General features: G+C 38.4%; 5 protein-coding genes across 8 annotated transcripts in view; 1 reads left to right on the top strand and 4 right to left on the bottom strand.

The window, feature by feature from the left end:
- The window catches only part of lrrc18a (leucine rich repeat containing 18a), a 3,192-nt gene extending 2,797 nt beyond the window's left edge, over window positions 1-395 (bottom strand). Inside the window, exon 1 of the mRNA XM_027009969.2 lies at window positions 1-395. This exon is cut by the window's left edge and continues 298 nt beyond it. The gene's annotated coding sequence lies outside the window, so the exon portion shown is untranslated.
- wdfy4 (WDFY family member 4) overlaps window positions 1-9,617 on the top strand; it is a 40,709-nt gene extending 31,092 nt beyond the window's left edge. For all 4 annotated transcript variants that reach the window (XM_035531335.1, XM_027009843.2, XM_035531334.1 and 1 more), the window contains exons 48-62: window positions 647-689; window positions 883-1,002; window positions 1,129-1,246; window positions 1,428-1,537; window positions 2,481-2,634; window positions 2,773-2,864; window positions 3,858-4,070; window positions 4,502-4,634; window positions 5,348-5,505; window positions 5,626-5,784; window positions 5,987-6,166; window positions 6,655-6,837; window positions 7,286-7,382; window positions 8,131-8,251; window positions 8,589-9,617. In XM_035531335.1, the coding sequence (XP_035387228.1) occupies window positions 647-689; window positions 883-1,002; window positions 1,129-1,246; window positions 1,428-1,537; window positions 2,481-2,634; window positions 2,773-2,864; window positions 3,858-4,070; window positions 4,502-4,634; window positions 5,348-5,505; window positions 5,626-5,784; window positions 5,987-6,166; window positions 6,655-6,837; window positions 7,286-7,382; window positions 8,131-8,251; window positions 8,589-8,655 (1,948 nt within the window). In that variant the 3' untranslated portion in view covers window positions 8,656-9,617. The remainder of the gene's footprint in view (window positions 1-646; window positions 690-882; window positions 1,003-1,128; window positions 1,247-1,427; window positions 1,538-2,480; window positions 2,635-2,772; window positions 2,865-3,857; window positions 4,071-4,501; window positions 4,635-5,347; window positions 5,506-5,625; window positions 5,785-5,986; window positions 6,167-6,654; window positions 6,838-7,285; window positions 7,383-8,130; window positions 8,252-8,588) is intronic.
- A 2,397-nt stretch (window positions 9,618-12,014) lies between these two features.
- On the bottom strand, window positions 12,015-20,411 carry vstm4a (V-set and transmembrane domain containing 4a). The gene is made up of 8 exons (XM_027009651.2): window positions 20,253-20,411; window positions 18,743-19,138; window positions 15,770-15,823; window positions 15,142-15,249; window positions 14,861-14,894; window positions 14,661-14,779; window positions 14,096-14,160; window positions 12,015-13,160 (listed from the first exon to the last, which is right to left on the bottom strand). Exons 1-8 carry the CDS (start codon window positions 20,302-20,304, stop codon window positions 13,008-13,010), a joined length of 981 nt encoding a protein of 326 aa, XP_026865452.2. The 5' UTR covers window positions 20,305-20,411; the 3' UTR covers window positions 12,015-13,007.
- Window positions 20,412-41,409: 20,998 nt separating this feature from the next.
- drgx (dorsal root ganglia homeobox) lies at window positions 41,410-46,313 on the bottom strand. Its single transcript, XM_027024130.2, has 7 exons — window positions 46,141-46,313; window positions 45,837-45,956; window positions 45,161-45,261; window positions 44,783-44,884; window positions 43,030-43,199; window positions 42,800-42,912; window positions 41,410-42,280 (listed from the first exon to the last, which is right to left on the bottom strand). Exons 2-7 carry the CDS (start codon window positions 45,892-45,894, stop codon window positions 41,955-41,957), a joined length of 870 nt encoding a protein of 289 aa, XP_026879931.1. The 5' UTR covers window positions 45,895-45,956; window positions 46,141-46,313; the 3' UTR covers window positions 41,410-41,954.
- Window positions 46,314-47,897: 1,584 nt separating this feature from the next.
- ercc6 (excision repair cross-complementation group 6) lies at window positions 47,898-63,345 on the bottom strand. Its single transcript, XM_027020195.2, has 20 exons — window positions 63,201-63,345; window positions 62,225-62,641; window positions 61,939-62,059; window positions 61,679-61,787; window positions 60,037-60,727; window positions 58,824-58,955; window positions 58,155-58,313; window positions 57,014-57,149; window positions 56,048-56,218; window positions 55,317-55,493; window positions 53,279-53,395; window positions 53,072-53,167; window positions 52,036-52,254; window positions 51,114-51,224; window positions 50,780-50,899; window positions 50,562-50,656; window positions 50,246-50,391; window positions 49,296-50,004; window positions 49,118-49,196; window positions 47,898-49,028 (listed from the first exon to the last, which is right to left on the bottom strand). Exons 2-20 carry the CDS (start codon window positions 62,629-62,631, stop codon window positions 48,591-48,593), a joined length of 4,233 nt encoding a protein of 1,410 aa, XP_026875996.2. The 5' UTR covers window positions 62,632-62,641; window positions 63,201-63,345; the 3' UTR covers window positions 47,898-48,590.
- Window positions 63,346-71,398: the final 8,053 nt, after the last annotated feature.

Below are 71,398 nucleotides of genomic sequence, written 5' to 3'. Positions count from 1 at the left end.
GCTAAGCAACACAGACCTGAGGTGTGGAGTGTTTATTGTCCTTTGACTTGCAGTCCTGTCCCCCAAAACAAGACAAAACAAAACAAAATAATTTGAATTTGGATTTGCATTTGGATTTGTGTCTTGTCAAAATATATTTCAACCCCAACAATGCTTTTACACTATAATTGTCTATCAGTCACAACTGCTTTGGTTCATTTCCTTAGTTATCTACAAGTAATCGAGAATAAATGTTTGTTCTCATAGATTGTGTAGGTTGTTAAAGTATTTTTCTGTAAAAATGCAGCTGACTTTCCAGCTCTTTCCAGCTGACTGTTATGTCCAAAAACCCATAGGTGGCACTATTTGCTGGTTTAGGGCAAAATTCTGACAAATATATGAAAGCTCACCTCTCTCAGAGCATGAACGTGGTTTCCCTAGTCCTCTCTCTCTGTGTGTGTGTTTGTTAATAAGCAGAACCTCCTTTACATAGAACATTAAGTGGTTTGAATTCCATGCTTTGTTGCCATGCAACAGAAGAATTTTAATCCTTCATTAATGAAGAATTATAAATCTTCAATTCAAGAATTATTTTGATTGTTACAAAATACATGAAGTGATATGTTTAATTTTTTTTTAACTGTTCGTTTGTTTTGCTTTTATACAGAAGGACAGTGGCCCCTGACAAAGCAGCTCTTATGAAGTGGCAGGTAATGTATATGAAGTAATTCGGAAACATAGTCTAACCCACTTATCAGACTGATAGCTGTATTGGCATTTGTGAAGTGTAAATCAGCACTATTTCTAGTAATTTCATGGCATTCAATTTATTACATTATTCCATGCCATTATTCTATTTGGTATTGCTGCAGTGTGTTGATTATTCTTTCTTGTTTTTAACAGAAGGGAGAAATTAGTAACTTTGAATACCTCATGCATTTGAACACTCTTGCTGGAAGGACATACAATGATCTGATGCAGTATCCAGTGTTCCCATGGGTCCTTGCTGATTATCAATCAGAGGTTAATTTTTTTTTACTCTGCCTGTCTGTGTGTCTGTTTATATTTTAGAGGGTATCTTGATATCTTTGTCTCAGACCTTATGTTACTGTGCAGTTTATTATTTTTTATTCTCTCCTTGCTTTCTAGACACTGGACTTATCATCCGCTGCTACATTCAGGGACTTGTCGAAACCAATGGGCGCTCAGACACAGAAACGTAGAGAGAAATTCATTGAGCGATACCATGAAGTAGACAGTAATGATGGTGAGACTTAATACATCTGTATCACTGCTTACCAGCTAAGTGTTAAGATGCAAGTATATGAATATGTATATGTATATTATTCAGTTTTATTATTTTATAAGCTGATTCAATTCTAATGAACATCTGTGAAAGAGTTTGCACTTCCTACTCATGCTATATGGGGTGGTTATACCTGTTACAGGTGATTTGTCTGCACAGTGCCATTACTGCACACACTATTCCTCTGCCATTATAGTGGCATCCTATCTAGTGAGGATGGAGCCTTTCTCCCAAACCTTCATTGCTCTGCAGGTGAGACCCTCCTCACAGCATTCATTCATCAGCTTTTATTCACACAAACACTCAGTTAAAGGTCTCATTATTTACTTTGTCCTGTGTCTGACCTTGATAGGTACTTTAAGGGAACTCTAGACATTTTAGTTTCATTCTTAAATGAAGCACAAAATCCACAACATCACTATGGAAACTCTCATGTGACAGAGGTTCTTTTAGAAAATGTAATTTTGCAAATAAGCTTAGTAAATGAAAGGAACACCATTATTTTTGCCTTGTTGGGATTTGCAAGAACTGTTTTGTTTTGCAAAAGTGAATTAAAGGGAAAATTTTAATATGTATGCAAATAAATTCTCTCACATCAGTGGCATGCAAAACCACATTTCGGTCTTTAAAAAATATTTTATTTATAGAGTAAGAATCAATTGATTAAAATAAAATGCCATGCATATTTAATATTCAGTATAACACAATACAAATATTAGGATGATGCTTCACAGTATTTTCCACACATGAGCAGCCTTCTGCTGTACAGTAATATTCATAACAGGATTTAGAGCACTAACTGCATTTGCTATGTACAGTATTTATTACTTTCATTCAATGAGGGTAATCTTTTTACTGCAAATTACATACGTATAGCCAAGATTTCCATAAGGAATTAAACCTAGAAAACACACCTCAGTCAATTCTGATGAATTTGTCATCTTCATGCCTATTCTGTATCTCTCTGGACACCTTGCTTTGAAACAGCTGCCTCGACTAGGCTATAGCAAGTGAACAGCAATACCGTGTTTTCCAGCAGAGAGTTGAGCCTACCTCATATGTTTTGTTATTTTTTCCATGGTGGACTTAAGTGTGGCTCTAATCAATTTGGTCACTTCTGCCCTCGTGGAGCAGGCCGAGTCTTGTCTACAGCAATGCTGTCATTTGTAAGCACTTTTGTTGTGGGAATCTGCAGGGTGGATCATTTGATGTTCCTGAGAGAATGTTCCACAGTCTGCAGAAGGAATGGGAATCAGCCTCTAAAGACAACATGAGCGATGTGAGAGAGCTCATTCCAGAATTCTACTACCTGCCAGACTTCCTCATCAATTCCAACAACTTTGAGTTTGGTGAGAATTTGACCTTAGATGCCTAGTTGAGGGCAGAAAAAAAGATACTAAGCTGTAGTTAATTTCTCTGTGTGACATAGAGAAGTAGAATGCCCTTTAATGTAATTCATGTTTTTTCTACTTTTTTTGTTGTTATAGGCTGCATGCAGGATGGGACATCTTTGGGTGATGTAGTTTTGCCTCCATGGGCCAAAGGAGACCCACAGGAATTCATCCGCATGCACAGAGAGGTCAGAAGCTCCATCTATCAGTCTCAGTCAGTCTCTCTAAGGCCTCTCAGATGCTGTCAGCTGCTTCAGTGCCCCAGTGCCATCTCCCATTCTGTCCTTCCCTCCAAACGAGCCTGTCACCACTCCTATAGCACTCTAACAGAAATAAAGTCACCATTTGGCAGTTGGGTCCTACACAAACACCTTTTGGCATTTGTGCCCTGCTGGATGCATTTGGAAAAAAACAAAAAACATTTGGCAATTGCTTCTGGCGTAACTCTGGTTTGTGCTGTGTCTGAGATAATAGGCACTTGTTGAGTTCATCAAGGAAGCGCCATTACTCTACTTAATGCCATTGTCATTACACGATAACAGGGCCAATTCAGCACAAGCACAATATCTGCACTCTTTCATAACTCCATTATTGCAGCCTGCCGCTTATTGGAATGAATGCTTTCTTTCTCTCTGCGCTATGCCTGCAGGCATATAAGGACCAGGCTTTATCAGTTCCCAATCTACTAAGCAATATTTGTATCGTTTCCAGTTCACACAAAATGAGATATTTTGTCCGCTCATTTTCCTTCATATGCAAATGAACTAAAGACAATATACAGAACTTCCACTACTGAGAGCTGTTGATGTTGGCGTTGGTTGTTACTTTTGCTTGCCCCCCCTGCCACCCATTAAGAATAGTCTTATTTGGACTGCTTTGGACCCCATGCCCATTTCAACAGAGCTTCACCAAGCAAACAAGAAGACAAATAAATATAAACATCACCAAAAGAAGGTCTTTAGCCCTTAATTTTTTCTCTGGTGTTAAAAATGCAATAAAAGTTTAATTCCTTGTCATCCTAGTATTAAAACATCCACTATGGACTTAGAGTTTTGCACACCTTTACCACATTCAAAGTTGTAACTGTAGTTTCTCAAAGGACACACCATTACTCTGACAGAGTTGTCATAGTTTTCCAGACTCCTGGATGTAGTTTGTGACTGTGTGCGGCCTTTCCCCAGGCACTGGAAAGTGATTATGTGAGTGCCAGCCTGCACCTGTGGATCGACCTGATCTTTGGCTACAAACAGCAGGGTCCACCTGCAGCTGAGGCCCTCAACACCTTCCATCCGTACTTCTACCCAGACAAGCATGATGCAGAGAGCATGAAGAACCCACTGAAGAAAAGCACAGTCCTTGGTTACATCAGCAACTTTGGTCAAATCCCCAAGCAGGTGCTTACTACACCAAATACTTCTAGAACAATGGCAAAAGAAACATATATCACACACACACACACACACACACACACACACACACAACCCAGAGTCACACAGTGGCATAATTTTTTAATAGTGACATGTCTTCTCTAATTCATAACCTCTCTAATTCATAATCTAATTCAATTGTATTCCATATCTTAGGTCCAGCTATGAATTTAAATACAGTCAATGATGATTCCTCACAGGACATAAATGTTCTGTGCAATTTTAATAATCATTTTAGTCTGAGATTATGTGTTTGGGAAACAAGGCCTAAGTGTAATATTGTTTGAAAGTGATGCAGTTAAGAGTAATAACCAGTCTGTCAAAGTTTCAAGTGGCTAAGGGCTATTTCTTTTAGATAAGCAGAACAGTCATTAGCATAATAAATGTTTATTTGGCAGCTATTCACAAAGCCTCATCCCAGTCGTGCTTCACACAAGAGCTCTACAGGCAAGGAGACGTCCGGGGCCAATAACGTTACCCCATTCTTTTTCAAGTTGGACAAGCTGAAGCCCTCCGTCCAGCCTGTAAAAGGTACAGAGCAGCTCTCAGAGTAGGCCAAAGCTGCAGGAGGAAGCTATGCATCCCCCTGCTTGAGAAAGACCCTCATTTAATCATTCTTAGCCACCTTATTATTTTATCCCGTCCTCAATTATTTTTTTACAAGATGGGGTTATGTCCCCTGGGAGCAGTCAAAGCTGCAAGGAAGATGCTGGCTAGACTGTTCACAGGCTAATTTTCTCAGGCAGAGGGGCAACAGCTCTTTCTATTTGTTAGGTGTATCATGATGATGCTGCCACTGAGGCTTATTTAATAATCTGAATATCCCAAAAGGGTCTCTTTGGAAAATGAGATGAAAATTTTCTCTCTCTACCTACCCACCCCACAAACAGTCTCTCTCTGTCTGTCTCTCTCTCTCTCTCTCTCTCTCTCTCTCTCTCTCTGTCTCTCTGTCTCTCTCTCTCTGTCTCCCCTTCCTTCCCTTTCACCATACAGTTCACTCTGTCATCAGTTTGATCAAAAGGGAAGAGCAAGTCTATTTCAGGGTGTCATTTTCATTTATAGTATTTGGTCAATTATGTGTTAGATGCATCTTTAAGTATGTAATGTAGCTATTTCCAATTCAATGGAAAGTGAGTAGAGGGCAGATTATAAATGTCAGGAGATGCTTTGATTACATAATCTGCTGTATAGTATTCTGCTGAGCTGGTACGAGAATAATGGTGCCTCTCTGTGGGTTTTGCCAGAGCTGATGCATGGCTCAGTTGGCCACATTGTTTGTGGGGAGAAGGAGGTGCTGGTCGTGGAGAAAAACAAGTTGCTCATGCCTCCTCACTGGAATACATACTTCTGCTGGGGTTATTATGACAACACATGTTCATTTGGGAATTATACAGCAGAGAAGGTGTTTATTTATTCATTCGTTCATTCATTCTTTCTTTATTTATCTATCTATTTCTTTCTTTCTTTCTTTCTTTCTTTCTAATAGTAGTTGGTTTATTGTGACTGATCTTGTATGTATCAGAGCTTTGCAGTGTGGGAAGGTCTGGCGGACTGGGGAGAGGCTGTGTGTGCTTCCTGTCCCAACAGTAATACGGTCATCACAGCTGGGAACAGTACGGTGGTGTGTGTGTGGGATGTGTCCATCACTAAGGACAAGCTCAGGCACATGAAGCTCAAACAGGTCTGGAAAGACATGTTGATCTCAAGGAGTGATCAAAAGCATAGACTATGCTGTATTTTATTTACTCTAGTTAGCAGTGTAGCATAAACTTAAGAATAAAACAATATTCCCTAAGTAATAATTCCAAAAGTTGACGAATGTGATTGGGCTATTTTAGTTTTTGTTTCTAGAATATTTTGTTAACACATGCTGCCCATGTCAGGCTTTATACGGACACACAGACACCGTGACCTGTGTGGTGGCGTCTGAGGCCCACAGTGTGATAATCAGTGGCTCTCAAGACCAGACGTGCATCCTCTGGGACCTAGAGGAGCTCAGCTACATCACCCAGCTTCCTGCTCACTCCTCTGGTGTGTCTGCCCTGGCCATCAATGATCTGACCGTGAGTTGACCACCCCCCCCCCCCCCCCCCCCAGCCAGCTACATTCATGTCTCTGTGTGTTCTGGCCTCCCTCTTCAGGCTGATGGGGCTCAACTCTTCTGCTGCTTCTTCTTTAACTGCTTGCTTCTTGCCCTCTGGGTCAGGCTAAAGGAGGGCATGGTGGGGTGTGTCAGGTAGATCGGGTGCTGTGCGATTGCAATGGTGCCCCTGTGCCCAGTGTACTGCCTCAGCACCTCACATAGGAGGCAGCTGCTGGACCCTCTGTTACAGAACTTTCTAACCTAATGAGGAAGGAGAGGACACAGGCACATCCTTCCCTCCACCCGAGAGCCAAAGCCTCTCCTCTCTGTTCTCTGAGTGAGATGGGGAATTCCTGACATTGGGTTGAAAGTTGATACTTCCTCTCCAGCAGCTATTTGCTTTTTTACATCAGGACTTTCTCTGCTGTGGCACATATTTACATATTTCCTCTACTCTCTCCTTCTCAGGGTGAGATTGTGTCATGCGCAGGCATGCATCTGTACTTGTGGACTATGAAGGGGCAGCTGCTGGCCTCTGTGAGCACCCACTGTGGTGCAGAGGGTAGTGTGCTGTGCTGCTGCTTCACCCAGAAGTATGAGTGGGACCTACGCAATGTCATTGTCACTGGCTGTGCAGACGGCATTGTCAGGGTGAGCACTCTGCAGCTACAACCACACACATCATGCACACACACTTTTCAGCTTTATGCTTTATTAATGCTTAGACTGTATTGTGAGTTTTTAAATGAGAATAGTTCTTAACAAGTAAGCCTTGTATATAGGTAATAAATCTTTCTGCTAGTTTTTTTTTCTTCTGTTTAATAGTCAGGTAATATAGCTGCAAAATATTCAAATCTGATGAGTGTGGTATTGAAAAAGGCCTCCCAGGCTGGGATCTGGACTCCCAAGGAAGCAGTGATAGTAACGTATGCTCACTTTAGATGAGCTAAGAGTGGTTATTAAATCAAAATGGTTTCTAAATTAGGCATCAGATTGGAACACAGACCTGTGCTACATCAATGGCCCGCAGATGTGATTTATGATTATAGCCTCTATTGCATTTTATTTTTTTTCTTCATTATGTGTGGCTCTCTTGCAGATATGGAAGACTGAATATACAAAGGTACAATTACCTGGACATGAGGAGCGTTCAGAGTCTCAGGGGTCTGCTGCATCGCCGTCTACAGGGGACACAGGTAACACTAATACACTTCACCTTAACAGCGGCCCAGAAAAAGAGTCTGCATTTCTTCCAGTCTTTAGTTGCCATTGGCTGTGTTGAATTAGATTGGCTGGTTCTATGACTGTTTCAACCAGGAGCTTTCTTAATGCATCTAATGTGGTCGTCCATGAAAAGAATAGAATAAAAATCCTCTTGTGGCACTGGGAAGAAGAAAAAAAAAACAAAACACTGCAATGTGATACATTTAAAAAAAAAATTTTAATATCCAAGTAATCTATGAAATGAAATAGTAGAAACAAAACACAAGGAATCTTTTGCAGATGTTGTTTTGTAAATCTGGTTATACTGGATCTACTCTTAAGTGTCATGGTTGGAACACATGGCCAGAAGTTTGACTGGGGGTGGGTATGTGAAGAAAAGTTCATAATTGTGCACTGTGCATGCAAGGCATTAGGGCTAGCTACAAGGAATTATAGGGCAAAGTTATTAAACATACAGCCGGTAAACACTGATGAGCAATTTCGCTGATGTAGGCATGCAATTTAGAAAGCAATAATACCCAAATCCAATTTGGTGCACATTGGTTACAGCACAGCGTCAGAGCATATAAGTATCACAACGCACAAATTAAATTGGGGGAACTCTTTGTAACAGTGAAGGCTTTATATTAGATGTATTTTTCTCAATTTAACAACATGCTGACCATTAATAAAAGCAGCAGCTCATTCCTCACTCTTCTACTTGTTGTGTACTTCTCTCAGAATGTGCCAGCACACAGTGGGAGAGGCACCTGGTCCTATGTCAGGAGCTGAACCGGAGTCAAGCCATCTCCCGGCAACGCTATAAGAAAAATCCTGCCATCACTGCACTGTCCATATCCCGGTATGGCTGCACGTCCAGCCTCTCACACAGACTAGAGACTGGATTAGAGGCTGGCCACCAAGATTTCTGTGAAGCTGGTTTAATGGGGAATAAAGCTATATCTAGGTGTTTAATCATCAAGTGGAACTTTAGTCTTTTCTGTGGCATCAGGGAGAAATGCTAATGCTAATCATTTGTATTGTAAAAACTTACAGTGACAAAGCATCTTGTATGAGTTTCTACTATTGATTGACTGTGTTTGTGTAATGAAATCCCTTACACACTTTCTCTCTCCCCTGTGTGTGTGTGTCTGTGTGTCTGTGTGTGCGTGCGTGCGTGCGTGTGTGTGTGATGGCAGAACTCATGGCACCCTGCTGGTAGGTGATGCCTGGGGCAGGGTGTTCAGATGGACCTGCGAGGTATGACCATGACACTCAACCTTGGCCTGGAGCCTTTGCTGTTATCACCCCACCCAGCTGTGGTCCCACGGCAGCGGCAGTGTGCCCCAGAAAGCTGCCCCATCATGTCCTCATCTCCAGCTCTCTGCACCACTGCTGACTCCACAAACCCCCACATAGTCCACTGGGCTCCTGCTATGACGCATACTTTCTTGGACTCAGTGAGGCCTTTTGGCCTGAGCCAAAAACAGAGCACTGCTTTTTTCTTTTTTCAACCTGCACCCTGCTGCAGATGAGTTTTATCGTAGAGTAGGTCTCCCCCTCCATTTTCCAGAAAGAGGAGCCAACTCATGTTTATCTTAGAAACATTGCTGGGATTTCAGTGCTGTCTGGGATCAATGCATTATCTTATTACTTTACTTTAGGTTGTATTTTTCTTTCATTCTTCTTTTGCTGTGATATTTTGTGAGCTCATATCTTCATGCTGTTTGGAGGTATGCCCTTCAGTGGGCAGCAGGTTTCTGTTCACAGTTCTGCACTAGGGCCTTTTCAAAGAAATCATTCATTTGTAAGGAATCATAGCAGTTTGTTGTTTAGAGTCTGCTGCCTTGATTTGCATATTGTGTTTCATGAAGTCCGCATTTAGTGTTCAACTTTTTCAGCGCTGCCTTGAAAATGCACTCACTGATTTTTGTATGGGCATTCTTTTAATCTGTAGCTGACATTGAGGGAAATGGATTACTGTTTCTTTGGTCTTGGTGCCCCTGCTGCTGAATCAACCTTCTCCATATCTTCGTACAGCCACCTGAAAAGACTTTGGCCTTTTGGATTTTGTTGTACAAGTATGTAAGTCCTTTGCTACCCATATACATAAAATCGTTGACCCACTCATCTGATTTTTCACCAACACAGGAATTTGTCATTCATTTGCAGAGAAATGCCCCTTATTTCATATCTAAATAAACATTCAAACCCTTGGATTCACATTAGACAGTTGTTAATTTGCATTTTACTTTTTAGTAACAATCCAGAAATGCTTAATTTTTTTTTTTTTTTCTTTTTTTTACCAGAAACACATATATGTAGATGGTGAAAATTTTATTCTGTTAATTTTGGGCTACCAAAAGAGTGATACTCAGTTGTGCAGTGTTGTGCTCATCACCTTGAAGCAGATCCTATCAAATATTTTTAAACATGCTGTCACAGGACTCAACAAACATATCATCTTAGAGTCATGAAATGCCATCTTCATAAGTATGGCATTTCCATCTGCACCAAATTCAAAACCCCAGAAGCATTCATTCTACAGTGAGCTGATCCAAAATGACATTTTCTCTCCCATGTGAAGCATGCACACTGTAATTGTAGAGGCATTTTTAAGAGAGTAGTATGTTTTCTGTAAATGTCAAACCAGTGCTATTTTGTGCCAGTGTGGCACTAAGCTTCAGCCAAAATACTGTTGTCTGGGATTTAATCGCTTCTCTCAGACAACCTGTCTGTGTTGGGCGAGCCCAAACAGAGCTGGTCTTTACAACCACAGCCACAGGCATGGAGCAACACCATAGTCAACCTCAGCCCCATCATTAACTCACCACATCATGCTGGGTTAGTTACATTTTTAAACATCCCATATCCACATCTTGTAAAATCATCAAAATAATTTCTATTGATTACTGAAATTTCAAAGCATCTAAAAATATCCATTGACTGTAATGGCTTACTAAGACATGAAGTACTTCATGCACACATTTGTGTTTGTAGTTGAACAAACCTATGATAAAAATCTTATTTTACATGAACCTGTCAGCAGTTCCCATCATATTGGTCCTTGAGTTGCTATTGTGCTGTCTAGGCAACATCCATAATGTCAACAGAACAGAAAAAACTTCAATTTTCCATTCCATTTAACTTTAACTGAATGAATCTAATATGTAAGTGTGAAGTACCAACATCTTATTTGATGACTTCATAAAACTGATAAACCAAACAAATTAAGAGATAATCAGAACACCCCAAACTAATATGTTAATCATTTTAGTTATCAGATTTTCAAGGTAAAAGCTAACCAGTCCATCTAATGTTATTATGCTTGATCTGTCTCTTTGAGAATGACTCCACATTACCCCTCCACACCTTTCTTTCTGCTGTGTTATTTTGATGTGAGCTCTGAGATCAGAGCTTGTCATGCATTGCTTTGGGTTTCCCCTGCTTGGCTCTCCAGACATGCTCTGCTCTTTTGGCTGGCCCCAAGAGAGGGCAGAGAGCAGCCGTGGTTCTGGGGAGCGGAGGAGCTCCCAGTAGACCATGCTCCATGTGCCTCCCTTAGAGATGGGGTTAATTGTTGCGTTACTCCCAGCCTTTCAAGATTGCATTCTCTTAATGGCTGTCATTAAGTATTCTGTGCCATTCAGGGGACGTGGGGGGCAGGGTGCTGATCCACTGTGTGGAACAGGGTTGGGAACATAACATCACCCATTCAGGCAAGTTGTATCTCTGCACTGCTCCACTGTGTGTTCATTGGTATTGTAAATTTGGCATGCAAAGCTGTGTTAAACACATGTTTTCATAGCAGCAGTCTCAAGCTGGTGTATCAGATAATGACATCCAATTCATATTAGAAATCACCTACGGAAAATTGGTCCCATCACAAGAGTTCTCTAGTTAAAGAAAGAAAGAAAGAAAGAAAGAAAGAAAGAAAGAAAGAAAGAAAGAAAGACTATTTAGTTGGCAGCTGATTTGAACTGGGAAGAGAATTCTATTCAAAACACAAAACACTGAGTGCAGATGAAAGCAGTTATATGTATTTCCTGGCTCATATCCAGTTTGTGGTCTGCTGTGTTGTGGATCCCTGTGTGTGAGGCTTAGCTCCACTTTGTTATGCTGCTTGCACTTGTAACATCTGCACACGGAGAAACTAAAAGAACATGTAGGCCCAGTCACAAAGCAAGAAGTCAGGAGGAGCCTGGGTAGAAAAGATACTGCTGTAGTCTGGATGGTCCTGTAGAGGGAAAAATAACCCAGGACAGCACAAGGTCATCATTGTTTTAAAGAAAGGAGAGTCAGAGTCAATGGACTGTGTGTTTATTTTGTGGCTTATGCTAATCCCCAGAACGCTCTCTCTCTCTCTCTCTCTCTCTCGCTCTCTCTCTCTCTGTCTCTCTCGCTCTCTCTCTCTCACACTCACTCTCTCTGTCTCTAATAAGACTATACTACCCTTCCTTCCACTGCAGCTGCTTATTAATATGCACTGTGACCACAGTGAAGAGGGGGGCTGCTCTCTTTAACCTTTGTGTGAGTGGCTAATTGTGCTAAGTAGAGGCGCTTAATAGACTGGAAAATAATCATCATATATCTCATGGAGAGAGGCAAATGACCTTCTCAAAAGACAATGGCTATCTCAGTTTTAATACGTCAGTGATTTTATGATATTAAATGTCAAACCATTTGGGCTCTTCTGAATAATTAAATCAAATAAATTATAGCACCTAGGCAGAACCATCTTGTAGCCTAACCCAATTATAATGCACTGTAAAGCTAATTATTAAGCATGATTACAATTAGTATAATTTTAATAAATGTAACCATTAGAGGGTTCATTGCAGTCACTGACTCTGAGGCATGTGGGGGAGATTGAGAGAGACACACTTCTCAGCTCAGAGAAGATTATGGCAGACCTGAGAATAAACTAAGACATACACGGGGATCTGTTGTTCATGCTATCTAACAGTGGCAATGCACATAGCCAGAGAAGCTTTACTTTTGACCTTCCCCTGCCATACCACTGCTGCACTATATATGGAATTTATACAGTCAAAATCTAAGTAGTGGCAGAAGTTCTCCAGGAGTAGCTCTGAGATTCCAAAAGAGCATGGCTAATGGGCACATTACATTTTTATTTTTGATTATTTGTGGTTTCAGTACTAAAAACCAGCCTGCAATTGCAGTAGTCATGTTTTGGGTCTCTAAGAGATGTTTTGGTCATTCTTGTGAAATTGAATAGCTATGGGAATATCAATAAAAGACTTAGTGAATGATTATTGTAGCTCATTCTGCTACGTTCATAAGAGTAAGAGGATTGGGTGTCTGTATTATAAAAACACCACTGACAGAAAATACATTACATATTAAAAACTTTTGTAATTGAAATTAAATACATGTATTGGATTAAATCCAACAGTAATGCAAAAAATAATTCTCTTTAAAATATACAACCTATGTACCTCAGGCACAATGTTGAATATGCTGGAGAGAAAAAGAATCAGAAAACCCAAATGCCAGATACTGAACAATACCTCTATACTGGAAATAATGCAACATGAGTTAAACATATACACAATATCAAAAAAGGTGTCATAAATAATTAGAATTCAAAACTGGGCTCAGACTTGCTTTTCCACAAAGAGAATCTGGGCGTATACAGTTCCTGAGCTGGGTTCCAGTTGTGCAGTCCCTGAGTTGCTGCTTTTAGCTTCAGGCACTGGTTTGACCAGCTCCAGCTCAGCATATGTCAGGCTGTCATCTGCCACCCTTGGCTTCAAGGCAGGAGGGGTAGAGAAGAGAGAAGGGCATTTCAGACTCCTAAAGACTGTAAGTGGTCAGAATCTGGGAATGTATGGCTGAATGAACAGAAAATTATATATCCAATTTTAGGATTGGTTTCATTGAAAATATTTTTCTTCTGTCTCTGAATATGTTTAGAGATTTTATCTCAAATTCCTTGTGATACAGTTTGAATAAAATGGCATAGTTTGCTATTTTCTGTAAATGGTTTTCTTAGAAGTAAACCTAAATGGTCAGTTTACTGTAATTATCTGGCTGGTGTGTGGTAATGTCCTCAAAAAAAGTCACATGCTATGATTGAATAGCTTTCATATATTAATATAAGCATTCAAATATTAATATCAGCATCATGTGAATCAAATGCATGTATAGACTGGTCAAGCAGATTATTATCCCATTTCACAAAAGAGCCATTGCAGAAGATGGAGTTGAGTATCACATAATATATAAAATGTTTTTAATTTCAATATAAGGTAATGCAATGAGAATCAAGATCATTGAATAAATACTTATGCTTCAAAAAGCAATAAAAGCAAATATAATTAGAAGTCTCATAAATGGCAAATGATACAGCAATATATTCAGCAAAGATGGCCGTATCAAAATAAATTGTGTGTGTATATATATATATATATATATATATATATATATATATATATATAATTTCCTCATTGCATATATCTGGCAAATAATAACTAAGTTGACAAAAAGATGAAATAAAGCACAGGAGGCTTTTAGAATACAAACAATATATAATCTGCAAGGTACAAGATTGTATATCAATTGTTAAATCAAGCAACAGCATAGATTGTGTTTGACAGTTCTGAAACTATATTCTAACTGCTTAAATACCTTTATTCTTCTACTAAGAACTTGACTGTTATTAATGAAACTAAATAAATCCTACCATGTGTGTTTTTTTAGGTTGGACTTTTAAAAGTTTGGTCCTGCGTGGCTTATTTGGGACAGGAGCTAAAAAAGAAGAAAGAAAATTCTAAAAACTCAAGACTGCATTATCATGTGAATCATATCATTCTCAGCCACCAAATAAAAACAGAAAGATTAGAATCAATATTGACAAATACAATTAATTCTATGCTAATTCAAGATGTACCACTGAATATTTCAAGATTAGCCCATGGTGTCCAAAGATCCGTCATGAACTGACCTAAGACAGCTTCACCAAACATTTAATATATATAAAATTACATAACTAGCTCTGATAATAAAGTTATCTATTAATTTCATCTACTTATCTACTTATGATTACTTATGATCATGTACTTATGTCTAAAGTTACTGAATTAATACAATCAAAAGTAATATAGTGTTGGAAAGTGGTGCTAAAGAAAGGAGCAGACATAAGGTCATTAAGCCAGAGTTTAATGAGTTAATTAGTCCTATGCCTGAAATTTAGCACCCTTGAATTTGTTCTTATGCTTAGCAGTTAGGGTCATTCTGAAGGCTCTCACCTTTCACTGGGATCTGTGGTGGTTGTGGAGTGATGCATTTGGGTGGGGCTTTATGCCGCTTTTCTTTCCTGTGCATACCAGTGGAGGAACTGGCCACGCTGGTCATTGTCTCCCCTGAACTACATTCATATGTAGGAACAAAATCTAAGAACAAGAAATCATTGTTTTGCTGGCAGCAATACACAGTGCATAGAGCTTACCTGCTATCAGGGAACTTCACCAAATAGTAGTTGGCTGGAATGATATAAAAAAAATATATATATAGAATGTGATTTAATGTTAAATAAGATATTTGTGTAATGATAAATTGATGCAGAAAGCCAACAAAGAAAATGTATGCTACTAAATAAGATATAACACAAATTTACAGCATTTTACTTTAAATTAATTTTTTTTTACTTTCAGTTTAATTAACAGAAATGTGAACCAGAGAAAGTGAGAACATGTGACTGCTTAGGTCATGGAGCAGTAAGCTCATCACCTTTTAGCTTCTGTTTGTGTTGTATATACTGGCATGTAATTGTTACAGTGAAGAGAAGCATACACAGGAGACCAGCTGAGCAGATTAGCACTGCACACAGATAAAGATCTGAAAGCAAAATTAAGAAAAGAGGTGTCAGTGTGGGGCTATGGTATTAGTGGGGGTCAACAGCATGACAAAGATATATAAAAACTAACATTTTCTTCACATCACACATTTTCTGCAGCATTAATTTATTCTAACAATATTTTTTGTACTATGTGGTCAGATGTATCTGATATATTCTTGGGGTGCACATTATTTCCTATTTCTTAGCTAAAATCAACTCTAAGATTTGTAACTGCATCACTGTGTTGTTGTTGGATAGGAGCGGAACTCTGTGTTTTACTGCTGTTAAACAAATGCTTTTATGTAAGGGTGGAGGACGCTCTCAAGGGAAAAAGTTGGCCAAATGAATGGACCAGAGAAGAGATGCTTTTGGAGAATGTTAAATCTGAACCTTGCTTTTCCAGACAAAGCGTGTAGCTCTGCAGTACGTTCTGATCCTGGTGACATGGCATAAACGGGTAAGGCATAATCTGTGTGTTTACTGGATCACTGTTAATTTGAATTAAAAAATACACCATACCTTGGAACAAGCGCCATATATTATCAGTGCTCTCAGAGGCTGTAGTGTAGTGCACTGGAATAATAAAGGGAGAAACACGTTAATAAGCACATAGAGAGCTATATCTTACAAACTTTGCAGTGAAAGTGATTTTTACCACCTTTTACAAACTCCTGAAGCTGCCTCCTATGTGCAATAAAAGGAAAAGCTCTCTCACATAGCAGTATTTCTGCTGCGTGTTTTCAATAATCATTTGCAGGGAACATTTCTGAGCTAAGTGTAGCAACAAACATAGTCAAACAGCATATTGTACACAATAAACCAGCAATTCAAGAAGAAACTTAAATTTAGACTGACATTGAAAAATAATTATTTGATATTTCTACATCTTGGAAATATTTACACATTCCTGAATGTTTCAGGAATGTTGCAGAACATTTGTGCATGTGTTTAATTTGTATATGTCCAACAATCTTTTGTTCAGTTTTTTGCTATATAGGTTGATATCCTGCTAAACGTACAGCATTTTCTTTTTATAATCCATCCACAATATTTAAAATACTGTGAGTGGCCATTTATCCTGGTGTGTCAGTATATATGTTTTATGGTTCTGATCAACTATTTATTCATCCAGTTAGCTTTGTATTCCACGCAGGCTTGCTGAGGAACTGTGCTTGATGAGCCTTCAATAAGACCAGTCCAAGGACATTTAGAGAGGCAAACGATGCTGGGTCAGAAGCTTTGCAACACACTTAGCCTTTGGCCCTGAGAATGGGGTGTTCATAAATCTGCATCACTAAAGGAGTAATAAATAGCTATTAACACATTAGAGCAGTATGAGGGGCAGAATTTTATTTCAGTTTTGTATTGTGACTTGGTTTGTTTTTATAATGTTTCTTTCAGCTGTAACATCCTGATAAAAATGAAAGCAGTCATATGGATAGCGATATTTTTGAGGGTTTTTTCACCTTCAAACTGTCCATTTTTCTCTGACCTTAGAGAATAATCTGATTTAAGAAAAGGCTTTTTTTAAATCAGATTATTCTCTAAGGTCAGAGAAAATTGCAAGCAAATGTTCAGTTCACTGCTAAACAGGAGCGCCATCACAGAAGCGCTTCTCCATTTACATCCACTCATTTGTGAAAGCCAAAATCAAAAATAGATTAGAATATGCATTTGGAATATTATAATAAGAATGAGTGTTTAATCAAATAGACTCGATTAGAATGTGCCGAGGCAGTAAAAGAATCTATGGCATAAGAGAGTGAGACTCTTTTCTTTTCCAAAGCCTTTGTGCTCTAGTATAGGTATGTGCATCCCTCTACATAGCACACATGCTCTTCATTAGCACCAGCTCTGGCTCCACAGTGGACCAGACTGCCTATAATAACAGCTCTATTCGACCAGGTATAAGACCTCACATCTGATCTGCATTTGCTGTTCGAAGAGAAACTCTAAAGCTGGACACTGTGCTGAGCTTAAGCTGTTTTTCCGTTAGATCTGCAGAATGGTAATAAGGGTGTGCTCTTTAAAATGGTGGACTCAGATCTAAAGCAGTATCACTGTGGCCTATGGTAACTGGATTACTGAAGTACATTGAATCAGCTGGTGGTAACAGGGTGGTTAGCCTAACTCTGGAGTTAGAGAGTGCCTTAGCTGGTGGATGTTGTTTTTCTGTGTCTGTTGCTATCCTGGGAGAACCATGACTTTCTCTTCCTTCTTTATTACCTCTTTATGTTTACACTCTCATTCAGTTTTCCCTTTGTTTTGACCTCGTGGAGCAGGGTGAAGATCTGGTCATTTAATAATACAAGCAAACCCACATCATTTAACTCATGAGCTTTCTGCTTTTTGCATGCTCCATAGTATGAATGAACAACAAAACTGCACAAATCAATAGGTGCAATATGAGGAAAAATACCATTTCCTTCAATTTGTGTGCAAACAACGTTTCTTACAGGAGGCTTTAAGAAGGATAATTAGTTTTGCTTTTTGGCATATTATGCCATCAACTGGGCATTCGGGTGGTTGGACACTGTAATATTTTTATTCTTGCTCAACTCATGAGCTTTAGTAATTGCCTCTTATCAACTAGAGGATTAATCCATTGCATTGCAAAGCATATGGGTCGTCTCACTCTCTGAACAGTATAGGAAAATTCCTAAAGCAGCCAGAGTAAATGTTTTTTGTTGCACAGTGGCCAATCTTCCCTGCTCTGTCCTCACAGCATGCCCAGGTTCCTCACATTTACAGCCCCATGGTCTGTTTGTGTTGGCACCAAATACATTTCTAGTAGAAATTATATACATGCACAGAGGGTGGGAGCCCAAGACGTATGCGCTTACAGACACTAAAGTGTGAGATAGGAGCTTATGGGGGAATGTATGCTCTTTTTTGTCTTTCTCAGTTTTGCAGTACCAAATGCAATAATGTACTGCAGGCTAGCCCTGGCAATGGTACTGGCATCTCTGAATTCTCAAAGTCATTTGCTTGGTGAACTAAAGCAGATACATGACCATCTGACTTTGTAAATACTTTCTAATCATTTTTGTTACAGGCCTTCTTTAGACTCTAGACAGCAAGGTTGGTGAGCTGGAGGAAACAGCTGCTGTGTGGTTAGCCCTGACTGTGGCAAGCTACCATGTTTTCACCGCTCCAACAGAACCACACTGTGTTCTCTGGAAAGGGTAATGAGGCACTGAACCAAGCTGATGATTTGAAGTGCCTTGGACATTTGAGGTTGCAAAGCCTTCGTGATTACATTTACGGAGATTCCAAAAGAGCATGGCTTTTTATCCTAAATGACTTACAATTCTGAATGAAACCAGCTTAAGCAATTAACAGTTAAGGGCCTTGCTCAGGGACCCAACAGTTGTAACCTGCAGTGGTGGAGCTTGAACTGAATTGGCAACCTTCTGATTACAAATCAAGTACCTTAACTACTGAGCTACCACTACCACATACCATTAAAACAAAAGTAATGGCTGTTGTTACCTCGTAACTCCATGGAGCCTGTGCCATTTGAGGAGGATCTCCACTTGTTCCTATGTCTGCGTATCTCTTGCACTTTACAGGTGTAGTTGCCTCCATCTTCCCTGGACACCTTTAGGATCAGCAGGTGGTATATCTGCCCTTCCACCTCCTCCCAGAGCTGGAATTTCATCTGGGCAAAACTACGACTGTAGTTCCCATAGTACTTAGCTTTCTTGAAGTTCATCTTGACCACTAGGTGCTCTTCATTGGGTGTGGGGAAGTAGAGCCAGCGCAGCACCAGGACACTGCTACTCCTCTTCTTCTGAGACACCAAACAGGACACAGTGATATTCTCTCCTTCCAGACACATACTGACAGGTCCTGGGGTCACCGTCACATTCAGGGCTTCAGTCAGCTCTTATGGACAAAGGGGTGGAGTGAGGAAGGTAGAAACAGAATTTATTTAGATTTAGGTGTACTGTAATGGAAAATAATAGTTTTAAATGCCAAATGCTGTAAATGTAAAAATGTAAAAAGTAAATGTAAATGCAAATGTTCACCATATTATCGAAAAATGTGCAATCGTTTTCTTTTATTAAGAAGTCTTAAATGTTTCCACACATTTTAATGTATGACATCTACTGTGACTGCACCATCCTAGACATTGTACTGTTCAACCTTTGCATGACTCTAAAAAATGTCCCTGAGAACCACAAACAGAAAAAAAATGCACTGTAATACTGAAAATATGTGTGTCTAGATCCAGAGAACACTGTTATGACAACCAAAGAAAAAACTGGAGCATCATCAGTCCATAGCTGCCACAATGTCTGGGTCAGTCCAGGCTCAACATGCAAACTGTAAAAACTACAGGTGGAAAACATTTGTGTGATTTCTTGAACCAGAAATGCAGGCAGGGAATATAACAAGAAGATTGTATCCAGGTGGTGGAAGTCTTTGTTGCAGTTGTGTTTGGTCCCAATTACTGAGTTCCATAATTGGTTAACCATGGCAGTGTTTTCAATACAAAAACCACAACACACAATTTTGTCATAAACAATGTGCTCCATGCTACACATGGTGAAAATATTCTGATTGGATCACCCTGAGGATGTCTGTCATCTAACTTTCTGATACCTTACAAATTATGGAATTCTGTATTATATTATTATGTATACTCACTGGTATAGAAACATCATCATTTAAAAATATATATATTATTTGATGACACTATTTCTGTTTTATCAAATAGTAAGAAATAGATTGTAGCTGCAGGGTGTCTAAGCAACACCACGAAAAATGTTTTGGTGTAACTAAGCTATTAGAAAGTAACTTTATCCTACTGATGTTATACTTTTATGCATAAGCTTCACAAAGTTAAAACATCAAAGTTTTCCAAACCTTATTAAACATGCTCTTGTTTTGCTCCACCCAGTGTTACCTAGCTACTCACATTCACTCACTAAAAGTTCATTTGCAGCACCTTTCCCTTTGTGCGTCGTAAGGACAAAATGCAAATAGACAAGCTTACCTCCAAAAAAGGCCTTAGTCAGGAGAACTATCACAACAGATGAAAGTTTCATTTTGCAGACCCAATGGCTCCATACACTCAGCTAAACAACCAGAAAGAGAAAGTGTCTGGGATTTTCTCCCTTTTTGCTCGCCCTTTCTCCTTCTCACTGTATGTGTGTGTGTGTGTGTGTGTGTGTGTGTGTGTGTGTGTGTGTGTGTGTGTGTGTGTGTGTGTGTGTGTGCGTGCTTGTGTGTGTGTGTGTGTGTGTGTGTGTGTGTGTGTGTGTGAGAGTGTGTTCAGCAGGGAACAGTACATGCTCTGTTCCCACTTAGAAACACCCCTCTCCCTTGCTCAGTTTTTTTTCTGGTTCACTCTTTTTCTCTCTCTCCCTTAATCACTCCCCTCTCCAGGAAAGTGTTTGTAGGAAGTGTCATTTCCTGAAAGGAGTTTTGGAAGTAGCACAAACATGTAGTTGGACCCACAGCACTTGAAAAGCGGGAGCTTAGACAAGGATGGTGGATAGTGGGCTGCCGGCCGTCACACCATGTTTCTTTTGTTTGGGAAACTCCAGGCGTATAAAGATGAGTGTGAGAGACTCAATCTCTTATGTTTGGTCAAGATCGGTAGTGCAGTGAGGGAGAGTAAGTTTTGGCTTATTACTATTTAGACCTTCAGTAGAATATTTGGGAGAGTCTGCATTCTGGAGCAGAAGGAATGTGTTCACTTTTCCTGGCTTTTCTCTCTTCTCCTACACTCAAAGTGCCTGTCCATCCATTTCTGTGGTTAGAAACATAACCGTTTATTGGACAGTGTAATGTGCTGAGCTGGTGGTTTTCATGACTGCGGAGTATTGCCAAGGGGAGTGAAATTGCTCAACATGCTTATGTGTAGCAACACAGTAGGAAATCGCAGTTTAACAACTCTCATGTCTGTGCCTGTGCATTTACGTTAGAACTATAAAAAAGCTTTTAGTTTTATTGTTTCTAAGATGAAAAGTAGGATTTAGTGACAATGTATGTAATGTAATTCAAAGTCTGAACTTTATAAAATTAAATTGCATTAATAATTATGTAGTCACTTTTTATATAGCTGGTGTAAAACTGCACAGCATAACTTGAATAAGAAAATACAAGACATTCATACAAGACTTTCATCACATTTGAAAGATTTGTCTTCCATCAGTGTAAATTAGGGAGCAGTGAAAGTTGATCATGACCCAAATGATAAACTATTTTCACCATCAGACAGCCACAATGATAATGCAATATAGTTGCCAATATCAAAATGAAAGGAAATTCCAAATACAATACAAAACATTGGTTTTCAGTGTATTAACCATATTATCTTATATTCATATTCATATTTTCTTTAAACATGGTTATTGTCAGTAAATATGTAAAAACATTTCTTTATAAATGTAATTGTAATTTTGCTTCTTTGTAACTTCGTGTTAAATACATTGTTCAGAATAATCATAAATTATACTACCCACTTTTTGTTTAAGATTTTGTCAAAGATCTGGGTCTACAGTGAGATTTACTTGTGCTCCTCAGTATAGATGTAATTATTTTGGACAGCACTACTGTACAATCGTCTCCGTGCCTACATTTGGACTCCACAGTGACACCATCTGGTGAGCACTTGGAACAAGCACATTTCCTTATAGTTAACTACTAGTGATGGACAGGAGTGTATATAATAAGCATTCATTGATAGAGGAAAATATTATCATTAATTTAAATTTATGATCAAGTCATCACTTGTGAACATAATAAGACAAGCCTATTTATTCTTTTAGTTATTCAATTAAACTCTAAGACATTGCCCACCCGCAGTGTTCTAACTCCTGCAGTGAAATGTAGCATTTCATATGAGCGCAGATTAAAAGAGCTCATGTAGAGAGGCTTTCCGTCAATGAGTAAACAACTCGTTAATGTAATACATGAGTCAGCAGGAGATAGCAGAGCACAATAACAGACAAGCGTTTTATGTAAGATATATCACATATGAACCAGAGACCTGGTGTCCATGCTGACCACCCAGGCAGGGCAAGGTTGTGTTAGTTACTAGGTTTGGCTTCGGTCACACCTCTTTGAGTTTTTATTTGGAGGTTGAGAATCAGGGGAAATCAATGTGAATGCACTTTCATATGTGCAGGAGACTTGTCATCCTGTGGGTGCACTTGGCACTAGTTAAACTCATTTGGGCCACTCATGAGGCAACAAAAACCCTCACCCATTAAATCACTCGCTCAGTTTGGTTGTTTATTGGGTCTGCAATTAGGGCAAATTATTCTCAGTCAATTGGTTTTGTAATTATACTGTTAGATGTGCAAAAGACCAGCGTACCATTACTATGGCAGTATGAAGAGAAAAACATCCTTTGTGAAAATGAAGATGTGTAACAACCCACATTATTTACATGAAACAGCCCACCCCATGACATCCCCCACAAACTCTTACAGTATATACAAGATAGAAATTCTGACTTTTATGCTAGCAGGCCTGAAATTCTTCATACTTCAGAAAATGTAGCCAAATAATGACTTGATCATGCTACTTAAAATTAATGTAGCATGGTAATTGGTAATCGTTCATTATCACTCTACATAAAGGTACCACATCTTCCGAAACACAAGCACAGCACATTTTGTAGGTAAGATAGTGATGTAACAGAGGAGCTACTGACATGTTTGTTTGGTTTTTTTTAAAAAATTGATCGCAGTACTTTAATGAAGGCGAACATAATTTTGTCCTCCCATGGGGAAGTAATTTAGCTCAAGCTTTATTTACGAGAAGGTGGAGTCTGATTAACAAGTCATGGACCAACTGATATCCCTGATGCAATCAATATCTGTTACTCACACTGGCTTGATTTGAAGCACCAGGCATTAACTCATCTCTGTGGCTTTTTGCACATGGGCTCTGTAAGTATATAGCAGATATGTGATGGCTTAAACACTTGTGATGAGCAGTAATAACTATTAGCTTTTCCTAAAGCAAGAGAAGCTGGTCCCAGTCTCTGTATGCTTGGGTGGGATACTTGGATGTGAGAAGAGAAGGGTCTTCTAGTGTGACTACCATCTCTATGACTACAATTCCAAAATAAATCTGCTATAATAGACAAAATGTTGTTCAGAACCTGGTCTCTGTGGAATGATCTGCTGAATTTAGCTGTGACCAAGATATTCAGTAACAACTTTACTGAGCAGGTTCCTTTACTGTTTAGATCATGGGTGTTCAACTAACATCAAAGGCTGCAGCGCTTGGAACATGGCAACATGGAACATGGCATTGTGTGGGGGTAATAACACAAGTAGTATCTTATTTACTACATGTAAATAAAGTACTACATATAGTAGATTAAGCTAAAAGCTCTTGATCTGAAGGCCTGGTCAAGTATTGCATAAGCAGAAAAAGTATAACAAATATAATGTGAACCAGAATTTCTTCCACTTCGCAAAGTAATACAACATCTATGCATGTTACTGCATGTGACTTTTTAAAGACATTAAAATAACTTTGCTCATATTTAAGTGGAATGAGCGCTATGTATATTGTAAATGCTGCAGCAAATCAAAGATAAAAATGCTATCATATAATCTCAGAGCTGTACATCAACAAACTATCAAACCATTTATTAAGATAACTAATAAATGCTATCTAACGAAAGACTGTTTGGGCTGGTTTCCCCAAACCAGATTAGATATAAAAATAATTTTCAATGGTGATTTAGTAGTGCAATTTAATCATAGGCTTAATTCCTATCTGACAAACTAAACCTTTTTACAGATTCTTTCACACTTTGTGCCAGTGAGTGTGTCAAATGTGTACATAGAGAGAGACTGAAAAACCCTCCATATGTGTGTGCTTGGCCTCTTTTTTCATTCTTTATTTTTATTTTCTTTTTAAGTGTTGGAAGTGATTTGAGGTGTGACTAATGCATTTATTGATGTTTTTAGTGTAGTGAAATCTTTGTAAATCTTTATGCTTTATGTTACAAGAGCTAATGGCAAGTTTACTGAAAGAGGTGTGTACTTATAAATAAACTGTACCAAGTTGTATAGTAACTAAAAAAAGCCCTTCTGCAATGGCTTTAAAAAGGAATAAAGGACTGCATATACCTAAACCTACCTCCCACCTCATCCATGTATTCATGTAAAAAATAAATACCTTTCATTCTGACAAGTGGTTAACTCAGTGTAACCTTTCCATTGAGAGTAATGAATGGTGCATTCAGTTTTGGTACAGCTTGCTGTAAGGCCCTGGGGCACCCTGAGTTGGCCGGGGGGTGGGGGGTATCCACTGGGTAGAGACAGTGGGGGTGCAGAGAGCGGTTAAGGGAGGACAGCTACTGTGAGTGATGACCAAGCCTGCTGTTTCCCCTGTCCATCTGTGAGTGTCTATCACTCCCAGTCTGCCAGCATTCGGCAGCAGCAAGGACTCCTGGGAAAATAGTCACTGCACCCATCTCCTATTATAGCAGTGCCTGAGCACAAAGCATGACCAGGGCAAGAACACTCACTGTTAGGGGCCATTTGTAAATGGAATGACTTGGGGGGAGTTGGCTTGAAGAGTCCCCCTTCAACTGCCCAGTGACTCTTTTATTACTCTGAGGTAAATGAACACTGAGAGAGATTAAAGAAGTTCTGTAAAATCCCATTCAATTTATGGACTAGACAGACACAAAGCAGAAGAAGACTAATTTACGTTTAATAAAATAATGTTATACTCTTCTAGTCCACAGAGTATTATGTTCAGTAACAGTGTAACACTACACAACTGCACCTCTACAATAACTTTAGCAGTAATGACTGTTTACCTTTTCAGATCTTAAATAACAATATAATTTGTTAACAAATCAGAAGCACTTCTAAGTCCTACCAAAAAAGCGAGTGGCACTTATTAGTGAGGGAACAGGCTATTTTTACTCCTCAGCACATGTGCCCAAGCCCAGATACATGCCAAGCATCACAACAACTCCACAAGAGGATACTTGTTTTTGCTTCAAACATCAGCTCCACTTCAATGGAATTACAGCCTTAAAATATGCTGAAAGGTGAATTTGACTACTAATGTCTGAATTTGAAAATAGTCAAGGAGCAAGTTTGTTTCATTTGCTTTGTTACTTGACACCAAACGGTTATTTCAATACGTGTGGTAGCATAAGTCTTCAGCCTAAGCCATCCGCTCATCCGGCTCACTACATGAAGCCACTGCTATTTCTGCATGGTTCCTGACCACTGTCACCTCTCCAGCAGAGCAGGGGTCTTGGTAGTAATTGCCAGCAATAAGTGTTACTAGAGAGTGAAGCAACAAATATTCACAGAAGGCTTCCTTTCTGCAAATTTGTGGGTGTGCTATGGAATTTTTGGCGACTGTCTTCTGTTTGGGGAGTCAGAAACTACTGAATTGCTAAAAAGATGGAAATCAAGGCCAGCCGGTAAGAACGGTGGTCTTTTTTTTTTGCCTTTTCCCTGATGTTGCTTTTGCTGCTTTCAATGATTATTGTGTATCTGCCCACAAAATAACTTGATCATAAATAAATTAGTCAAAGGTCTTATAAGAAAATCCATACTGAAAAAGAAAGAAAAATGCATAGTGAATGAAAGAAAAAAAGATATAGATTTTCAGATATGTATTTTCCTCTTGTTTCTTCAGTTATTGTTAAGCATAAATGCTATTTATAGACATATGTTATCACATTGTGAAAATTATTACGCATCTTCTATTTTAAGTATGGCTTCAAGATATCAGGTTTTACCAGAGACATGGCATAAATTGTTTGGCTAAAATAAACCTCTCCCCACAAGCAGTATGGATCAATCAGATAATCACACAGTACATTGTAGATACTGAGGAAAGCATACAGTGTGTGAGGAGCTTTTCTTTAGAGATTAATTTTTTGTTTGTTTGTTTGTTTATTTATGTTAGTTTGTGTTATGTTTCTACCAGGAGCAAAATATGAAAAATTAAGTACTGTGTACATACAACAAATGTATCTAACTTTAGACCAAGGAACCAGAACAAAGCAGATTGTTTCATTTATCAGTAAGAGTGCAGAAACACTGATAAGTGCATTCAGCACTCATACTGTACATGGTTTAACTAAGTAAACATTCATACACTTTACGTATGATAAGGTAGTGCTGGCTGGCTGACTGCTAATCTAAAACAGGTGATAAAAGAGGATCTGAGAGTTATTCTGGGCCATGTATGAAGACTGCCTAACAGCCACGAAATGAACAGCAAATAATTATTTCATCTTTTATTGAAGTTTGCAAGGTGTATATAAAGATTACTTAAGCTAATAAATTAAACTGTTTTTGTCAAAATGCTGAACTATTATCAGGCACAGTCTAAGATGTTTATTTATTTAAGGAGATATGCTTTCAAGAATTATGTCAAAAAGCATAATAATATGTTGTTGTTTTTTTAAATGCTACTAACCATAATCTTATTTTTTAAAAACTGGAAACTGTATCAAATACTGTACTATTTAAACATTGTTAGGTATTATGTAACTTATGTTTTCAATACAAATATAGAGGCAGTAAAGGTTTTCTGTAAAGATTTTTCTTTGTACATTAATATGCCCCTGTATTTCTCATTAAATTTTGCCAGATATTACTAATTGTAATAAATTGAGTAAATGGCAAAGCACTTTTGTAAGTCGCTCTGGATAAGTGCGTCTGCTAAATGCCGTAAATGTAAATGTAAAGGTAAATGTAATCGTATATTTACAATAATTTGATGTTATTTGATATTAAAATTCATTTGCATTTTTCTTGTGAATTTCTGTAAAATGTAGTATGAGACAGATGGTTAATCATTTAAACATTTAAATATAATATTGTTAATATGCAATAAAGCATGTTCATATGTGGTTCATAGTTGAAAAAAGGAAACCTTTTCCTACGGTAAAATTAATTCACGTGATGCAAGATTTCTTGTGCATAGCAACAGCATGGCTCAGTTACCGGCATGGTAATGGTCACATGGTCATATTTGAGATATTGTATTTTAAGGGTCCCATTGCAAATGTTTAATTTGCATAAAATCAGTATCCATTATTACTAAATTTAAGCCACCCTAATTATTACATTTGTCAGGAAAAGCATTTTAATTATTATCATTCCGAGATATGCTTGTTAGTATTTCCAAGATAACTTCTGTAACTGTCTCCTGAGAAAGGAAAATATGAGTGTGCCTGTTTTTCACTCCAAGCCTGTATGCACTATTGACACTATTGTCTGCTGTCATTGCAGGAAAGAAGAGCAGCCTGATCACCTTCTGAAAGGTGAACTACTTAAAAGCAAGACACCATAAGTAAGCAGTCTCAAAGACAGATAGGGACAACTGTGGCCTGCTCATGTGAGTGAGCATTTGAAATGAACTCTTTGGAAAAGCACCACACAGGCAGGTGGGGGAGCATGCAGGGCCATCGCAAATACTCCAATGGCTTCAGTGACACGTCGAGTGTGGGCAGCTTCATGGATGAGACAGACAGGGAAGTGAGCAACCTCACCGATCGTGCTTTCAGAAGCCTGTGCATTGGTGAGGAGGCCATCTACAATGACTTGGAAATCTCTTCACCTACTGAACGCCAAAAGGCCTTTGCTGAAGAACCTGAGCAGAAGGAGACTGTAAAGGCCACCTGCCAGGAAACCTTCTCTTATGGTATTCAGTACAGGGAGGCAGAGAGAAAGACTGAAGTTGCTTCAACATTCCAGCAGTCCTGTATGGATGTTTTAAGAGATGAATGCTTGTCTTATATGAGCAATGGCTCTGTGGAGGCTGTGTGGCAACATAGGAGGAGCACATCACGAGTGGCATCCCTCATCAAGGCTTTCAGTTCAGGGGAGGGTTACAATAGCACTGGGGATGCAGATGTTGCACTTTCAAGGCAGAAATCCCAAGACTTTAACAATGAGTCCTGGAACAAATCAGCTCTGATATGCATTGAGAAAAAATTACCAGAATTTTCTTCTGCCTATCACCAGAATTTTAAGACAGGCCCCTTTCAGTCTTACAGAAATCATTCTCATGCATCTGTTACGTCTGTGGTCCAGATGCACACAACACCTTCTCATGCCAAATCCCCTAAAAACAACTTCAAGGCACTGAGCTCCACTAATTTTTTCTTTCACAGTGAATTCAGTCCTTTCCAGTTGTGGAAGGATTATAATAGGTTTCCCTTTAAAAGGGAGGAAGCTTCAGGGTTTGTGTCACCCAGTGAGTTTCCCAGGTGGTATGATACTCCTCTCTACAAAGAACTGACAGCTACACACAGGATGTCAAGCTCTCCATCTGAAGGCAGGTGGTTTAACAGAAGAAAAATTGAGGACATTGCTGGAACTCAGCGCTCCAGGTCCACTGTAATTCAAAAGGCCTCAGCTGTAGAGAAAAGATGCGAGTCTGAGATAACCTCCAACTGTCCCCCATGGAGAAAGAATAATAATTTTATGAGAAACAAGCTGCCAAGTAACCGGCCCTCCACTGTCTCACCAACCAATGAGAAATTAAACAGGACAGATTCTAGTTTGTTCTACCCTAGCAGGTATGCATATGGCATTCTGCACAAAGTGGAAAATGTGGGAGATAATGAGATGTCCAGCAATATGATACCGTTCAGTATCACTCAGCTTCTGACACCTGTCATTCATGGAAGACAAGAAACTGAAACATCTGAAATTCTGCAATTTGCACATACACCCTCTGTTCCAGATTGTCTAGCTCAGGGTGGCACTGATATGAAATCATTGCCTGATGTCAAACAGCTATGTGGTGGCTACAAAGCCAAAGCATCAAGCCTATTATTCAACATCAAGGACAACAGAAAAAGAGTCAAAAGTACATATAGTCCTCCTAAATGTAAAGGTTCTGAGATAATGGACTGGAATAAGCAGCCTTCAAAGCTAGACAATATCGATTCCAAACTTTCAGATACTGCAGTATCTCAAATGACATCTCAGCAATATTCAGCAGCACCTGACACTTGGGAACTTTGTAAACTAGTCCAGGAAACTTGTGATGTCTCCCAAACTGTGGAGCACAAAGAGTATGTTGATGGATCACACTGTAATATGGCATTACAATCCTCCCCATCTCAGTATGGATTTGCTAATTGCAAGATTCCTCATGAGGATTCAAAGGGTAACTCTCTTCATCCAAATAAGCTTTCTAACAGAGAGAGTGGGGAGTATGGCTTCTTACCACATGTGTTTTCAACACAGAATAAAACAACAAAGCATTCAGACGGTCACATTTATGACCCTAGTAGAACACTTAGCCCTACAAGGCCAGAAATTGATACCAACCTTTCCAAAGCACATCCACCAGCACACGCAGCACACATGTCAGAAAAACAGATGTTAAATAGGAAAGAAGATATTGTTCGTTATGACCACAAAGAGAAAAATAATTTTGTGATAAAACAAAGTTTTGGAAATGCCAAAAAAGAGGTGTCTGCTGAAGAAACAATTTTCTGGGAAAAGCCAGAACCTACAAATATCACAAGCAAGAAAACTATTGATAACAATGACATAAACGTTACACTGCAATTTAAAGGTGAGATAGCTGCACTGATCGAAATGGACAAACAGAGAAAAGCCAATGCTAAGCAATACTTACCTTTAGCTAGTGACAGCTACACCATGGGAAAGGAAATGTACATAAACAAAGTGAATGAGAACATTAAACAAGGACGGCTTGCAAAAGAGGAAGAGATGCAAGCTACAGAGGTCTCTTCACAAAAATATCCATTCACAGGGTTCCAAAAGAATTCTACAGAAGACCATCCTACAAATAGACTTGCAGCATCCCAAAATTTGTACGAATTTCAAAACCCTTTGAACAAAATGACATTGTCTTCCACCAAAGAAACAAATCTTAATAAAAGCTCAGAAATTCAAAGTGCACTTAAAGCTGAGGTCTGCTTTCATAGCGACATGAATTATCCTAGAAGTGATATAACTTCTGAAAAGGATTTTTTACTAGAGACTAAACAAAATAATGAAGGATCTGTTACATATCAGCCATATAAATATGAACCAAACAAACAGTGGTATATTGCAACAAGTGAAAACAAACAAACTAAGGATGAAGAGTGTGCAACAAGACAACTGCAACAAACAGAAAAGAAATCAGATCTACCAGGTGAAACCAATTACTCACACTCCATATCAGAGACATTTTATATTCAACAACAGAGTGCAAACCCAAGAGCAACCCAAATAAATTTAATTACAGAAGATTCATCCAGGACTGGGGAACTCAAGCCAAACGACTCTATTAGCCCCAAGCATGCTTATGCAACAAAGCTTGGCGATATGAACTCAGACATTAACAAACAGAACATTCAAAGTACAGAACCAAATAATAAAAGTTCACAAACAAGAGAAGAGAGATTTAACATTAATGACATTCTCTCAATCAGAGACAACAAGCAAGCAAAGAGAGTTAAAGAAAATAAACATAGTCTCAGTGCTAGTGAAGCAACTCATTTAGAAAATCAACCTTCTACATTTACATCTTACATAGCTGAGGACAAAGAAGCTAAAATGGAAGCATCTAAAATGCAAGAACAAACACTACTGGGTCAAAACCCCTGCTACAAACTGAAAAAAACAAATATATCATCTGCCTACATTAGAAAGGATTCACATAACCCCAATGAAGGACCAGTACATATTGGCACAGGCCTGAAAGGCAAATCAGGGAAAGACACATTTATGAATAAAGAGAATGATAGGATCACATCAAAAGGACTTTCATACAAAGAAAGAGGCCAAACAAAACAGGAGATACTCACCTCAAAATTGAAAGCACACGCTCAAAAAGAGATTTCAGCAATTAAAGAAAAGGGTCTTGCTAAACAAGGTATTCCATCTAGAAATCCAATAGCACAAAGCACAGCTGTAAACTATGAAAAGGGGCAGTTGAACCAGGGTGTCCTGTCTCTAAAGAAAGAAATTACTGCAGAAAAACTAGACCATCTTTTCCAAGACATCACATATTCGAGTATAACTTTATACAAAGAACAAAGAAACCAAGATGATGGCCCAAAATATGAATCTTTGGAACAAGACATGAAATTGATTAAAGGAACGACTGTCTCTCAGGCAGAAGATGCAGACTCACACAAAAATAATGAAGCAGCAAAAGATGATAAACTTATTACTAATCAGAAAGAAAATGGACGGGTACAACTTCAAGATAAAAGGCCCACAGTGATAAAAACTGGTGAATTCCAGGATATTCATCACCAGCCACTCATGCAACCTGCTGAGACTCACTTTAATAAAAGTGGCTCGGGTAATCAGGAAGAACAATGTACAAATGCCAGTTCTGTTGAGGATATAGCAGTACTCAACAAAGGTCTATCAAGATCTCCAGCTCTCATTTCTCTCAGTAAGGAGGTTTCTGTAGTCAAGACAGAAGATCAGGCAGCTTTGCACCAGCATTTGCTGAATAGTAAAAATCACACAGAGTATCTAACATTTGCTCCAATGGGAAATGACATAAAATTTTTAAGATATGATCTCTTGGGAAAAACAGCAACTTGTAAACTTACTCCATACAACAATTCAGAGCATATTAACCCCCTTGATTATTCTATTAACAAAACAGATGAACTGCTCTCTAATGTTGAGGTGGATAAACATATTGTCAGTAGTAATAAAGCTGACAAGAAGTGCACCAACTTGCAGGTAGTGGTGGAAGAAACAACCAGAGAGGAAAGGAAAGTCACAGAGAAGAATCTTCATTGTGAAAGTAAAAACAACACTGGAAAAGGAAACCTTACAAAGGAACAAGTGAAAAAGATTCCAAAAATGAGTGCTGGGCAAATGAAATCTCCACGGGACTGGACAAAATTGAAGAATGAAAATCTTCCTGTAGACCCAACAGTGGAATCTACAAATACTGAAGCTGGTATTTTTCAACACAAGACAAGTACTAACAAATATGAGGAAAAGCTTAAAAGTGAAGCTGATTGTGTCAGTACTAATGAAGCAAATTCTGCAGAGATAAATTCACCAAAGATCATTAATCTGGTATATGGTGAGCACATTCCAGAACCCAAAGAAAAGAAAGAACAAAAACATCCAGAGCAGTGGGCCAAACATGACATTAAGCTACAACCAGACAGCATAGCTAAACCAAATGTAGATTCTTTAATTCAGCAGCTTCATCACATTGATAATCCTAAAATAAAGGCATGTGAAAATGCACATACAAACAAAGGATCAGAAAATGAAACAATCTCAAATTCATATAAACAGGAAGGTATTAAAACTGTATTTGATGGAGTGAATGGATATTCTTTATTAAAAGAACCTAAAGAAAATGGACATGATGCTTTGCAGCCAGACAAAAATGAAATACAACAGGATGTCTGTCATTTAACGCAGAAAATCAGCGGAGTAAACAACCCAAATAAACCAATGAGAACTGATGCTTTAAGAGAAAGAAACAATCAACAGCTTCTGGAAAACAGATCCATATACAGGGAAAACCAGACACCAAGGGGAAAAGACAACCATCAACAGGAAGCAAATGCACCTAATGAAAAGAATGAAGATGAAAATATTGGGACAAACAGAAGTAACTGCAGTTTAAAACCTACAGAGACTGAAAATGAAGTGTCACAAGAGAAATCCTACACATCAAATGTTAACATAAATAGTAAAGATCAAATGACCCCAGTGAAAAGTGTAGACGTCATAAATCCTGTACCTGACAGACACATTTTTCATATCCCTAGCAAGGAAGATGACGAACTTGTGGATGAGCCTGTAATATATAGTATACATGTGTCAAGCCAATCAGAAATTGTTTCAGAGGATGAACCAATAATCTTTACTATTTGTGTGTCCAGCATATCTGATACCCCTAAGACAGATAATGCTGTAAGTCACAATAGACATAGTTCTGGTCAAGAACATATTTCGGTAGAGGGAGTAGAGAAAGAAAAAATATCTGGCGATATAAATAAGGAAATCAAAAAAGACTTTGAAAGTAAAGCAAGTGAAATCAAGGAGGAAAAGGTATTTTTGAATAGCAAAAAGGATGAAAAAGAAAGTGCAATAAGAAAATACAACTCTCCTGCAGGAAAAGATAAATATGATTGTTACAGATCAAGTGAGGTGGACAATATTAATTCTTCTTATGAGAACATTAATCTCAATTCAGTGCAAAAAGAGCAGGATAAATTGCAAGAAAAAGAAGAGGAAGAACCCACAAATATCCTATTGCAAAAAATACAAAAAAAACACAGTAGACAATGTTGACTGCATCAAAAGGAATTGTCAAGAATCAATAAAAAAGGCTCCAGAACTACTTCCTGAATTTTTAAAAGCAAGTGAGGAAACCATTGAGCAACAAGTTACTCACATCACAGAAGAGCAGAAAATAACAGCTAGTAAAGGAACCTCACAAAGATTGTCTGGTATCATGTCAACTTCTGAGAAAAATGTAAAAGATAAAAATGAACTAATTTCTGAAAATAGCAGACTACTAAATAAACAGGGTATTTCAGTAAAACAAAAGGCACCAATATCAAATGTTGTACCAGTTAGTGAATACAGTCAGGACACTAAGTCTACTATTACCCAAAAGACAAACCTAATAAATGATTATGATGATGGTGATCAACTGGAAAAAAATAAGCAAGTAAAACAGAACGTACAAATAATAGATTGTGCAAGAGACACAGTGAAAGAGAATGAAAATGACTTTGGAGTAAACACTGACATGATAATAATGAAAAATGTGAATGATAATCAAAAAATCACAAATACTGCTGATGGAATTAGCTCAACAAATAACTCAACCAGTAACAGCACACTAGTAATGGATGGACTCTCATATGAAGATTTATGTAAACACACACCAGATGCAGCTTCAGTTCAAAACAGTCAGAAGGCAATTTATGAAGCAGTTAAGAAAAAATACAGTGCACAGGAAGAATGTGAAGGAGAATCAAAGATACAAAACAAAGATACAGCTCTGACCAAAGACAACAAGTCTTCACAGAATGATAGAAAAGACATTGTTGGGAAAAATTATCTCTCTGAACAGGAGGAAACCAGATTCAAGGCATGCGATGAAACAAAAGGCAAAAGGGAGATTATTTTACAGAATGAAATTCCCACGTTCGCTAATAACCAGATGGTAAAAGAAAGTCAAAGTGTTAGTGAGCATCTAATAAAAAATTCATCTACTGCCATGAAGACAGACCAGAATCTTTTAAAAGTTTCTAATATATCCTTGGAAGAGAAAAACATGCCTAAAATGGGGGTTGAATTAAATAAAGCCATTGCGAAAGTCCAAGAAAAGCACCTTGCTCAAGATGAACAAATAAAGGCAGACAGCATAAGTGCCAGATGTGTTGTGTTGCCCAAGAATACAAATGAAAATGTCCAATGTATCTTAGCAAAAGTCACTGGACAAAAATCACTATCTAGAGTGGACACTGCAGAAGATGACACAAAAAGACCAGAACCAGAATCCACACCAGGAACAAATGTGAACATTTATGTAACACCAGTGAATAATAAGGATAATACAGAGAAAGCATTATCTCTGGTAAAAGTTGGAAATGACACTGTATGTGAATCAAACAAAAGTGATAATAAACTAAAGGAAAGAACAGCTCAGCCATGCTACAAAAAAGAGGATAACTGTGAGAAAGGTTCAACTGGGAAAGTTAGAAGAGAGAGTGGGCAAATAAAAAGTAAGCCTGATGCTGTGGTGGTTATGGATAGAAACGGCAGCATCAGAGGAAAAATAGAAAGCAGTGAAGAGATTTCACAAGTTAAACATGACGATCGCATTAATGTATATCAATATTATCCAGGAAAGGGATTTCTTCCAGAAATGAAAGGAAATACATATAATGAACCGAGCTCTATTGCATCTCACCACCATGACACAGTGCATAAAAAGAAAGATGGCACCATCACTAAGCCAGATATTACACAGAAGGAGAGGAAAACAACTAGACCTGAGATATCAGCTTTAGCGGATTATGCTAGGCTAAGAGTTATCTCTGCTGAAGATGACAGCACAAGTGAAAAGGACTTACTTAAAAAAATGGATCCCCATCACAAGTACAATATGTTGGATGTGGAACCAAAGAAAGGTTTACAAGGAAATTTACCAATGCCTCTGGGAAGTTCAGAGCTCACTACGAAAAAGAGGTCTGACAATCAAAGTCAGATGACAAAGCCTTTACAAATTCAGGAAAGAGATAACTCTTTCTTTCAAAGAAGCAGAATTACAGAGAAAATGCTTGAGGGACACAATCAGCACACAGCCAGGGGTGAAATCAGTCCTCATCCAAAACTCTCTTCAATGACAAGAAGCTCAGATGGTAGATTATTTGCTGTTAAGGAAACAAACAGCACCAGAGGGAAGACACTGACAAATCAGATGCAACCAAATAAATCTTTGAATGAACAAATTTCTGAATACCCAAGAAATGATGGAATTCATCAGACCCAGAATCCTCAAGTCACACATACACTACTATCACAAAATGAGGGCAAGTATGATGCACTGTCCAGATTGAGACAACCTTTTAATGCTAAACTGCAGGATAAGGCTCTTTATCCTCATGTAAAAAGTCCAGAATCCTTACCACAAACTTCAGTGGGTAGTCAACACAATAAAGACAATCAACAAACAGAGAATCAAATAAATGTCATGCCACTAAAAATAAATGATGAAGAAAAAATTGAGGAGCTGCAATACTACACCGTCAATGCCATAGAAAGTGAACCAAAACCAAAAGATCTGCATGAAACTTTTCTAATAAGCCACAAAACAACTCCAAAGAAAGAGGTAGCTGAAAATCTTACAACAAAGACAAGATCAAACTCCTCTTCTCCAGCCATGGCAAAACCCATCATGTTTAGAGTGAAAGATAATACTATCAGGACTACCTCTGTTACTAAAACTGTGAAACCACATTTTCTCAGATCATTCTCTGAAGAATTCAGGACTGGCTCACCAAGGGAAATGTGGAAGTGTTCAGAGAAGGATGACCTTGAAGACAATCACAAGTCTGTTTCAAAAGAGTCTGCTTACCATCCAGTCCTGCATGAGCCAGCAGTGGCTTCACATCGACCCCCTAAACTGAGAGAAACCCGATGCCAAAGCAGTTTGTCTTCAGCAGATGTCACAGCAGTAACAGAACCAAGGGGCTACCTCAGAAGGAGTCAGTTGGTTGAAGATGATGACAATCGATCAGTCTTCAGCACACTGTCAGAAGATGTGGACAGTTTGGCAGCTAGCACAATAATTACAACAGATATTATAGCGTCACACACTTTTAATAATGAACATAACAGATATACCAATGCAAGGCCAGCATCAGCTTGCTATGAAAGGCCAGAATCCGTCTGCTATGAAAGGCCAGAATCATCCTGTAGTGATGTGAGAACACTGGGAAAACCACCTACTGTTCCTCCTAAAACAGAGAAGGCCCTTCGGCGTGCTAAGAAACTTACTACTAGGAGGATCAAAAAGACAGAGGCTAAGACAGCATCTGATAGCCATGGGGAGGTTGAAACCAAATATATACAAAATACCTGTAGCTTGTCCTCTTCACCTCTGGAGCTAATGTCATCACATCATACAGTACATGCCTCACCTCCCATATCACACTACCTTGTTGAACCAAATTATGCTCCTCCTGCACCAAGTATTGTTGCTCACCCTTTTCCACTGACCCAGAGAAAGCTCTTACAAGATCCAAAGTCAGGACAATACTTCATGGTGGACATGCCAGTGCAGATCAAGACAAAGATGTTTTTTGATCCTACAACAGGCAAATATGTCCATCTTAATGTGCATCAGGAACCCCAGAATACTGTATCCCAGCCACCATCTGTGGAGGTGTTGAATCAGCCATACATTGTATATCCTGGCTTCCTGCCCCTGCCTGTCTCATCCTTACCTTCATTGAGGTCATCATCACAAATGTCAGCACCAGCTACTCTTATGGAACAGAACATGGTGGAAGCAAGCAGTGGAGTACAGAAACAGACGAATTACCACAAAAACGCCCAAGTGTACAATGAGCCTGTGTATAGAACAAATGAACAAACTAGCACTGAATCTGTGTGTACTGAAAATAATGTCGACGTCACACAAAGAAAGACAGATATCATAACAATGAGTGAATTGGAGGACTTTGTTATGGAGAGCACATGACTGATGCTGCCTGGGTAATCTTTTCTAAAGTAAATACTTTGTATGTACACAAAAGTAAAAAAAATAAAATAGATAGATAGATAGATAGATAGATAGATAGATAGATAGATAGATAGATAGATAGATAGATAGATAGATAGATAGATGAATGTATATCTGACATGTTTTATGAAGAACTTATTTAAGGGGTTGTATTAAATACATTATGCTGTTTCAGAATTCATTTTAAGGCTTGCAGTTAAATTTAATTTTTTTTTTTTTTTTTTTTTGCAGTTTTGTTCTGTAGCTATAATGAAAGCAGAGCTATTTATTTTATGACAAAGAGATAATTGATAAGCATTCCATTTTTAATTGTGTTTGAAAAAGATTAATCAGTATACATGTATAATCTCAAAGTGCCCGAAGTCTTAAATGAATAAAGTTCACCCAAAGAGGAAATTTGTCATATCACAATGGAATTTTGATGTCATATTCTTAACAACTAGCTTCTACAATAATGCAAAGATTCACTGTAGCACCAAACAAGGATAAGAATTAATTGTATTTAATAGGTGTCTATGAAGATTATTCATAGTCAGCCTTTATGCATTATAAATAAATCATATGTGTTATAGCTGTAACAGATTCTTGGACAGATTTTACTGAATCTTGGAATAATCTTGCTTCCAGTTGTAGAACATGGGACTGAATTCACTGGAATTGGATTTGAGTCTACTTAACATCTGGATGATCTGATATATTTATTGACCTTTGGTAAATGATCGTGCATTAATTGTATACAAACTAAGATTTGTTGATATCATTGTTATGGTAAGAGCAAGATCTTTACTCCCTGGTTTTATACACAATATTTGCCCACATTATGCATGATTTGTCATATAATTTATCAAATGCATTTTAGGTAGAACTAAATTATTTTTCTTGTGGTTTAGCAGAGAATTCCGTTTAGTAGAGAATTCAGTAAAAATCATAAGATGTTTTTTTTTATCTTATTATGATCTGTTGCTGCATAACCATGACAATACCTCTTAACCAACTAATATTTGTAATTTACATAATTGATAGATTTCTTTTCAAAGGTTTTTCAGAAGCTACTCATAGCAGCAGTTTAATAAATACAGATTTGAATGAAAAGTGTTTGTAGAGTACTTTTTTAGACATAGCATTCATTTCATAACAAACACTGCAGGTAGCTGATATTCATTATACAAATATAAAGGAAAATTGCTTTATGGCTGTTGAAACTTTTTGCCTGTGTTAAACACAGACTGTCTATACGAACATAAACTTGCATGTACAGTTTTTGTTCTAAAAACTTTCAGTGAGGAGCGATTTGTTGTATCTGCACAACAGGCCACTCTAGTGGTCTCAAATAGTACTGTAACCTGTTATGTTATTCCAGATGATAGAATGGGTGCTTAACCGTGCAAGGTGATTTTACAAATTAACGCTGTAAAATTCTTGAATTAAATAAAATTTGGGCAAAACATTTAAAGGACATTTAAAAGCGTTCTCTATATTTATGTCTCAGAATGTGATGCACCCTACACTGTATTAGCTTGTGTATATGTATATAACAATAATAAATCTGGTCCCTTTCTCTATATATGCAATTGTCTAGCATACATCTCACTGAAACACAGAATTACCTGTACTGAAATAATAATAATAATAATAATAATAATAATAATAATAATAATAATAATAATAATAATAATTGTTATTCCTGGAAGGACATTAGAAAAGATTAGAAGATTAATGGCATTAACAGCATATTACTGTTTTATTGTTACTATAGATGAACCAAACTGATTGAGCTATTGGTCTTTTAATGCAGGTATGAGCAGTGGTGATACATACATACTATCCTTATCACAGCCTGTGCAGTAGGCCAATATCTCAAAATAGACAGAGTTCGAGTGTTTGGATATGGCTTCACTGACAATGTATCATTAATGGAACAAAAGAACCCATTAACATCACTGAAAAAGATTTTGAAACAAATGATTTGGGTTATCATTTGTTCTAGGTTTGCTTGGCTAGTTGCCAGCTAATTTGATGTAACAATGTTTCTCATAATAGAATGAATTACTGCTGGCATGTATATAATAGCACAGAATAATCAATAATCCACATGGACATTTGAGTGTAAAACCTCTCATCAAATAAAGCTTACTATACAACTTTTAATTGTTTAAACCATAATAACCCATTTGTCTTGACACAAAAATAAATCATTTAAAAATATATTAACAGATTATCAACTGATTATTTTTCTCTAAAATTGTTCCTTTCTCAAAGACTTAAAGGAGTTACTTAAAGAAAAAATGTAATCAGTTGATGCAAAGTTAAAATGCCTATTCTTCCCGAAGAGTGCTTTACTATACTAATATGTGCTCCAGTGCAAAGTTTAACTCTGTCAGTAGACAGCCTACTAATATTCTGAAGTTTAAAAAAGAGGACTGACCTGCAAATTTTGCTGAACCTTTAACCACCATGCCAATCCATAAACTAATTTACAAACGTAGAACTTTAACCTCTTTTAAAAATCAATGAACCTATTCCCCATCAATATTTGATTTTTTATCCTGCTCACAAAGTGCACCAGAAATTGCCTAAATAATGACTTTTTCCCATCCTTTCCATTCCGTGTGGATTGGCAATGCCATCAATAAAGGTGAGATTTTTCATATAAATGCCAGGAAAAGAAAGAGTAATGTTCATCTTCTACAAGAATATCTGATTTCTAAACATACTGTATACAGGGTATAGGCCAAATAATTGGCATTTCTCAACCATGCAGTGCTTGTTCATATTTACACTCTGCTTTAATTTGTTATCTGTTTGGCTAGGTGGAATGGTCTAAATCCTAATCTAAATCCGATCTTCAATATTTATATGTTGAACACATTCTCACACTTACTCACTCACTTGGATAAAGCAATGATAATGATATACAATGATATAGTGCTAAAAAGCCTAACTTAGAGTATGTTCTGCCAACAGCCAGCATTTCTGACATTATCTGCCATGTCAGTAGGGTGTTGCATCATGAATTATTAAAACAGTACTTTGTGATGATACATAATTCCATATCAATTATTCATGCTAATGTGTGTGTAGTTTACTTAATTGTGTTATTGACTATCAAAAGTAATTTCCTGAAAATCCTCAAGGACATGAATTTAATCAGTCTAAGTATTTTTCATATGCAGTCCTATTAAGTGTTCTACTTTCACGTGCCTAAAACTTAATTTATGTACTTACCTATGAAATTTAGTGAAGAAAATTATGATGATCAACATGTCTGTTCAGGACTTACTCTATAAAGGAAACTGGATGAAATTTTATACAAACAACATTCTCATTTTTCTTTTGTTGATAATGCACAAATCTTGACATTTCAGAGGTCTAACAGTGATCTGCATTAAGGCTAATATATTTTCCCATATTACTATTTCTAGGATGTTTAGGGAAAACCTCCAGTTGAACTTAACTGTTGGTATATCCATATTATAGCATACTGTTTCAAAAATATGTTTAAATGATCTATATTATATATCTGAAAACCTGTAGCATCAACCAAGAACATGATGGACTCATTGCCTTACAAGCACCTCAGGAGCAGTACAGTATATGCAATCCACTTCCCTAATTATCTTATTCTCAGCTCTAGCTTTGGCTTCACTGTAAAGTGGCTGTGCATCAAATGAGAAAGCATCAGTGATGTAGCTTATACTAAATAAATAATAAGACCAACCATTGCTTCCGCTTTTCAGCTCTACCTTTTGTATACATAATTAATCTCAGCCAGATGGCATGAGCAATAGGCAAAGGAGATGTACATGAATGCCTACATGTTTAATTGTTTTAAAGAGTAATCAAAACACGACCTGACGGAGAACATTCACAGCTCATCATTCCTTTGCAAGAGTGATGACACGTAATGTCACGTAGTGTATTATTAGGCTAAATTGCTTTTCCAGATCATATGCTGAGATAAGTCAAGACAACACAATGGCAATACATATAATTGCATATAATTTCACATTAGGTCATTTATATTAGTGCAGGGTATATTTTTACATTAAGAAATTGTTTTTGACACAATGCAATTTCTAACATCACCTGATCTTACAGTATACAAGGCAGTATAAGCCCTACATCAAAGTGGTTTAGAAACGATAAGAATTCACATTGGCAGCCAGGGTAATGTCTTCACCCATACAGTGCATTCAAAGTCTGACAACCATCAAAACCAATTATAGTGCCAAAACGAAATGGGCAACTTATTGGTCATAATAATGAGCAAAATGTAACCATGATAAATTACAATTGAATAAATAGTTTAATGCAAACACACTCAAATTATACAATAATAAAATACAGTGAACACCTTGCCCTCTGTTGTACATCAGTGCATGTGAGGAACTGGGCAGCAGGCATTCATTATTAGATTGTAAATCCAGACAAAATGTGCTTTCTGGACAAATATATTCCCTTATTTCTTATCCGGGCACTCCTTTGGGCAATGCACTTGCTTGTCAGGGGTAGTCCCCTGGGTTGGGAGCTTTGAGGAGCCAGAGCTAGGACTGGAGTCTCCACTTCCAATTGCGTTGGTACTCTGACCCAGGCCGACTGCAGATCCGGCCCCTGCTCCTGGTCCTGCTCCAAGCAGGTTGGCAGACTGCAGCAAAGCTTCAGAGTGTTCCCTGGCCTTCATACGCAGAGCCGCCACACTGGCAGTCCGGTTACTCTGGCACCCATAGGGGGGCAGGAAGGACAGGCCCATAGGGTCTGGCACACAGCAAGAACAGAGAGGGCTTCCTGTTTAGGGGACATACCAACAAAATACATGTGTAAGAGGAGAGAACCTCAAAGTTAAAAATCTCTTAGTGATGTAATCCATGGTACACCTAACATTAATAGCACTATATCTGATAATTTTCCATTTTCAATTTCAAAGGAAAAAATCAACCACTATCAATAGCCATTTAAAAATAAAAACTATGTTCATAAGAAAGAAATGACATACACTATACATCAAAGGTTTCAAATTAGGAATTTCTCATTACAGTTTTGATTAAACCAAGTGATGAACCAACCAAACACCTTGATGAGCCAACCAAACTAATTCAGGATAACTTAATACCTAACCAATTATTTCATTACCAAGTCTATTTGAGTTTGTAAAAATGTACAGTGAATATAAAATGTTAATTAAACTGTACTGAGAGAAGCATACAAAATACATTGCACTGCATTTTATTATTAATGCTACATAAAAATTGTTATATAATACCAAATGTTTCCATGACACACATCTAACTCTCTGAAAGACCTTACCTTTTAAAGTTGCCACTTGTGACAAGGCTTGGGCATATGTTGCAGTGTTCAGAAGGGTCCCAGGCAAACAGGACGGGAAAAGAGGCCCTCCAGGACCGATTGTTCGGTGAATACTGCACAAGACAGACAGCAGAAGCTTATGAATCTCTTGTGAATTCAGGCACATCATGCAGTATATAGTATATAAGCGCAGCATACATCATGAACACTGAAGCAGATCCTCTACGTACGTCTGCTGGGTTTCCACGGGTTCTTTTTTGTTTCTGTTTTGGTCCACGGGGGACTGGTTAAGGTTTCTTGCAGGAGGACTCCCATCACTCATCTGCTCCTTACTGCCCTCCTGATCGGAACTGCTTCGCTCCGTTTTTCTCCACTTTGCTCTACGGTTCTGAAACCACACCTGGACCAAAGGTGTGGAATTTATTATATTTTATGCCAACAAACAAATCAAGGTGGACTCGTTTTTTTTTTCTGGAATTCTTTGTCACTCAATTTCTCTCAAATTGTTTGTCTTTCCAGTGTCTGGATAGTCTAAAAATGGCATTAGTTAATTCATACAAGATATTTATTATTGTGTTTACATTTACAGACTCTCCTAATGTATTGCTGTATTAGCCCTTACATGTCAACCAGCTGCACCTCACACAGGCAGACTTATTTCAAACTTCATGAGCACAATTGCTGAGCATATGCACCGAAGTTCTTGTATCTTAATTGAATGAAGGTCATTGCCTATAACAACATTTAATTGAGCAATTTTTCATTATCATTTTTTAATGACTTCCTACTGACAGTCTCCCAGCTTCTGAGAGAGAACCATGATGAAGTCGTTTATTTCCCTATTTAGTGATTGTTTGACAACATCAGATTCGATTAAGCCTGTGCTCTCTAACGCATTAATCATATTTGAATAGGAAGGGGGCATAATGGAGTCATATCTCCACTGCCTAAGCCAGCATTGTGCAAAGGTACAATGATGTCAACAGACAAACAATAAGCCCTACACATATAGTGTTCACTCAGCATAATAGGAGACAACTGTTTACTGGCAGGACAACAATATTCACAATGTAATTGTGGCAACATTATCTCACCCTTGCACCTTCCAGCTAGAAGTCATGATCCCCTAGCACTGAATGGTCCATAATTGCACCATTAATCTCAATTTGCAGTTTGTTCTTAATGCAACGAAAGCCAATTGACACTTTCAGAACGGGGGTGCACACAACACTACAACAAAAAGAAAATTTATTTCGTAATAATAATGTAAGTTTAATATCCCTGCATGCTGAAACTGATTCATGTTCAGATTTAATAATACGAATCTCGTAATCCGATTAGGACGAAATAATTTGTTTACAATCCCTAATTTACAGCAGCGAATTCCATTATCGCTTTGCAGTCATTGGGTTTAAGCGATAGTAAGATGACCCTGGGGAACAAAAGGCAAACTATTATATTTCTTACAATTAGATCTGCGCTCTCAAGGAAGCCCAAAAGCAAATATGGAATGCAGGAAATAACATACAGGTCATATTGGATTTAATTACACTTGGACAAATTTATAATATCAGGAGTGTTTGCAAGGCTCCGAAACACAATATTGGAAGGCGCTAGCGTTTGTGAAAGCAGCTTGTGCTTTTAGTTGGGACATTTATAGGCCCTTTCCCTAGTGCTTGAAAGCATTGCATCCTCGATTTTGTGAAGCACATAAATGGAAAAAGCATTTAAGTAATTTTTATACCTTAGAGACGCGGACAAATTAGTGTAGAACATTATCACTAGTTAATTATGAATGACCGATTAATCAAGCTAATCTAATATTCCACATTATGTTGATGTTATTAAAGTGCACCACGGAAATGACAGAGTGGCTTAATTTACTGTCTGTGGCCAAACGTGCTTAGAACACATTATGGATTGCTATTCGTTATCTTTAGTTCGGGACAGTGGGAGGGAACTTTGGTGTACGGTTTGGCCTACCTGAACGCGGGCCTCTGTTAGGTTGATTTTCATAGCTAGTTCTTCTCTTGTAAACACATCTGGATAGTGGGTTTGTGCAAAAACTGCTTCCAATGCTTCTAACTGCAAAATACAAACGCTAAGGTTATTAAGGCTTTGGATTGTGTACAAGCGTCACCTTCCACATGCACGTCCAACCACATCCAAAATCTGCTTAAATAAACGTTTATTTTCTCCTCGTCATATATGACAGTCCTCGTTCGACAAGAAGCGAGCCTAGTCACATATTTTTTTAAAGTTTACTTAAGCCTCAGAACATATTTAGTAGGTAAATAAATCCAGCTCCATCAGCACCGAATATCATACCTGCGGTTAGGCCGGTAAGCAGACTTATCTTACCTGTTGTAAAGTGAATGTTGTTCTGTTTCTGCGCTGTTTCCTCCTAAGAAAACCATCATCAAACTCTCCAGAGGCATGATTGCCGAAGCCGTTTGTGTTCACTGAAATTATAATTGAGATTTCATTTAAAATTGCAATATATGAACAGCAAGTGTTTTAATGCTTGTTTCTGCTTGTTGTTAACAGCTGTTATTTAGCCCTTGTTCAAAGTTTATAGTAATTCTTTCAACAGCATTTACCTGCTAGATTGACCAAACGGTTTTTAGGGGGCATCTTTGGAGCTTTGTAATTGGGTAAAGAATTCAACTGTGCGACTGACACTTTGTATAATGAGGAAATGTAGCATCCCTAAAACGCCGGTTGAAAGGCGTGACATGTGACATCTGTGCCCATCTAGACGGTAACAAAAAAGTCTTGGCTCGAGGGCAGTATTAAAAATGTTATATAAAAATCTGATGCTGACACTTTTTCTCGTTTAAATGAAAAAGTAAAACAAATACGGTTTAGATTTGTAGGAGGGCTATATTTAGGAATCGTAACAAATAAATTGTTCTGTACAAGACAACTTAATCGTTCCAAAGATATTTAGGCAAATAGTTAAAATTAACAAAATAGTTTTGTTTACTTTAAGATAATTTACTGGAGGCAACATCTGAAACGCAGGTAAAGTACTCACATGTGTTGGTTCTACAGCATTCCCCTTCCAGTTGTGGAGGACAATGAAAATAAAACATGCTGGTGTCGTAGAGAATATTCAGACCCGGTGTATCCGAAGATCTTCGTGCTGAGAAATATACTACGAGAATAAAAAGTCGGGTTTAACATTTTACGATCATTCTGTAATTTGTAACTTACCGGATATGTGACCTTGAAAACTTTGGATAAAATCTATCAGCGCAAAACTTATAGCCACAACAAGCCTTTCTGCACAGCCAGCGGTATATTAACATAGTATATTAAAAAAAGACGACTATTCGTACCTGAGCGGTTAAGTGACTACGTCGAACCAGTGAAGAAGAGTTTGCGATAGATTAGGAGTTCCTCTTGTTTAGCCTTAGATTTCTAACAGTTACAATGCCTGCATCAATCTCTCTGAACGTTCTGTATTCACCTCCTCGCTCCCCTTTTGCACGCTAGGAGGGAGTGTCCAGATGTCTTTAGAGCTGCCCACAGAATGTTTAAGATTTCAGCACTTGCCTTTATAATCTTGCGCGTAACTGGTCTTAATCTGATTATTTCCTGTGTTGACTTCTCCAAGTCATTTGGATAGGTCCGCCTGGCTCACCGAATGACACACGTGGTGTTAAACGTCAAATTCTCAACGGCATCTCTGATATGCAATATGTGCCTTTACTTCGGCAATTGCTCAGTGTTACGTATTGTTATTCCCAAATCATAAGCACGCGCGTTTGGTGCATTTTTTTTTACACAGTCGCTTTTTATATTAAAAATCCAGATGACTGTTTTTGGATTTTAAATTGGCTGTCAGACCAATAATTGCTCGTTATATGGGTTAAGGGTCCACTTTACGCGGGGATCCACTTGCTGAGCGCTCGTACGTCCAAATTTTGATTTTGTTCACAGCACGGGGTCCAAGGATTTATTTTCCTTTCTTGCGTAAATGATATGCAGTGGGACCCTTTCAATTACTTTTAAAACGCACCTGGGACGCCTAGCACAGACACGGTCGCTCTTCGGCTCTGGAAATGAGGCTCCAAGTACCAGCTGAAATTTTGAAGTCAAAGGCGGGATTGGATGAAATCACATAAACGGCAAAAAAGGAAGTATAATGGCGCATAATTGGTTCTCTAATAGCATTACACAAGGATAATAGCCTGTTACGGCGCCCTGCACTATTAAGCGCTTCCCTGGCGTAAAACGTTTACGATATTAAGGGGGGAATATAATGATATTTTGGTTATTAAATGCATGTAATTAATTTATGCACCGCTGAAAATAAAGTTGGTATTATGACCTCGGCAAAAAGCATTGAAAAACTGAAATCAAATAACTTTAGAACTTTAGGATGATATTTTACCTATGTATTTTGCAGTTAATCGTTTTCAAATAACATTTTCTACCATGCCCAAACAGCCAAAATTTCGATGTCGGCAATATGTATATTACTAGCATATAATAATAGTAAAAAATAAATAAATAAATAATAATAAAAAATAATAATAATATAAAAGACCTATACAATTGTGGCCGCACATTAAGTCTATTTATTTGGCAGTATTAAAAGTTAAACCCTTTTATCAATATTCAGCCCCAAACTTTATTATTGTCTAACAAAGTATATTTCGGGAGACCAGTTAGAACTTTTTTTTCACTTAGATCTAATAAAATGGTAAAATAAGGTATTGCCGTAATATATGAACCCGTAAGGCCAGTCCTCGAATACGTCAGGTAGGTAAACGGGTGCTGCGAATGTTCAGCACCACGGTCTGCGGCTTAAGATCTATGAACTATTTAATTACTGGTTCCTGACCAGTTATGTAGCCTTAAACGGCTACAGTTAAACTCAAATATTGCATGTTAAATCATCATTAATTAGTGTTTTCATAATAGCATGACCAAGTCAAGACAGACTCATCTCACATAGAATATTGTTCCCTAGCCAGTGAAATATATTGTCAGGATGCAATCAGTATCTCCTTATCCTCTATTATCTTAATAAGAATGTAATCTTATATAAGAGCCTTATAGCACATAACTAGGCAAAACATGGAAGTCATGTAAAAAAAATTTATTTTGAGGATCATGGCTAACCTTTAACAGTTCTACAATAAAAAGGACAACAAACAAAACATAACTTGACATTCAGTAACATTTGTCTTGCATGTGTATGACATTACATTTTTTTCTGGCTTGCAGATCATACAAGCACTAAGTTTTCTTTCTAAACAGATTGTAGATTTCAGGTAGATATATTTACACCCTTGGAATGTTGAAACCAATAAGTGAATAAACATTTATGAGGACATTATTTGTACACATGAGTACAAAACAAACCCAAAGAGGCAATACAAATTTGAATGACTCATTCAAAGCTATGAGTTTAAGAAAATGAACTGCAAGTTAGATTAAATCACAGTTGTATCTTATTATTCTCTCCCTGAATGATGTTTTCCTTTTACAGAAATACAGCACAAGTGATCAAGTAAATCCCAGGTATAACACAAAAATAAGTTAAGAAAGTATAGAAGCAAATCTATAACTTGCCAAGTACATAATCAGCAAGAAAGTTCAAATCTTGTAATAGGTGAATTCCAAAGTAAATACACATTTTATCTTTTTACAAATATAATACATTAAACCAATACAAGCAAAATGTAACCATTTCATGAAAAATAACTACCACAGATGCCAAGCATTAATTTCAGACATTAATAAATCCTCACACTATAGCACATATATCTTACTTCTTTCATCTGTACTCATCTTTGAGCTTCCACATGCCCTCTTGCCCTGGCAGCCTGTGGAAGTCACAAATGTTCCTGAGCAGCTGCCTGAACACAGGCGTCTGTGTGGAGGACAGTCTAGGGGTGAAGTACTCCAGGATCTCCTTAGTGCTGGCCTGGCCATCCACTTGGGCCTGGAAGGCCACAAAGTTCCACACATCCACTAGCAGCTCATCATGTTCAGTAGTATGAGCACCCAAAGTAGGCTGACGTGATGGCTCAGCCTCTGCTTCTTCTTCATCATGTCCCTGTGGTAAGCTAAGATGGTTCCTGATCCTCATTTTGGCAAGAAGTGAAGATGAGGAGAGGGAGGAAGAAACTGACTCTTCCTCCACTCCCTCTCCACTGAAGTGGGCAGCAGGTCCAGATTTCTTGATGCCTGATGTCTTTATAATTTCTGCATCCTAAATAAATGCATAATAGATTAGATTAAAAAAAATCAATACTTAACACTTTTATTTAGGATACAGAGAATCCTTTACTCTATTTTTACCTTGCACTTCTCTGTGGTTTGTTGTGTTGTGCCAAATGACTGGGTGAAAAGAGGGTTTTTCTTCTGTCCAAATCGTTTTCTAAAACAGAGGCACAATTCAATTATTGTACTTTTTCTCCCTGCACTCAATCTAGAGAAAGACAGGTCTGTGATTCTATGGGGCCTCTAGCTTTCTTACCTGGCAGCTGCTGGCATTGCTGGTGTGGCTCTTCTGGAGAAGGACACCCTGCAGTGCTGCCTGGAGACTCTCAGAGCTCTCAGAGCATCTTTAGCGACACGATTGGCCTCAGCCTCCACAAGGACATAGTCGGGGTTCGATGCCTCCATGATAGTGTCATGTTTTATGATGCTGTGGACCCCTGACTTCTTGAAGAGCTTGGCTAGAACATAGTCATCATTCTCTTGCTCATCTTTTTTCTCCTCCTGTGCATCACTCTCCTCTCGCTTGTATCTTCTCTTCTTCACCAGGTGAGAGATGCGATGGCCCTCAAAGTGGGCGTCCTCGCGATGCTTGCGTCTTCTGTGTCTGTGCTTATGTCCATTTGAGGCAGTGCTCCCTGCAGATGTTAGGACACAGTGCTTTTTCTTCTCTCTGTGTTTCTGAGGAGTGTTGGCACCATACTGCTCATGTCCTGGACTGACAGTTAATGAGCCCTCTGCAGAGTCCACTGTGGATTTTGCACTTACAGAGTCATTTTCCTTTCTAGAATTATTGCTAGAGTGAATACTGACAATTGGAGTGTTTGTATTTGATGGCTCAGAGAAAGCTTTTAGATCTTCTGTATGCACTGCAAAAGACTTGGCCTTCTCTGACTTCATCTGCACCTGTCTCTGAGGAGGATTAGGTTTCTTGTGTCTGTTTGGGATTGGTACATCTGAACCAGTACCTAAGCACAATGGTTGCATAACAAAATGATCAGTTTCTGCATACAGCAAGGTAAGATTGTTAATTCCATATTTGATTTCATTAACTTATGGTTATACTTTGTAGAGCTTCACTTTTAGCACATGATGAATGATGAGTGACCAGCACACTATGAAGTGGTAAAATTATTTGCCAACCTTGAAACTGATCATATTTCTCAGATGGGCATTTAATTCAGCAATAGCACTGTTGAACATGATTACCTGCAAATATTGCACTGGTCTCAGTTCCCTGGGAGCCATCTGGATTGCTAAGTGTGAAAAGCTCATAAATGTCATTGGACTTGAAAAACCGGCGCTGTTTAGGATCTTTGAGAACTCGATTGGTGAGGAACTGTTTGAAGATTTGTCTATGAAAACAGATAAGAAAATGCCACATTAGTTTTAAGTAATCTCTCTTACAATATCCACACTAGTCCCACATTTCTGAATCCTAAGCCCAGCAGAACATTTCACCAATGTGAGAGGATGACATGCTACAGGGATATCTACTCTTATACCTGCATCACAGATAGCTAACCTGTGGTAAATCTTCTCTTCAATTGTCCCTGCGGTCAGCAGTCTGTAAACAGTCACGTGCTGCTTCTGTCCTATCCTCCAGGCACGCTCACGAGCCTAAAGGCAGGATATATGTGCACTGTAATCAGTCCTCCCACTGAAAGCATCCAGTCATCAGCTGGATCAAACAGAAGAGTTTAATGGGCTAAAAATGCCAAGTTGGTGATGTTTTTGGCAAACCTGGGTGTCTGTACTGGGGTTCCAGTCTGGGTCGTAGATGATAACTCGGTTTGCACCTGTCAGGTTGACACCTAATCCACCCACTCGGGTTGTCAGAAGAAAAATGAATATATCCTTGTTCTGCAAAAAATATGAGAGCAAACCATAGTGGCTTTTCCTGAGGACACACCAGAGTAAATATTTCTTAATTATAAACAATTAAGGTATTAAAAAATATGATGGTCAACTAAATCATAATCCACATTATCACACTTTAGATCCTTATCTCAGAGCAAGAAAGATAGCCATTAAAAGTGCAGCACAACAGGCACGAGTGATCGATAATCTCCTTCACCTCATTGTACTGAGCTATGAGAGGCTGTCTGGACGCAATGGTAGTGGTGCCGTCCATTTTGAGGTAGGAGTATCCGTTTTCCCTCACAAACAGCTCCAGGATCTCTAGCATCTGTGTGTGTGGGAGAAATGGTTTCAGACAGAGCACCGAGAACAGGATTAGTGCTAATAGGATTAAGGGAGATTAATATTACATGTACAGAAGTACCAACTGTGTGGGTTTTAGGTTCTCTCTGAAGCCAAATCTCATTTCTATTGAACAAAGACAGCTGGGTCCTGACAGACACCCTACAATGCAATAAGGGCTCATAATGAATTCTATTAGAGGGAAAAATGACATAATAACTTTATTGGTGCTTTAGTGGCTTCTTCTGGAGATACGGCAAGAGCATCTTATCCATCAATACACAGGGTGCATTCACATTTCTTTACTTAAAACATGCCCACTGAGGCAAAGGATAAATGGCTGATCTTATAGGAAGTTGAATGAGAAAAAGGCTAAATGAATCCTTTCAATTTTGTAATCTTTTTAATTTGCTACCTTAATACATCTACAGTTTCATCAGGGGAAGGTGGCTATTTCAAGGCTTAATACAATGGTGCTAGATTGTGGAAAACCTCATCATGCTAGAAACTGAGCTGAATCATTTCAGTCCTTAAAATGCTTTCACAGTTGTCTGCCAGATTCCCTCTCTCCTGTATTGATAGAATCATCCTATGGCTCAGGTTTTCAATTTTTTGTTCTGAAGCCATTCATAATACACAGTGCAAATCATGATTTAAGTAATGGAAAATATTGACTTCCTGAAGAACAGTCGTGGACGTTCACCAAAGCTCCCACCAAAATTTAGCCTTGTACATCTGAATCTCTCGACTGTTTTCTCATTTGGTGTGTACCGTTCTGCCCTACATGGAATACTGACCTGTCTGGACTGAGTGAAGAGCAAGACTTTGTGTCCTTGTTTGAACCAGATCCTGAGAAGAGACTCCACCACTATTAGCTTGCCCGAGCGCTTCCAGTACCCGAAGTGCTCCTCTTCAGTCAGGTCCTCTTCAGGTATGCCCCTGAGCAAACGCGGCCCACCAGAGAACAGGTCCGGATGGTTACAGATTTTCCTCAGGGCTATCAGACCTGAGAAAACCTGGGCAAAGAGGGGGCATTCCATAGCTTAACATTTAGGAAGACTAAAAAAATGAAAAACAGATTTGCTCAAGCAAAGGAACCCCTTCAATAAAGCAGTAATCATGGAGGCTGTAATGAATTCAATTGATTTAATAATAAGGGTCATTGAGCAGGTTAAAGTAAAAAGAAGTCTCTTACTTCAGAGAATTCAATGGTCCTTGCATTATATATGTGGGTTAATGGACTACTGTGACCACAAAAGGGGTTTGTAAACTACGCTAAAGTCATATAGCTTTTGCTTCCGCACACATTTAGAGATCTGTGATGAATAGCTTAAGTGTGAAAAACTCATGACACTGCACACGTTAAGCTAAAATTCATAGATTTATAGTCTACTGGCACTACGTGATAAACATTAGATTCCTTTGCAGAATTCACAATCCCATAATTCTCAACACATTTGAAAGGCACTCTGCACTGGTGCATGTACACCATGAACACAGCAAAGAGACAGCATTGCTGGAGAGAAAGCTGAATAATGAATAAGACTTTCTCATTCCAGGACAACAATGAAGCAAATAAACCCAGGATCTCCATGTGGTAACATTTTATTTGGGAAGTTCATCTGTAGGTGACCTACAATATTTTGAGTTCTCAGGAATTCATCAGCTATTTGCTCACTCAACATAGAACATTTGGCATTTTGTAAGTAACTAAATGTTACCTCTAGCTTCTGCTGTTCAGGTTACTCACAAAGGTATATCCTATAATCACTATACCTCACTGCCTACTACAAATATGGATTCCACAGGAGGAGAATACCACCTGAGAATTACCTGCATGTCTCCATTCAGAATCTGATAGACTTCCTTGGAATCCAGAAAGTTCTGATAAACTTGCCGCTGTTCTTCAGTTAATCTGCAAAACAGCACCTGAAAAAGAGCGTGTACACACACACACAAGCTATTATATTTACTAAGTCAAATTTATTTATGCAAAACATTTTGATACCGACTGCTGTCATATGCAAGTTAAGGGCCAACCTGCTCATTTTTGTCTGGTAATGAGAGATTGGTCTTCACGTCTGCCTTCATTCTTCTCAGCAGGTATGGGTTGATGCTGTCACGTAGGACACATGCACACTTGTAGGCCGTCTGCACCTGAATACACAGAAAGAACAACTTCCAGAACAATCAAAACCAAGTAAGCATGGTGAAACCTTGATATACCTCACAGCACATGTGACAGGAGTTCAACTACATCAAGAACTACATCTAGAAGTCAATGTTGATTCCTTCGCTGCATCTTGGAGAGAGTCTGGTAAATATTGGCTGATAAATAATGGTGAGCATGTGCATACTGTGAAGAGTGAGTGGAACACTGTGTCCTGAGGCACGTGAACAGCAGTCCTCCTCTTCCCTTCAGCAGATTGACACATTAAAGATTCATAAGAGTGCTGCTGGACTCCAGAGGGGGCCCACACGCTTTTATCAATAATGTTCTCCTGATCCAGTGTTAGGCCAAATGCCATTTAGCAGTAATTTAAAGGGATCCACAGATCAAAAGAAAAGCCAACAGTGGAGCCACACACACTGCAGGGCACACAATAAGCCTGGATTAGAGCCCACTCAAGAAAACAAAAGAGCAGCACAGAGGGGAGAAGAAAGAGAGGGAGGGCAGGACACTGGGTCCAGCCCAGTGAGAGCACATTGAGGCTGTAACATATGCTGCAGTAATGGAAAAGGCTTGTGGAAAAGGCTCCAGGCATCGAGTACATCTCTCATTGCTGATTAACTCGAGAGGAATATCAGGCCTGGCACCAGGGGTCATTTCCTCTCCACACAAAACTAAACATCATAAAATGTTCAGTGAGAACTTACTATTGTGTACTTTGATTTATATTGATACTTTACCTATGAAAGCCTCTTTCAATAAAATATTTAAATGCAGTAAGACATTTGTATCCATTTGTATGTTTACACAGAAATGCAAATATACAAATGCATACAAGTTTCTCACTATTTAATTTTTTTTTACAGCCTCTACATTCAGTATTGAAGAGGATCCCAGCTACTCCATGGATTTATGTACAGATACGAGAGCCCATCAGCTTTTTTAAGGCGATACCACTTTATCAGAAACACCTTGCTGGTGTACAGGTAAAGTCTGTAGCTCAACTGTTGCCATGTATGATTTGTGTCAGTCATCCTCCAACCAATCAGTGGGCTGCTGCTGACCGTAGTCCATGCAGTGGGCAGGACGTGTTTCGGGAGCAGACAGCTGTAGTATCAGGAAAGGCCTGAACATCTAAATTGACATGGAAATGTTATACACTGATGGGCCTGAGAAACCTGAACTAGCTCAACACCCACAACTATGGGCCCATCTATCCTTTTATTACAACAGGCCCTTATACTCACAAACAGTCTTTATATTTTCAAAGAAAGGTTTAGGCGCTTTCAAAGAAGATATAAAAAAAATACAACATTTATGCTGTAATTGCTTGGCTGCTAAAATGTAACATTTTATTTAATTAAATGTAAAAATGTAATTTCATTATTTAATTACATGGCAGAGTTTATAAGATGTTGTGGAGAAGAGTAATGAAAAATGTATTCAGCAGAAGTACTTGTCACAACGAAGAGAAATTACCTGAAATTTTATCATTTTTAACTAAAAGTGCTCCAGGTTACATAACTGGTGGTGACCAGAAAATGCTTTATTCAACTTGTTCATAAGAAAAAAAAGTTAAAAACACAATAAATCAATAAATCACAAATTATCACCACAAAACACTACTGGTACACTGTACCAAGTGCAGCAAAAGTCCAGCTGATGTATGCTCTAAAACTGTATGTCTCTGTTCAGTTCATATTTAGGACATATATACATGTACATTCTATGAAATGCACACTAATTATTTATTAGAATACTTTTTTAAAATGTATAAAATGTATACACATTTGTGTTAACATAAGATCATGATTGGGCTTTTTATCTTATGAGTAAACGAGTGTTTTAATGCATGCACCAGTAAGTGACATGTGGTAGACATATATGGGATTTTTAGTATGGTGTCACCTGCACTGGGGAGGCATTGGAATATCCTCCCATGGTAATAGGCACAGAGAACTGCTCCATGAAGACAGGGAGAGTGCCCAGTTTCCCTGGGAACACAAAGTCGAAGAGGGACCACAGCTCCTTCAGGTTGTTCTGCATGGGGGACCCGGAGAGGATGAAACGGTGAGGGGTCCGGAACTAGGGGCAAAGGACAATGGCAACAACACAGCTTAGACAACCTGAAGATGGAACACTTCACACTCCAACTCAAAAGAAATTGCTGACAAAACCGTTGGGTACATTGCAAATAAAGTGGTTACAACATATTTGTACCTCACTGGGTTAAGCAACTATAGGAAGAGTATGCAGGTAACAATAATCAGGAATCATATTAGAATCAAAACTCTTTACAATACATTAGGCCTAAAAGCACCATTAGCTTTGGTTTATTCAATACTAAATCGAAGTGATGTGGAATTTCCAATGGATTTTTTAATATAGTAATCCATAATGCTATAGCACACATAAATTAATTAGGTGAAGAGAAGTAAAGGGGTTCAGCAGGCTAAGCCACAGGCTAGAGCTGGGACTTGCATTATCAGTGAGTGTTGAGAATTTCTGTAAAAGCAATGGGCAGATTGCTTTACAGCTCCATCAGCTAATTAGAACACCAAGGAAGCTGCTCTGCTGTCTTCAGTTGTTCTGAGCCCCTGGTGGTAACACAGAGTCTGGGGAGTAAAGCCCATGATCACCTGTTTGCATGCCACAGTGATGGCAGCATTAGGGTTCCTGATCTTGTGCCCCTCGTCCAAGATGATGTAATGCCAGTCATATTTCTGAATGTAGTCCTGCATGATGCGGACATACGAGTATGACGTGATCAGGACGCCATGACCCGTGGCTATCTCCGGAATGAGCTTCTCCTGAAAAAAACGCAACGACAAGACAGTCCTGACCAGCACTCTGCTCACACAAGGGTTTATGGTGGCTGTCACGGTAGAGACGCTCCGACAGTGACTGGCAGTAGGCCTCTGTCATCATTCAAACCACTAGGCTACATGTCTACCTCCATGATTCATAGGAAAAACCTCGAGTGAATTCCAATTAAAAGCAAACCAGCCATGTAACCCCTTGTTTTTTCCCTCTGTTACTTTGTAGCCAATTAATAAGGTGCATCTGTTCGGGGCCAGTGTTAGTGTGAGCGTGAAAACTCTGTCATTAGGCACAAATGCAGCACAAACGCATCTCTAACCCCCCCTACTCCCAGCCCCAAGCTCCTGAGACCAATCCTCCTCCTAGAGGGCAAAGCATGGACTGCCAGACAACAGCCCCCATTAATCACTGTGTCAGGGAGTAGGGGGGTGCAGAGAGGAGCACTCAGAGTAAACACTTCACAGAAGCCCTACAGCACCTCCAGATATCATAGCTTTAATTAATTTAACATTTCCTTGGAGCAAAATCTAGTCCACATTCAGATATCTGCTTACAGGAGGGAAAAATATGACGCTGGCAGAAATGCTGTAGACGGCACCTAGAGCGCTCCATCTCAGTCTTGTTGTCATGTTAAATCTCAGTGTGGGAAACTTTAGCTCGCTGTTCTCTGTCTACAAACATACTGTCATAACTACACTGTCCAGGACAGAGCAAATTGCCTTGCATTAGGTGTGGCATGGACTTGACATGGACATTTCAGGGACACAAGTTCATTTTCAACAAACCTTCTTATTGCTAAAGGAGCCTGTTTCGTGCAGAACGGCCACCCGAAACGGAGGCCACCAGGTATGGAACTCCTTTACCCACTGATGCATGACTGTGGCTGGGCACACAATGATCGTGGGCCCTAAGCCAGCGTACCTGCACAGAAAATAATGTGGTTAGCTTCACATTTATTTTCAAAAACATTCAACTAGAAATCCAAATGAGATTGAGATTCAACAGGTTCTTTTAAAACCGGCAAGCCTTAGGTTCCCAACATAGCACAAGAAAAGTGTGTTAAACATGCCATATTTTTGAACGAAGAAGTTCTTACTCATTTTGAACCCAAAGCCATTGAGTGGAGCAACTCTACAGGGGAGAGTGAATGTGGAGGTCATGAACCCTGAGTTGAGGCTAGGCCGATGGAGCGCTCCCCACACGTGTCTTCCAATGGAGATGAATCGACAAAATGCACTAAATGGCTCTAGGAGCATTACAGAACAATATGATATTCCGGACCATGGCAGCCATTGATATTGAGCCATAATTGAGTTTGCAAACAATCAATTTGTGGATGGGCGACGCCAGACATAGTATTATTGAGCAGCCAGGAAGCTCCCACCCTGAGTGAACACGGCTCTAAAAAAACAAAAAGGCACTACCTTAAACGTATTTAATTATGTGTTTCATGTTTAATTTCCCTCTCTCCCCCTCCCCTATAGTTGCTCTCATTTCATGTCCTTGTTCTTCCTTTGATGTCGCCACTAAGAGAATTAGAGGGATATCATAATTGAAACGTCTTTAATAATTCATGGCAAACCTCTCTCCACCAGAAATCCAGCTGCTGAAATATTCATTACAATCAAGACTTTCAGTCTGAGAGGGTGGGGTGGGAGTAACATCATCCACTAAGTGTGACTGTATGTTTGATTTCTTTAAAAACAATATATGTGAGAAAACATGGAATTAGAGGGTTAAATTATGTGATTTGATTACTGCATGCTTCTGAGAGAAAAATAAAGAATGTAGAAAAAAATAAGAGATAATATGAGGATGCACACAAGATTCCTGTGTTGTAGTAGTGTGCCGCACAGACCATCCAGAAGAGTACATGTATATGAGAGCAAAGGCAGTTAAAGTGCTGGGCAATGCAGGGTCTCTTGCCTGTAATTGGAGCCACGTGTCCTCAGCTTGCTGTAGCTCAGGCCTGCCAGGAAGGCAATTACCTGGATGGTCTTGCCAAGGCCCATCTCATCTCCCAGAATGCCTCCTGCCTGCTGGCAGTGCAGCTCCCACATCCACCTGACACCTGTCTGCTGATACCTGGATGACAAAAGCAGGCATGTAGGACAAAATGCCAGCCCAGCACAACACAAACACCACACCTGATCAATTAATCATAGGGCCATTAGCTCTATTGATTCTAAATAAATGGCCTGTAAGTGTTGCCCGACTGATGTGTTGTAAAACTAGCCATAGCACAATAGCTGTGGCTTCCTGTTGTAAGCCTAGAGCTCTAAACATGTGCAATAGTAAATCCATTGGTCAGACAGAGACAGCACTGTCGTTAGACTGCTTTATGTGTTTTGCACATTATAATAAATGTGCAAAATAAATAATCAAATAAAACAACAAATAAATTATTTGTAATCATTTGTATCAAAGGGAAAAATATCCATCCCATTTATCAATCAATATCTTACAGTGTGATGAGCAACTTTGGGGAATAAAACCTCCTGCCCTTTAAATAAATGAAATGTACTACACTTCTTTGTAAGTCAATTTCTCAAGCAAACACATTTGTCATTTTCAGTGTAAATCCCATTTCCTCACTTGAAGAGTTTCTTCCAGAGAAAGCCTGGCATCTTAAAGCCTTCGTCAAACTCAGCATCACTCTCCTCAGACTCATCCTCTCCTGTTTGTCTTGTCTGCTCCTTCTCCTGGAGTCTCTGCTTCTTCCACTTCCTGCAGGAAGACACTCACTACTTTACTGAAAAGGGCCCCTGTGCTGATTTGACATAATGCTCGATCTAGGTTTTAGCTAGCCAAATGGACCCTGAAACAACTGAAACTTATTCCACTACTGACATTCTTAATTTGACTCAGCAAGCATTGTTTAAAAAGGACCACCTCAGGGAAGATTTGCTTCAGTGTGTGAGCTACTGTATGGGCAGGTAGCCCTAGTCCCAGGCCCCTTGGTTTAATTTCCTAGTCTGTCTGAGGAAAAAAAAAGAGAGAGAAACAGACAGAGAGACAGAGAGAGAGCGAGAGAGAGAAACAGAGAGAGAGCTATCGAGAGAAAGAGGCCACAGCTCTACCTTAGTTAGCTCCCTCGCCATCATTCTTACAGGGCAGTTTTAATTGAACCACTTCTGGCTGCAGGGATACAGCAGTTAGTGGCAGTGTCATCACGGAAGCAAATTAAGATTGATACAGACAATTAGGAGTTTGAGATCCCCAAGAAAGGTGTGGAAAGAGGAGTGTAGAGGAAAAAAATCCATCTTCATTTGGGCCTGGTCCTGTCACTCCACAATGAAACTGTTCCCTTTATCTGGGGCTTCCGAGACTACACTTGTAATTAAGTCAAGACTAAGCATTGGTTCAGTTAATTACGGTTTTGTTTTGTTTTTTTACTCCCCTCCCCCATGCACTCCATTCCACACTGTAGTGCCAACAGCATCCAGAAATGTGTGGCTGCATTCCATCCAAATCACAGTGCAGAAAGTATGGAGAAAGAGACCGTGCCAACTCAATTTCCTTGCTATAAATAAAAATTCTCAATCTTGTTAGTTTTGGTACCATCCATTTTCACATTAGCATTGTGGAATAAATACATCCATGTTATAATGAGAAAAATATGAATAGATTCTGAATTTGCTTAGTCAAGGAACAGCTGCCAATCTCTTCAATGGATTATCTATTCCAACACACACAATAGGCAAAAAATGGTTAATCATTAACAAAAGATTTGACTGTTCGACAGTTAACCAAGAAATTTCTAATGTGTTAACATAAATTTTGACCAAGCCAGTCCTGTTAATCTTACCTAATCCTTTGCCTATAGTATTCAACATTGCCATCATCCTTGTACTTCTTCACTTTGCCTTTCCTCCCAGAGTCCTCATCGTCTGAGCTGCTTGGGAAGTATTCGTCACTCTCATCCTCTTTTCTTGGCTTCCTGGTTTTGGCCTCTCCTTTTTTCATATAGGGCTTAAGCTCATACTCCTCATTTTCATCAATCCAGAGCTCATCATCTCGGTCTGGTTCCTCTGGGTCCATAAATTCATCACTAGGGACATACTCAGAGCCGTCGCTGTCCGACTCCCCTTCTCTACTCCCCTTCTTCCTGGTCTGTGGAAACACTTGTTCCACCTTAGGCCTAGCTTTGGGGTGAGCCTTTAGAGCTGTCCTCTGAAGCTTCCGCATACATTTCTGCAGTTTCTTATCTTTTGTAGAGAGGGTGCCATTCTTCGGAGGTTCAGTTAAGGGAGTCCTGGTGGCTGCCTTCTTCTTCTTCAGAAGTGGTTTCTTCCTTTTCTCTGCCATCATGGCCTGGTCAGCAAGGTACCTGTCGAAGCCCGAGTTCTCGCTGAGCATCACTCGGCGTGGCTTTTTCTTCTCTTGCTTCTGAGGGATCCTTGTGCCAAATGGCGTCATGTGACCCGTGCGGATGAGTTCTTCCCACTCTGACTCCTGAGCTGGCATGAGCATGCTGCCCAGAGTGGATGGGCCTGCCTCTGATACACACAGACAGAAAGACACACACACTTTAGTTACTGAGAATCACACCATGGTGGCATTACATCCCCTGTCACACTTAATTTCTTCTGTCAGTGGTCTTACCAGTTCCTGACCTAAGGAAAGTCAGGAATGCAGTCTCAGTCTCCACAAGTATTAAAGTTTCTAAGAGACACTTTAGCATGGCAAACGTATGGCAAAAAGCATTACTAATGAAGAAATTTTATAGACCACATAAATGTGAAATGTCACAATTTTGTTAGATTAGATAGGGGTGACCTATAAATAAATGCTTCTGTTATTGCAATAAATGATGTCATGATATTCTTTTCTGAGCAGATAGTGAGTATGGTCAATACTTCTTGAACTAAGATGTAAAAACAATCAAACATATTTAGACCAATTACAAAGAGCCTGTAAATAACAGTACTGTCATGCTGTCAAATTAAAACTGCATGACTGGACAACTTATTTTTCTTCTAATCATTAAATGAAAGAATCAGGACACTTATTGTAATAGGCTTTTTAAAATGTGGTAATAACGGTTTTCTGATGCACTGTCCAAACTTGTGAGCAAATCTAAGAAACACAAATATGTAATGACACATGACACCTATTTGTGTAGTTAAAATGTCAAGTATCGTTATTTATCACATATTTGCTATTTTACCAAAGTTAGACAGTTAGACTGACTGCGTCTGATTACTTCTTGTACATATCAGTACACAATCCATGAAACAGGACACCAGCTTAAATGATTTAGTCTATTATGAGGTAATAGAAAATTGATCCTCAGACAAAAGAAAGAAATGCTGTATACAGACCAGTGTAGCCGACTGCATGCTAAAAATCACTGCTAACGATTCTTTCTGCCTTATCATCTTCCCCAGAAGACCTGCAAGTGCTGACCTGTGGCCAGCACACTGTATAAGACTATATTTCAATCTTACCTTCATCATCCTCAGTCAATAACTCTGCCTCAAGCTTCTGGATGTCCTCTCCACCAAGCACGGCCTGTAACCGCCTCTGCTTGGCTCTGATCTTTTTTAACTGCTTCTCCTGTAAAAAAGATTTGTAAACTTAGCCTCACACTGATACAGCAGAAGCTTCCAAACATCTTACATTGTGTTATTATAGAACCTATAATGTCTAAGTGTAATAGAGGAGACACGGTCATATCACTTGGACAAAGTGCCATAAGCTTAATTACCTTGTTCTCCTTTTGCCTTTTGACAGACTCTATTTTCCGGCTGATGTCCTTGCTGGTGGTAGCATAAGGAGCAAGCTGTTCTAATATTTTGTTAATGTGTTTTAGAGCAATTGTGCATGACCTAAAAAGATGCAATATAAGACACAAATATTCAGGATGTAACAGCCTCATGACATGAACTTTGATTAATGTTTAAGCACTCAAAACCAAAGTGAAAATACTCTCTTATTCTCAGATATTAAAGGGCAGAGATAGTTGAGTCAGAGGCAGTTCTTCACCTCCATACCTAACATCATCCAATACAGACTCATATTCTTTCTCCGCCTCAGCCTTGGCTGCAGCCCGGTTGGCCTCCTGGATGGCCCTGTCCACCTGCTGCAGGACCCCCTGCTCCAGAACATCCTGATCATAGACGGCCACTCCCAAGCACTGCAGTTCGGCTGCCTGAGCGCTCTGATCAATTGCTTGGATCTCCTGACGGTTGATCTGGAGTAAGTGCTGGGATCTCTTGGAGTTCTCTGCCCCAATTTTCACAGGACAGTCTGCTGCTAGCTCTTCATGGCTACTCGCTGGGATGGAGAGGCCAGGGGTCCCAATGTTAACAACATTATCATCTTTGCCTCCTGGTGTCAGAGCACTGACTGGATTGGATAGTGCTGGACGTTCTTGCTCTTCATTACTGTCTACTGGCATTTTAATATAGCTGCAAACAGGGATTTTAACATCAGAATGTAGAATGATTTGATTCTACTGTCGACTAATTGCAATCGACAGTAGAACGTGATGTCATTGTCAGGACATAATGTCTCACACTGGACACAAACAGCTGCCACGCTTTCCTCTGTGTCTATCTAATGACTCGTGTGTGTGTATAAGTTCACTATACATAATACATATCCAAATGCTAGTTATCTAGCTTGTTAACCTATCTAGGTTAGCTAGCGATACCCAATTAGCAAAAGTGACGGTGTCAATATACAAAAATGTCTAAGAGTCTAAACTCAAAACTGGGAGTAGTAAGCTAGCTGGTAAACTACAATCAAGTAAGTTAATTTGACTCCTTCTGTATTCGCAGCTGACCTAAGGTAAAAACGTGCTAGTAGCTTGTTATTGTTAGTAAGCTAAGATAGCTAATTTGCTAGCTTGCTAACCCACTATGCTAGCTAGTAAAAAGTCAGAACTTTTTGTTTCAAAAATCCTAGACGCTTTTTATATGCCATTATTTAGTAGGTGAACAAAAATATTTTCAGATAAGAACAAACCTTTCAAACGACCCCACTCTGTTTAAAACATTTATTCTTATACAACGACGTCCATTTACAGCCTATTCCTGAGTGTACTACTCTAACAAAGCACAAACGCTAGCTAGCTGGTTACACAATCAGCTAACAACGAAAAGCAGTGTGAAGTGAGAAACCGCTGCGTATTATTATTATTATTATAATACCAGAAAATATTCAAAATAAAAGTTGTAGCTCGCTTTATAGTAAATTAAATGGTAGTATAGTATATTAAATGGTTGTAAAGCACAAAACATAAAAAATTACGATGCAATTTATTACACTTTTCTCTTCGCTCCTTTTCTCTTTCATAGCATGTCTCTTATCTTAAATGGCTAGGTCCACACGAGCGCCTCAGAGAGCTGCAGGGAAGCCGCAACACAACTGGGAAAGTTTCAAAAACAACGTTGTTACATCTTTGCCTAACCTTTGCTTCCTCTAGAAAAAAAGAAAAGAAATACAGGAAATATGAACCCATTAGCAGCTTTGTTTCTCAACTCCACGGGCCCCACATGCCAATGAAACATAGAAAGGTAGGGAGAATCTTCCGATTGTAAGCATGAATCTGACCGAGTGTCAAATGGGTTATTCACGTGCAGTAAGGCTATATTTAAGGGCATAAGACAGCATATACTATAATTTTGATTCTCATTTGATTTTTAACAAATGTAAAATAAAAACAACAGATAATTGTTTCATCATTTGAAGCACAAAATGTTATGTGTTTGAGAACATCTGAAATCTTACGGATTTTGGACATAAATTCTGTGATTTTTGGTGATGTGAACAACGCCATCACCTCGAATCTGTGAGACTGCTCATTTCTATGGTTACTATCCACGCCAATATCCATATCCATGCCGTCGGAAGCAAGACGTACACATTTATCACTGTTGCTCTTGTGGATTTAATAACCGCCGTTGAAAATAAATTACACTGCAATAGCCAGTGGTCCTAATATGATCAGAAGTAAACACAAAATTAAAAGAGTTATAATTCAACACAACAAATTAAAATGTAAAAATCTATGATTGTTTTTCCTTTTGTTATGTCGTCACATCCATGCTCCAGTAATTCCACAAGCAAAGGCTAATAAATTTAGAATGAGCCCTTGTGTGAAAATATGACACTGATGTGGTAAATTGATGTAGCGTTTCAGTTGAACTCTAGATGGCATAAGTCACCTACTTGCTGCTACTTCATATTCGACACAACGTTGTCTGGAAATTTAACAGAAAAAAAAATCTTTATGATATTTATAATACTTATTTTAAAAGTATTTATTTATTTTAGTTTGCTTGTGTGTGTCATTTTAGCAGCCATTATGAAAAAGCATCTCAGTTCAGCACTTTTTATTTTGCCATTTTATGAATTATGCATAATGCTTAATCATTTAGCCAGCTCACTATTACAGATGTATATAATTAGTTAATTAAGTCCAACAGGAGCATTAGGCTACAGGATATCACGTCAAACTCTTTATATTAACTAAATATCAAAGCAAGGCTGTAGAACTGTTCCTCATTTATGATGTTGCTAACAACAGAATAGGAAATAATTTTCTGTTAATAGTGGGTTGAATAGCTTGATATTGCATTAAAAGTAATGCAAGATGGTAAGCACACATCACTGAAGTGTATTTTTCAGATCATAGAAATATCCTGAACTTTGGGTTATGCCAGATGTTTAGCATCCTTAATGTTTACTTTCAAAAGCAAAAAGGAAATAAAATAGTTATATGGAATTTAATTAACATGGGGGTTAAACAATAATGAGTGATATTTCCATCCTTTTATGTAACACAATTTGAACCTTGTGGAAATGATCATTCTTGCTACACAAATTTAACCTGGGTTGTTTTATATAATTGCCTTAATTGTGCACAAAACAATTAAGCAATACAATCATTAAGTATTTTGCAAGATTCATTTTTTGTAAATATGGAGACTTTATTTTAGAAGACCATTGGTTCTAAATTATTTTTGAATATCTGAATTTGATTTACAAACCATTGAAATAATAAACATTTAGATACATCATTCAAATTCATTAGATTGCCTAAGAGGGTTGCATCCTATTGTCAGGATCTGACTACAGCTATGCCGCAGCTATATATGGCTGAGTGTCCATGAGAGCATGATAGGCCCTGCTCCCTAGGAGGAAATAATAGTTTAAGAACAGTTTAAGAATGGTTTAAACCTCCATGTCAGCCAGATTTATGCTACTCAGTCACAGGTACCTATTAAGTTGTGTTATGTCCTATGACACTACATGATTCACATTATCTTGAAAAGATAAGATGATTGTCTATGTGTCACAGAGGAAGATTCTTATTCTCCTAGGGTGGGAACTATTGTGCTTTAGGAGAGCTCTAGTTAGAGGTTAGGAACTGGCATTGACTAACACTAGGGAAAAAAGTGCACAGATATTGTGGATTTTTGTGTTTTCATATCATGATCATGGGATCTGTACACCCTGATCTCAGACATTTCTGGAAGTTGTTATATTTCAATGGATCTTCTTCTGTGTATTAGGCTACCTAACCTTAGAAGGTAATCCCCCTGATGATGCTATCAATTAAATTGTCAGATCTTTCCTCCCCTTTGTAGTTTTAGCCCTGAAGGTAAATCATATTGGGGATAAGATTACGTACTGTTGGGGATTCAAATTCTCACTGATTAATCTGTGACTGGATGAGAATGTTAAACTCTTAAAATGACTAATTCTTTTTTCTCTTTATTTCATCCCATAAACGCAACCACAACTAGATACATTTTCTGTTTGGAGAAATCCTGTGGCTGTAACAGCTTCAGATTAAAGTTTCTTTTACATTTTTTTCTCAATGTGTAAGTATACTTTTCTGTTCTAAGAAATAAAGCTCACCAAAGTAAAGCATCCTATTGATGAATCTCTGAATAATTAGTTTATTCAGTATTTACAAAAAGAAAACAAATAAACATAAGACTTATAAATCATATAAATAAAAAAAAAAGAATCTTCATGAGAATGGATTTATTTATTTACTTATTTATTTATTATCTATCTGTCTATCTATTTATTTATTTATTTATTAGCCTTATTTATTTCTCTGCTATCAGTGTTATTTCATTGACTTCTTTTGGAGGTCTCTGTGGTTACTGTGATAAGTGATGAGGTGAAAAACAGTGTGAGTTTGAGGTCATGTGCACCAATAGTTTAAACATCGTCACCCATCATGGCTACATGAATGTGAAGATATGAATATTTTGGTCACAGTTTCACATCATTGCTCTCTTCTCTTTGAATTCCTTTGAAAAAGAAGAAGCAATCATAAAATGTGCCTTTGTGTATACAATGCATGTTGACAGTTAAGTAGAGGGAATCACTCATGAAAGTTTAAATGGTGGTTAGTGCAAGTCGATACAGGTTGCAGACTAAGTGGTGTGGATCAGGGAAAGGGAATGTTCTCTGTACTCATCTGCTCTTGTGGAGCAGGGCAGATTGTGAGGACTTGTGCAAATAAACAGCAGAGTGAGCAATGAGCCTCAATATTTCTTCTTCTTCTTTGTTTCATTATTATTATTATTAGTAGTAGTAGTAGTAGCAGTAGTAGTAGTAGTATTAAATTAAACAGATGAAAAGTTATTTCATTGTCCATTCAACAGCTATAACACCTAGGCTTGTTAAAATTTGAAAAGAATGGAATAAAAACAATGGAAGGTCAACATTCTTTATTTCCCGCATCATTGCTTTCTCCTGTCATGTTCTGCAGAGAGACTGGTTCCCAACACAGGACTCAGAGGTTGTCATACCTCTTTCTAAAGTGAATGTAAAACATGCTAGAATGTTCTGAGCCTCGTCGGTACTGCCACAGAACCTTGTGTTGATCTGGTATGTTTAGTGGGTGAGTAGTATCAGTTGCAGGTAAACAATTGCAAGTAACTTTTGAAATGACAGCTGGGGGTCTTCTGTTACTCTTGGAATATTTATGGAGTGGCATGGATTGGATTCATAGCAGCCCAACAGAGCAGTCCTAAGGAAATGATGTTTAAGATGAAGGAAGTAAAAGTCAAAAGGCTGAAGCTGTCAGAAGCTGAAGATATGTTTCTTACCCAAACTGCCAGTGCCTATTTTCATATACTCCAACTCACACAGATAGATAGTCTTCCCACTTCCAGTCTGCTTATTGTCTGGTCTTTAACAGGTGCTGTGTGTTATATTACTGTATTAACACTGTTATATTACAGCCATAGCTTACATTTGGAATATTGTGTCCATGCTAATAGGCTTTTGCTTTTTCTCTTTACTACTTTTACTTTAGTGGAGTTTGGTGTAGTAATATTTCTGGAGCTGCCTGATTAGAACAATTACATTTATCAGCACAAAAGATTGTTGACAAATTATCTGCTTTTTCCTTCTGACATGCATTCCTAAAACACTATGTCATCACATTACCTACAGCAGAATGTTTCATCATGTGCTTCAGGTGAACAGTTAACTTTGATGAATGCAGCACATTTGGCCTATAAAACATCTTTCCCATTTTGCCGCCAGTGCTGAGTTAACTACGCATCTGCGAACCATTTAAGAAAACGAAGGTGAATTGGGTCCTCCACAGAGCTAACGCTTCCATCAGTAGTGCTAATGGAGCAGGGAGGTGTGGAAGCTGCTGGTTTCCTCCACTTATGATGAATAAGGCTCTCTCTGTAGATTAGCATCCCTCTTCTGCTGAAGTTGCCTGCTGCTCAGAAAGCTTCTGAGCAGATGTACAGTGCACCATTACTCAGCATAACAGAACCCTTCTAGCATGCGTCTTCACCTGAAAATTATTTAACACAGAACACCTGCCTACTAGAGCCATATAACACAAATCACATCATAGCTATGTTCATATTACATGACAGTACCATCACCCAGTGAAGAAACTATGGTTCATGAAACATGAGTGAAAGCAGCTGTCGTCTAAATAATGATTATCCAGATGACTAGACTTCTGGCTGGGGTGGTGGAAGGCTGTCTGTGTGTGTGTGTGTGTGTGTGTGTGTGTGTGTGTGTGTGTGTGTGTGAATCATTGGCATGTGGCACCCCACTCACTGGCTGGACAATGAGGGGTAGAGTTACTAGTTTGAGGGAGCCGCTTGTCGGGAGATTAATAACCAAAGAAATGAGGACATAACCATAACACAACATGTCCCGATCTGCCATTTCAAGCCTGCATGATTCTGAGCAGGCTGCATGCTTCAGTTCTAGTAAAATAGAGAACTCTTTGTTCCCAGTGAAAGCAATGATTATGAGTGTGTTTATTCTTTGCTCTACTGGCCACTTCAGAGCTGTACATGAGGATCATAGTGATCACACAGGGACCATAGGGACCATATCCTCCTAGTGTAGTTTAGGAAGCTAAAGGGACACAGCAGAGTTGGTTGCATCCTCAACCTCCTCATAAAAGAGGTCATGTTTAAGATAAATTTGAGGTTTGCAGCCTTTAGACAGACCCTGTGGGCTTGGTGAGCTCTTTCTGCTGTCGGAAGCCTGCTTTTACTTGTTTTTTCTCTCCCTTGTGGCACTTCCTCTTTATGTTCTTGTCCACCTTATGAGAGAATTCACAGTCTCAATACTATTAAATAATTTTCTTCCATTCCTGTGTCCCCAGGGCATTGTGTATTGCACTTAATTTTCTATTTCAATGCCAATGGATGAAGATTAATCATGACCAATCTTTTATTGCCTACAAGAAAATGAGACCTGGGTTTATGCAGATTTAGTTTAACTTATTGCTGATTATTAGCCTCTTATGGATATTCCCTTCTAAATAAGACCCCTGTAACCCAGCCATGCTATCATATTATTCCCTTTCATGCAGTAAGTTTCTAGTACTCCCTGCTGCTCCAAATTCAGAGGTGATTGATTGATCAGCATATTTGCCAAATTCCTGCCAATGAAAACAGGACCTCTTATCTATTTTTGCTTAGTTTCTGTTCTAATTGTTTATAACACAATGGTTTTTATTTACAAAGTGGAAATATTAAAATATACTAAGATATCTGCTTTCTTTAATGATCAGCAAGGCTTGGAAATAATCTGAAAGTGTGTTTTTCTTTTCAAGTTTATATAAACATTTAGAAATGTTTTGATTCCTAGGAAAGCTCACTGGACTGTAGAAACCTGACATAGCTTATATCTTTAAAAGTATGTCAAATGATTATATATATACATTTATATATAAAATAATTTGATGTCATTTTACACATACACCCAGTTTGTTCATTCTGGATGTGACTTTCCCTGAAGTGACTTTATCATACATATATATATGTTGTTTTGCTATTTTTGTATGCAGAACCATGTGGTACACTATAAAAAAGGAGCCCAATAAAAAAAAAAAAATTTTATATATATATATATATATATATATATATATATATATATATATATATATATATATATATATATATATATTTTTATTTTTTATTTTTTTTATTTTTTTTTTTTGCAAGCCTATGTAATTATTACATTTACTATTACATTTATGGGAACAATTATCATTTTACAATATGGAGTAGGAGTGGGTCATGCAGGTTAAATTGTTTATGCTTTACAGAAGAGAAAGTGCACTTGATTCACTGCCAGCATCTTGAGTCTCCATTATGTCTAATGAGACACGTGGGTGGCATTGTCCTCTAAAGCTGCTGTGACTCAGCAAAAGCATGATGTCCCCATAAAGATTACACCCCAGCTTGCTTATGGTGCAGGAAATGGGGTTGGGTAAGGTTCAGAAGCCCAAACGGGAATGCTGCGTTAGCCTGGGGATTGCTGTCACGTTTTCACATCCTCTTCTTACAGAAGGGAAATTGTGTTGCTTTCGAAAACAAAAACTAACACAGCATATTCCACATGTTTATTAAGGGGTCAGCATACTTGCTTGGGGTTTGTTTTATTACATTGTTTGGCAACAGGAAATTTGTCTTCTCAGTAGTATTAACATTTCTCTATAGGTCACTTTAGAGTCTCTAACACAGTGTCCCTCTATCACCAAACTTTGTTTTTGCAGTTGTGATTTGCTGGATTTTCAATATTATGTTTCTTCACTTTGTTGTCCAGCCATTCTGACTATTATTGTTTAGATAATATATGTTGTTTTCCACAATACCTTTTAGAAAAGTCGTGCTTTTGGCAGAGGAGACAGCCATGGGCCTCATGCCTAATATCTGTGCTGTCTAGGTTTTTAAATTGTGGATTCTTTTTCTCTGTAAGTTAATGTCCCCCTAAAGCATGGCTGAATTTCCTTCATTCTAAAGCATGCATTGAAAATGAACAGAAATATGTGGTTTGGCCTCAGGATCAAGGAGAAACCGTGACAAAATGAATGAGGAGACACAGATTTTGCTAGCTGACTTCAGTGCTGAGAGGAGGTATTTTGCTGATCTTCAGGTCTTCAACCAATGTCAGCTGCTGGAATTGTTCCTCAGTTGCAGCAGTTTACCCAGGCTGAGAAGGCCCAGAGCTCACAGGGTGATTGACCGGGGCGAAGGATGGCATATCAGGCTTCAACAGTTGATTACTCTGATGTGTTCTAGTGGCAGACCGACTCTACACCCCATGCTTTTGTGGTATAGGGAAGGTTATGGCTTCCACTGTAAGCTGGCAGTGGCTCAGAAGTCAGGCCAGTCTATTCACTTCAAGAATAACATGTAACTTGCCTTCCTTTGCCTCTGGGAAATGAAAACTGCTTTTGGAGACAAAAGGAGAATTTTTTTTGTCCCAGTTAGATTGGCATCTACTGTGAATCTAATATCTTCCAGTCCATAGTAATCTCTTTTGGAAGTTGTTGACAATCTTTACTTTAGTATTGCCATCCTGACATAAGTACATATTTCCGTACCCAAGGGGTAGTCCACAGTATTAGTGTTCTTGAAAGAACCACCTCAGACATGTTTTAATGCTTTATCAAAGTGTACACCACATACACTATGTTATGACTGGTAAACATTGGTTTTTTCTGTATACTTCAATTCCTTGCATTCAAATAAAAGACAAAATCAAAGGTATAGAATGTCATTGTTTTCTTTTTTTTACAGTCAAAGACAAATACAGGCCATTGAAAACATTTTATAATATGATGATATGTGCCTTGTGAGATGAAGCATTATAATTTCTGCAAATGTATATCAACAGCCCACTTTCATTTTCTTTTCTAAAAA

The sequence above is a fragment of the Electrophorus electricus genome, chromosome 11, assembly GCF_013358815.1.
Source record: "Electrophorus electricus isolate fEleEle1 chromosome 11, fEleEle1.pri, whole genome shotgun sequence".
NCBI lineage: Eukaryota > Metazoa > Chordata > Actinopteri > Gymnotiformes > Gymnotidae > Electrophorus > Electrophorus electricus.
This window is presented reverse-complemented; position numbering and strand designations above follow the sequence as displayed.

What these genes read in the sequence shown, in the direction of transcription:
- vstm4a (XM_027009651.2), bottom strand. Translation starts at nt 20,304, where the DNA reads ATGAAACTTTCATCTGTTGTGATAGTTCTCCTGACTAAGGCCTTTTTT. An exon ending in GTGAAGTTCCCTGATAGCAG is followed by an intron (nt 14,780 to 14,860) that starts GTAAGCTCTATG and finishes ATATGAATGTAG; the next exon opens with TTCAGGGGAGACAATGACCA. An exon ending in AACCTAAAAAAACACACATG is followed by an intron (nt 13,161 to 14,095) that starts GTAGGATTTATT and finishes CCTGCCTTGAAG; the next exon opens with CCAAGGGTGGCAGATGACAG.
- drgx (XM_027024130.2), bottom strand. Translation starts at nt 45,894, where the DNA reads ATGTTTTATTTTCATTGTCCTCCACAACTGGAAGGGGAATGCTGTAGA. An exon ending in ATGCTGTAGAACCAACACAT is followed by an intron (nt 45,262 to 45,836) that starts GTGAGTACTTTA and finishes TTATAATTTCAG; the next exon opens with TGAACACAAACGGCTTCGGC. An exon ending in TAACAGAGGCCCGCGTTCAG is followed by an intron (nt 43,200 to 44,782) that starts GTAGGCCAAACC and finishes CCTTTGGTCCAG; the next exon opens with GTGTGGTTTCAGAACCGTAG.
- ercc6 (XM_027020195.2), bottom strand. Translation starts at nt 62,631, where the DNA reads ATGCCAGTAGACAGTAATGAAGAGCAAGAACGTCCAGCACTATCCAAT. An exon ending in GAAGAGAAGATTTACCACAG is followed by an intron (nt 50,392 to 50,561) that starts GTTAGCTATCTG and finishes CTGTTTTCATAG; the next exon opens with ACAAATCTTCAAACAGTTCC. An exon ending in GCAATGCCAGCAGCTGCCAG is followed by an intron (nt 49,197 to 49,295) that starts GTAAGAAAGCTA and finishes CCTCTGTTTTAG; the next exon opens with AAAACGATTTGGACAGAAGA.